The sequence below is a fragment of the Ictidomys tridecemlineatus genome, unplaced genomic scaffold (genome assembly GCF_052094955.1).
Source record: "Ictidomys tridecemlineatus isolate mIctTri1 unplaced genomic scaffold, mIctTri1.hap1 Scaffold_102, whole genome shotgun sequence".
NCBI classification, from domain to species: domain Eukaryota; kingdom Metazoa; phylum Chordata; class Mammalia; order Rodentia; family Sciuridae; genus Ictidomys; species Ictidomys tridecemlineatus.
In genome coordinates, this window is record NW_027520983.1 from 44,390 (window position 1) to 116,478 (window position 72,089).

Consider the following 72,089-nt stretch of genomic DNA (forward strand, 5'->3'; position numbering starts at 1 on the left):
CTCTTTCTTACCACTGAGTGTCTTTGGAAGAAAAGTAACGAAGCTTACCTCCGTAAAGCTCATTTTATGAACATGTAAAATGGGACTCATAATGTCTAGTTCAGAGAATTGTGAAATTTACATGAAATGATGTGATGTTTTGCACAGAGTGTATGACACTATAAAGGCTCAATGTAATAGAAAACTCTAAGCAAAATATTTTATGCTACAATTGGTACGCATTGCTCTTGAGAGAACAAAGAACTGGACATTACCATTGGAAGAACAATCAATCCTACTTAAGTACTCTGATTGAAAATGAAAACTGTTGGAGAGTGGATGTAAAAGAGCAGCATCCTTATTCCCTTGGTGCTGCAGTGCTCTACTTTCAACCTGTGATGGGCTCAGTTCTCTGCTGCTTGGTACTGACCCTGAATACTGATCCTCTCCAAGGACAACTGCTATATTTGATAACAAACACCCCACCTGAGGATCAGAAGGCCAAACCCAATGTGACTACTCATGTCCCACATGTTAGAAAGGTCTTCCTCCAATTGAAATTAAATGGAATGTTTTTGAGAAATAGAAAGCTGCTCTACTCCAGGTTCTTCAATGTAGAGAATGTGAAGCAAAGGAAAGCATAGTGTACAGAGTCATGGAAATGGGCACCTCGGGGTTCTCATTAGAGCACGCATCATGGAACAGTTTCGTGGTCAAAGTCATGGTGCTATCAAACTCTTGACAACTTACATAACTTCATTGCTGCCCTGTTTCTGGACTGGTCACATTTCCTCCTGTAAAGCCCATTCTACTTTCATTCATTCTTACATTAGTTCAAATCCACAGTTATTTATTCTTTATACGAAATTTAGATGTTTTTTATTCTGCAGGATTTTTAAACTTTGGAAATGTCATAAGACTCTTAAGAGAATCCCAATATAGCCTTTCTTATTGATCTAACAAATCTTCTTGACCAATCATGTTGAGCAAACAGCTTTTTAAGATTTTAACACATCATTAATGAGAGACAGAGAGATCTATATTATAATAGTTGAAATATTCATAGACACATGTGAAATATTGAAGTCAGTGTATTTGCAAATGAATGCAAAACTTTCTTCCTAGTGGGGGAGGGAAGAAGACTGAAATTTCCTGGACAAAATTTATTTCCTGCCTCTCCATGACAGTTATTTGGAATGTATGAGGAGGAGTCACAGATTTTTTACATTTTGCCACAAAACATAAAATAGAATTTGAACAGATAAATTTCTTTTCCCTCACACTTTGAAATGGAAGAGAAAGACATTATCATAAAATTAAACATAACTTTGACAGATTTTATTATAGCAATCTAAAAATATTATTTCCTTATATATTTAGATCAAAATCATAGGGAAGCACCCAAATATATAGTACTAAGTAAACTAAAATGAAATTGACAATGCACAATTAATTCCTAAGTATTGATTTGACAGATGAACTGATGAAATCTTATTATTAATCTGTTTTTTATTCAGTTTAGTAGTATTATCTTAAGTTTATTGAGCAGTTATTCTTGTTGTCAGACTGGAATTAAAGAGATGAAGCTAATAAGATGTAAGATCTAAGAATTAGTTTATGAAACACACCCATATTTTATTAAAAGTGAAGAATGTTAACTTTCCTCATTTGCAAGTTCTGCTTTAGTTCCCCAGAAATAAAAAAAAAAATCATAAAGGGAATAAATGACTCATGGCCAAAACATCTAATAAAAATTGTGATCATTCTTTCAAGAATTCTTTTTCCTGACACATGAATTTTTCATGTGGTAGTACTCTTTTTGTGCACTTTACAGTGGAATGGAATTTGAGCATGAGTATCTTTTCTTCTATTCCGCAGTGACCAGTAGTCTCTTCAGAAGACAATGAATGATATCGAGGGTCTCACTGAGACAATAAAACTACCGTTCCTCCTTTGGTTGAAGCTAATGCAAAAAATAAACAGTGTGGACCAGTCCGCATGCCAGTGTGTCTGATTTTCTTTTCCCCTTCCTCCACTTGGGTGGTCTCCATATGGAACACCTCTCCACCTTGAAGGCTTTGTTTCTTTGGGGAAGTTTGAGTTTCCTGATGGGCCAGTCCAGGTGGTGAGTTCAGTTTTATGGCCAAGGAGGTGGGGCCTGCAAATGGGAAGGAGTAGAAAAATCAGAGTAAGAAAGACACTTCCAGGGAAAAGAACATTGGTTCATAGTATTCTCTATTGGGTGCTTCCATCTTGCCCTCTGTCGGAGCCAGCGGCTCAGATATATTTATTCATAGTTCAGAGCTAGTTGAGGGCAAGTATCAACAAATATTCAACAAGCCTTAGCCTAATTCGCCAATGGTTAGCTGAGTCAAGAACCCCATTCCCTTGGTGCTGCAGTGCTCTGCTTTCGACCTGTGATGGGCTGAGTTCTCTGCTGCTTGGTACTGACCCTGAATACTGATCCTCCCCACAAGGTCAACTGCTATATTTGATGACAAATACGCCACCTGAGGATCACAAGGCCAGACCCAATGTGACTACTCATGTCCCACATGTTAGAAAGGTCTTCCTTTAATTGAGATTAAATTTAATCTTTCTGAGAAATAGAAAGCTGCTCTACTCCAGCTTCTTCAATATAGAGAATGTGAAGCAAAGCAAAGCATAGTGTACAGAGTCATGGAAACGGGCACCTCAGGGTTCTCATGAGGACACACATCATGGAACAGTTTTATGATCAACGTCATGGTGCTATCAAACTCTTGACAACTTACGTAACTTCATTGCTGCCCTGTTTCTGGCCTGCTCACATTTCCTCCTGAAAAGCCCAATTGTGTTTTTCTATGTAAACACAATCTGCAGTCATTGTTACATCAGTTCCAATCCATTGTTATTTACTCTTTATAGTAATTTTAGATATTTTTTACTCTGCAGGATTTTCAAACTTTAGAAATACTGTTAAGAGAATTCCATATGGGAATTCTTTCCTAATTGATCTAATCAATCTTGTTGAAGTAATCTTGCTGAGCAAACAGCTTTTACAGATTTTTAACACATCATTAATGAGGGAGACAGGTCTATATTATAATAGTTGAAAGATTCATCTATACATGTGAAATATTGAAGTGTGTTTGCAAATGAATGCCAAACTTTTCTTCCTAGTGGGGGAGGGAAGACCATTGAAACTGCCTGGACAAACTTTATTTCCTGTCTCTCCATGAGAGTTCTTTGGAATGTCTAGGAGGAGTCACAGACTTTTCACATTTTGCCACATGTACTTTATCTTGCCTCTTTCCCTAATTCAACCTTTCTGAACAGTTTGAGAAGAGTATTTGTGTCTCCTACCCCTGTGCACTTAATGCCTTTACTGTGCTGTGAATTGTCCAGGACAGCACATTCTCTCCCATAACCTGGAAAATTCCTACATTCAGGAAACTAACATTGACACAATACTTTCCTCTAGTCTATAGCCCAGTTTCTTAGTTGTCCTGTTGTCATCCTCCATGCTTGATTTAAGTCCAGGCTCCCACAGTTCATACACTTATCACATCTCTTTAGTCTCCTTTATAGTTTCAGAAAATTTTCAAGTTTGCCCACTTCTGAAACTTAGAGACAAAGACTGTGGCATTTCTGTGTATGTGTGTGTGTGAGAGTGTGTGTGTGTGTGTGTGTGTGTGTGTGTGCACGTATACATATGCACTGCTTCATTGGTGATTATGTCTTCAGCTATTATGTGAAAAGCCAACAAATCGCAAATATGTGGCACCAGGCCTACAATATAGAAATAGCTGTCGACGTGTCTGCCCTGCTTACCAAACTGAGTCAGTGTAAGAACTTGGCAGGCAGGAGGTGACTAGAACTTGACAGCCTTCGAAGGAGGGGTCGTATCCATGGGCTCTTCACTGGCAGCCTGGGAGGTTGGTGGTGCTGATGCCCTCTGTGCCAGGGTGGGAGGCCGTGAGTGGTCCTGCACTGGCAGTGTGGTAACCGTGGGGGCATTGGGAAGAGAGGCTCTTTGCTGTCCAGCAGGGTGCCTAGAAGCAGGCTGAGGGGCGGGTGGTGGGACAATGGAATGGGACAGATTGCGGTTGGGTTGAGAGAACTGAAGGGTTGGGGGGCTGGGGAGGACTGGTCCCTTTGCTGGCTGCCTGTGCTGCCTATGGCCATGGACATTGCTGTCACTGGATGCAGGAGAAGACAAAATGACCGCCATGGAAGGGGGAGTGGTGTCCATGGCCATGTCCTCAGGCAGCACAGCGGGATTCTGGGGAAGGTGAGCCGATGACATGGCTATTAGGGTGAGAGGGACACTCCTAGTGGAGTGCTGGCCCTGGGTATTGGGGTTTGGGGTGGGAAGGGACAGGAGTGGATCTTGGGAAGGAATGAGGAGGAGGAGGAAGAGGAGCAGCAGCAGGGGCTGGGGAGGACTTGTCCCTTTGCTGGCTGCCTGTGCTGCCTATGGCCATGGACATTGCTGCCACTGGATGCAGGAGAGGACAAAATGACCGCCATGGAAGGGGGAGTGGTGTCCATGGCCGTGTCCTCAGGCAGCACAGCGGGATTCTGGGGAAGGTGAGCCGATGACATGGCTATTAGGGTGGGAGGGGCACTCCTAGTGGAGTGCTGGCCCTGGGTATTGGGGTTTGGGGTGGAAGGACAGGAGTTGGGTCTTGGGAAGGAATGAGGAGGAGGAGGAAGAGGAGCAGCAGGGCTGGGGAGGACTTGTCCCTTTGCTGGCTGCCTGTGCTGCCTATGGCCATGGACACTGCTGCCACTGGATGTAGGAGAGGACAAAATGACCGCCATGGAAGGGGGAGTGGTGTCCATGGCCGTGTCCTCAGGCAGCACAGCGGGATTCTGGGGAAGGTGAGCCGATGACATGGCTATTAGATGGGAGGGACACTCCTGGTGGAGTACTGGCCCTGGATATTGGGCTTTGGGGTGGAAGGGACAGGAGTGGGTCTTGGGAAGGAATGAGGAGGAGGAGGAAGAGGAGCAGCAGGAGGAGCAGCCAAAGGAGAGGGAACACTAGGAGGAGGAGCAGGAAGAGGAGGAGGAGGAGGAGGAATAGGAGCAGGAGAAGTGGAAATGGAGAAGGGGAGAGGGAAAAAGGAGGAGGAGGAGGAGGAGGAGGAGCAGGAGGAGGAGGAGGAGGAGCAGGAGGAGCAGGAGGAAAAGGAGAAGGGGAATGAGGAGGAAGAGAGGGAGTAGGACTAGGAGAAAGACCAGGGGGAGGAGGAGGAGGGGGAGGAGGAGGGGGAGGAGGAGCAGGAGAAAAAAGTGAAGGAAGAGGAGAAGGAAATGGAAGAGGAGAGGGAGGAGGACAAGGAGAAGGAGGGGAGGGGGGAGGAGAGGGAAAAGGAGAAGGAGGAGGAGGAGGAGGATCTATGCACATGGGGGTTGGGGATTCCATTCTGGAAGAGGTAGGATTGGAGGGGAAAGGGACCTGGGTAGGAGGTGTGGGAAGGTGAAACACATTCGGGGTAATTCCAACATGGGGACTGGGGCTAAAGGGAGAAGGAGGTTTCCTGGGAAGAGGCAGTGGAATATTAGATGAGGGGGAAGGTGGAGGGATGGGTAGGTTCAGGGGCCCAGCAGGCTCGAATTCCATTGGGATGGGGGAGGGGTCAGTGGGTGGGGGGAGGGGGCCTGCATTCCAGGTAGGGCCTGCAGGTGGGGAGGATGAATGGACAGTGGTGGTGCAGTCCTCCAGAGCCTCTCTTCCGCCCTGGGCGACCTGTGTCTCAGCTTCACGTGTTACTTCTGGCACTCTGAACCCTCCTCAGGGTGCCTTTTGAACATAAAAGTGGCCGCTTTGCAGGTGGGGGCAGCCCATCCTGATGCCAGGCAATCAGTGATGGCAGGGCCACTGGCATGAACAGCTTTCTTTTATGTGGCCTCCTGGAAGCAGCAGTTAGTGAGGGCCAACCCTGGGATAGAACACAGGTGGGCTTCAGGCCCTGCTCTCCCTGGATGGATGGGGAGGCAGACAGGCAGATCCACTTCTTGGGCGACACGGGGGGCCTCTGGAGAACACTATTTCTCTCTGGGGGCCAAGAACTGCCTCCAGGGCACTGAGGTCTCCCCGGACCTAGTGACCTCCTCCGTTCTTTTCCTCCTTCCTCCTCCTCCTTCCCTCCTTCAGCTTCCCTCCTTCTTCAGCTTCTCCTCCTTCTCCTCCTCTTCCTCCTCCTCCTTCTCCTTTCCTTCCTTCCTCCTCCTCCTCCTCCTCTTCCTCCTTGTCCTTCTCCTCTTCCTCCTCCTCCTCTTCCTCCTCGTCCTTCTCCTCCTCCTCCTCCCTCCTCCTCCTCCTCCTCCTCCTCCTCCTCCTCTTCCTCCTCGTACTTCTCCTCCTCCTCCTCCTCCTCCTCCTCCTCCTCCTCCTCTTCCTCCTCGTACTTCTCCTCTTCCTCCTCCTCCTCCTCCTCCTCCTCCTCCTCCTCCTCCTCATCCTCCTCCTCATCCTCCTCCTCCTCCTCCTCCTCCTCCTTCTCCTCCTCCTCCTCCTGCTCCTCCTCCTGATGGGTCTTGCGGTTTTCTGGATGTTCCTGGGCCCTGAGCTCGGCTTCCTTAGGGGCACCAAGAGGGCAGCGAGCAGCTGTCATGGGCCCCTCAGCTTGGTGGATGAGCTGAGGAACTGGAGGCAGGAGGAGTGGCCAGCGCCCAGGAGGGGGGACCCTTACTGCTGTCCAGGGGCCGAACATCCGGGAGTTGTTCCTCGATAGCACCGGCTTTTTGGGGAACGGCCCCCAGGACGCGGGCAGCAGGATCCCCCGACAGAGGAGCGGGCCTCTGTCCCTGCCAGCAGCAGGAGGCCCCCGAGGTGGAGGTCGGCGATCCTGGAGGAAGCGCCTGCTGGCAGGGCTGGGGGGAGCGGCAGGTGCAGCCGGGTGGGCCCTGTGAGGAGAGGGAGCCTCCCGGGCGAGGCGCAGGGGAGTTTGACGGGCCACCAGGGCCCTGCGGCGCAGCCTGCGACCGCACTTGGTGAGAAGACTGCCCATGGAGGGCACGGGGGCTCGTCACTAGGCACAAGTCCACACTAGTCCAACGCTGGTCAGCACAGAGCAGCTTGGCTGAGAAGCCAGCTCCTCCTTGGACCAAAGGCTGAACTGGAGTTTAGCCTTTGTGACGTGTGGATGGAACCTGTGACGCAGAAAGGACTTGGGCCAAGGCGGTTGGTCAAAGGAAGGCTCCAGGGTGAAGAGACCCCCACCCCCACTTGGTCTGAGCTCAGGCTCCTCCTGACTCTGCGCTGCTTCTTCTCCCACACCCACCGCACAGTTATTCTCACCCTCCAGAGGGTCATTCTGAGGCTGCTTTCCTCTGGGTTACTTAGGCAGTCATTCCACGTGGCTCCAAAAATCTCTCCAGGGTTCTACTGGACATGACTGTACCCATCCAGAGTCGATTAGTTTTATATGACACTAGATGGTATTTGGATACATCATACATAAATGGAGTATAACTTCTCATTCTTCCAGCTGTACGTGTTGTAGAATTACACTGGTCATGTAATCATATATGCACATAAGCTCATAATGTCTGATTCACTCTACTATCCCTCCTACTCCCATGCCACCTCCCCTCCCTTTGTCTAATCCAAAGCCCTTCTATTCTTCCTTAGGCACCCTCCCCCGTTTTTGTGAATTAGCATCCACAAATCACAGAAAACATTCAGCCTCTGGTTCTTTGGGATTAGCTTATTTTGCCAATGTCATAACTTTGTTCTTTTTTATGACTGAGTAATAGTCCATCGTGTATCTATACCACATTTTCTTTTCCATTTCATCTGCTAAAGGGCACCTAGGTTTCTTCCATAGTTTAGCTATTTAGTGAGTTGAGCTGCTATAAACATTAATGTGGCTGTGTCACATTAAGTCATTCAGGCACAACTCGAGGAGTGGGATAGGTGTGTTTCATTTTGCAATTGATGGTTTTGTGTTTGCTTTTCTCTCCTGGTCACTCCATATCCAAACATAAAGCACGTCCAACATCCTTGTGTTTTCTAATTAAGAAACAGTGGAAAAGGCACAATTCTGACTTTGACACTCACATTGGCTGCTTCCACTGTGGACCAGTGTAGGGACATGCTCTTCTAGGTGCCCCATGGTGCATGGTAGTCTGCTGTCCCTGCTGCCTATTGCATCACTGTGACCACACCCAGCTGTGACCTCTGCTGGACCCTGCACTGCAAAGACCCATATTGCTTCCACCTTGGGATCAGGAAATGGAGAAGGCAGGCTAAGGATCAGAGGGCACACACCCCATTCCCTCTGGAAAGGCAGGAAACAAAGGGACAGGTGTCTGTTTGTCACTGCCACAACACGCTCCCCATCTTCTCCTGTGGGGTACAGTGGTCCACATGCTGGACTTACAGTGGCCAACACCCTGTCACACAACCAGGTAGCCAGCTGCTATCATCCTGTGGAACCTTGACAGGGCTTAGATGTGGCAGCTGCCACCACCCTGCATCCTTGCTGGGACACTTGTCCACACCTTTGGGACTATTGGAAGTAAGATTATCTGTGGAAACCATGTCCCACCCCACCACCCAATGCTGCTTCTGTCACCCCCTCCTTCGGTCCCTGCAGGTGTCTTGGTTGCCCAGAAGACTCTGCTTGACCACTGCAACAGTGCAAAATGGGGTCCAGCAGGCAGGCAACTGACTATGTGCACAGACCCACCCTCCTGTCATGGACCACACAATTCCTCCTGCGCTCATTGGGCCATTCTGACACCGCTGTTCCATGTACTGCCCACCCTGTGATCCAGAATAGGCCCTGGTAAAGCCTCTGGCAGATGGATTTTAAATGTTTTATGTTCTTTTTACTTATACATGCCAGTGGAATGCATTTTGACACATTATAGGTACATGGAGTTTAACTCCCCATATTTTGGCTGTACATGATGAGGATTTACACTGGCCATGAATCCATACGTGAACATAGGAAAGTTACATCTGGTTCATCCTACTATCTTTCCTTTTCTCATCCCTTTTCCCTTCCCTTCATTCCCGTTTGTCTTATCCAATGAAGTCTATTCTTCCCTCCCCACCCCTTTATTGTGCATTGGCACCCACATATCAGAGAACATTCAATCTTTGTTTTTTGGGATTGGCTTATTTCATTTAGCATGATAGTCTCCATCTCCAGTTCCATCTGCTTACCAGCAAATGTCATAATTTCATCCCATGGGACAATTGTCCAATGGGTTAAAACATAATAAACGCACTGTACAATTCAAAGGCAGCATCTCCATCTCGCCACTCCTCCTGCCCATTGTGGAGTCCTGTCAAGTCCCCACTGTTCTTTCTCAACATTTTATGATCATTTGGCTTCCTTGTATCTCCATGTGCTTCTAGAGAGCTTTAAAATTCTTTTTTTTTTTGTAGCGTGCTGATTTATTTTTAAATTAAGTAATTAATTTTAATTAGGTGTATATGACAGCAGAATACATTGTGATTTACCGTACACAATTGCAGCCCAACTTTTCATTTTTCTGGTTGTACACGATGCACCATTTGTGCATTCATACATGGACCTAGGGTAATGATGTCCATCTCATCCCACCATCTTTCCAGCCTCCATTTCCCCCTTCCCACCCCTCCCTCCCTTTGCCCCATCAAAGTTCCTCCATCCCCCCTTCTCCAATTATGGATCAGCATCCACTTATCAGAGAGAACATTCAGCCTTTGATTTGAAATAGCTGCAGAGTCCTGCGCTTTCCTTGGCGGCTTGGCGGCCGAGTGGCCGACCAGCCAGCAGGGGGCGCACTGTCCGCCCCGCTCCCTCCCAGCGCCCGCTTCAGCTAACGGAAGCCTGGACGGCTGGAGGCTGCGGGATGGCGGTGCCGCTCAGGTCCCGCTCTGGTCGCTACCTGCGCTGCCCGGGCGCGGCATCCACTGGCCCGGCCTCACGATCCGCCCGTCGCCGGCAGGTGTGCAGAGCCGGACCGGCCGAGGCGGCCATTTCCGCGGCCTGAGACCCGCGGCCCGCGGCAGCTCAACCAGAACTTCGGGCGCCTCTGTCCCGCTAGGACGCTGCCTGCCCCGCGCGCCAGGGCGGCCGGCGGGCAGGTGTCCTCCGGGAGGAGCCTCTGGGACCCGGGGCGGGCGGGGATGGCGCGCAGCAACCCGTGTCTCTCTTACCTCTGTCCCTGTGGTGCCCGCTGATGGGGACTGGGTGCCGCCTGGGGCGCCCTGGAGCTGGGGAGGGGCGGCGGTTGAGCGCCTGAGGGAACCCGCACCCACCTGTCCGCAGGCGCGGGGTGGGGGCCAGGTGAGTGGTCAGTGAGCATGCGTGGGCTTCAGGTGGTGCAGAGGGAACACCGCGGGCTGTGCCAGTTGTGCCTCCAGGCAGGAGCACCAGAGGATGAACCACAGGCCTTGCTTGGCTGCCTCCTAGCTTTCCCTGAGGATGACCACTCACTCTGAAAGCTCCTTTTTCCACTGCTTCCTTTTGTACCTGGGCAAACACTTTGTCATGAGCCATGCTCTGTGATTTGTGTTTCTAAGTTTGATTATTCACTTTCTATAGATCAATTATGAATCTCTCCAATTAGGACTTTAATGTTTTTCTCAAAACTCAGTTTTTGTTTTTGACCTACAAGCAACCAAAAACTTAGCCTTTAATGCATGCCTTTTTCTTCATTAATTCAGCTAAGAAATATGTATGGATCACCCACTGTGTGCATTGTGCTGGGCACTGTACTGGACACCCTCCATGCATATTTGATTAAGGCCTAGGCTTTTGCATCACATGTCCTTTCAGTTTGGTGGAAAAGAGAAGAGAATCAATTGCTCATTATCTTTCTTGCTTGGCATGATCTCAGCCAATACTCTCAAATTTCACTTTTGTTCAAGGATTCTGATTCTTGCAAGAACATTTTAATTTCTTTGGGGAGTTCATTTAGTATCTGAAATTTTGTGTGTATTTTATGCTGCCTTTCTATAATATGCCTTTACTGGCTTTTTAAAGTGCACATATGTAACTTTTCTGGAGACAAAAATGAGGCCTTTACCTATAATGGGGTCCTGTTTGGTTTTTAACACAGTATGCAGTGTGGTTACTGCTGAAGCTGAAAACCTGGTATTCTTTCTCAGTAGTGGTAATGTTTTTCTGGCAATTGCCATACTAGGCCTTTCACATTCTTGGAGTATATTGGAACTTTATGAATATAGAAATGTTTAACAGGCTTCTGACTTTATCCCATGTAACACTTGAATTGAGAGTCTCTTGTTTTCTTTGTATATACTCATACCCCAAGTTCACAACTTAATTTTGAAGTTTATCTTTCATTTGATGAACTTTTCCCCCTCACAAAGATTCCAAGTTTTTCTCAACTCATGAAGCCGATGATACATAAACAACTGTAAAGAGAACCACAAACTGAGATGTGTTTCTCTGCTATCTTCATCTAGACACAGTTATGTCTGTCTCCTATCCTACCCCACCTTGGCCTTATGATAAAAATTCATAACCCAGCAGAATTACAAAGTGTTAAGTCCACAAATAATTGCCAAGTCCTGTTCAAAGTCATTCTTTCTCACCTGCCTTTACCTGTCCTTTGATTTTGAATAGCTTGTGCTGTTTTGGAGCCTTCGTTTCTTAAAAGTTAAAATGGACTGGTAGAGAATAAATACAGCACAGGAGGAGTGATTTCAGTGACTTAGTCACAAACCAACACAAAATATTTTAATGAATGAATGGGATTCAATTGTCATTTTGTAAATGATCATCTTTCTTCCTTTTCTGGTAGGGTTTTTAGACCCTGAGGAGGAATTGGAGCTGATCCACATTATGGGAATGGAAACCACCGAACCTGAGCCAGACAGTGCAGTGCAGCCTGCCTCTTGTTCTGATGACCTTTGATGCCAAATGAGACTCTGAGAAGATCACTCCATTGAAGACTGTTCTAAGAAAAAGCAGGATCAGAAGAGATTGGGAACTCAAAGAGGTCTTGAGACCAATGTTAAACACTTTGCTAGAATCTGGATCAGTTCATGGGGATTTTAGATCTAGAGACGAGAGTGGTGATGAGAGCAGTTTAGTTTCCATGAACCTATGGAAATGAAACCTCTGGAAATTAATCCATCATGTCCAACAGAAGAAAATGATGTATCTGTCCTGATTCCTGTGGGGGACCAACTACCAGAAGCCCGTCTTTCCACTGATGTTCCAGAAAAAACGGTTCCAATCCAAATCACAGCTTTCCACCAGAAACCACGGGTGAGACAGTGGTCCATTCGACGGCAGGGCACTTCCAGACTGAACTTTTTAAAAAATTTATTTATTTGTTCTAATTAGTCATACATGACAGCGGAATTCATTTTGATTCATAGTACACAAATGGAGCACAACTTTTTATTTCTCTGGTTGTACACAAAGTAGAGTCACATCATTCGTGTCTTCCCATATGTATCTAGGGTAATGATGTCCATCTCATTCCACCATCTTTCCTACCCCCATGGCCCTCCCTTTCCATCCCTCCCCTTTGCCCTATCCAAAGTTCATCCATTCCTCCCTTGCCCCCTCCCCCATTATGGATCAGTATCTACTTATCAGAGAAAACATTCACATTCAGTTTCAAGTGATATTCCTACTAGCCCCGACTGCATATGCATTGTAATGGATTGATTATATTCCAGGGATTTTTCAAGACAACAGATTTGGACATTTGGACATCAGTGATAAATTGAGTACTGAGCTCTTCCAGGACAAAAGTGAGGAGGCTTCCCTTGACCTAGTGTTTGAGCTGGTAAGTCAGCTACAGTGTCACACTCACAAAGAGAATGGAATTGAAATTTGCATGGAGTTTCTGCAAGGCACTTGTATTTATGGCAGGAATTATTATTCATGCTTAGAGCACTGTATATTGTTTTTCCTATTTCAAGAAAATTTACCATTTGTCAAAGAAACCAACTTCCCATTTAAAATTGTCTGTTAACTATGAAAGCTGTATACTTGAGTCATTTGTATATCTCTTCATACTGTAGTGGTCTTTCCTTTGTTATTGACTGATACAGTACCCTGATTACAAGGTTATTTTGTACTTGTCTTAATACATTAGTATAATAACAACTGCTTAAAAATAAACTAAAATAAAAGTACCATGTGAAATTGATGATTACTGTAATCAAGCTAATTAACATATCCACCCACTCACATATGTGTGTGTGTGTCTGTGTGTGTTTGTGTTTGTGTGTGTGTGTAGTGAGAACACTTTCAAGCAGAACAATTAAAAATTTTTTTTTAGTTGTAGTTGGACACAATACCTTTCTTTTATTTATTTTTGTGTGGTGCTAAGGATTGAACCCAGGACCTCACATGTGCCAAGCAAGTGCTCTGCAACTGAGCCATAACCCCAGCTCACAGAGCAGCAAATTTAAGCATACAACAGAGTGTTATTCACGGTGGGGACCCAGTTGTAGGACAGATGTCCAGAATTGGCTCATGCTGCATCACTGAAGTTTTGTACTCTTTGGGTAACAGCTCCTGTTTTCCTAAACCCCGAGCTCCTGGGAACCACCATCCTGCTCTCTGCTTTTACAGAGCAACTGGTTTTGATTCCACACTTCATTGAGGTCATAGAGCACGACCTTCTACATTTGCTTTTTTCACTTAGAATAATGTCTCCTAAAGCTCATTAGGGTTTCAAATCACAAGATTTCCTGCATTTTGAAGGCAGAATATTGTTCTGGGTGTCAAATGGTTGACATGTTTTTGTATGTGGACCTAATCTTAAAACACCAGTTAAGAAAATTAATGAGATTTTTTTCAGAAGTGATTTATGAAACATTACTTTTATTTGTTTTAGTACCAGGAATTGAACTCATGGGGGGTTAACACTGAGCCATATCCCAGCGCTTTTTGTTTGTTTGTTTGTTTGTTTGTTTGTTTTCAAATTTTGAGACAGAGTCTTGTAAAGTTGTTTAGGGCCTTGCTAAATTGCTGAGACTGGATTTGAACTTGCAATTCTCCTGCTTCAACCTCCCAAGCTCTGGAAAGTAGTATAGAAATCCCTCAGAAATCTTGCAATGAAACAAGCATTTGAACTAGTTATCCCACTCTTTGGCATATACCCAAAGTACTTAAAATGGGCATACCATAAGGATGCACCCACATCAATATTTTTTGCACCTTAATTCACAATAGCTAAGCTCTGGAACCAACCTAGGTGGCATTCAACAGATGAATGGAAAAAAATACACACACATAAACACAGGAATATTTCTCAGCCATAAAGGATGAAATTATGACATTTGCTGGTAAGCAGATGGAACTGGAGATGGAGACTATCATGCTAAATGAAATAAGCCAATCCCAAAAAACAAAGATTGAATGTTCTCTGATATGTGGGTGCCAATGCACAATAAAGGGGTGGGGAGGGAAGAATAGACTTCATTGGATAAGACAAACGGGAATGAAGGGAAGGGAAAAGGGATGAGAAAAGGAAAGATAGTAGGATGAACCAGATGTAACTTTCCTATGTTCACGTATGGATTCATGGCCAGTGTAAATCCTCATCATGTACAGCCAAAATATGGGGAGTTAAACTCCATGTACCTATAATGTGTCAAAATGCATTCCACTGGCATGTATAAGTAAAAAGAACATAAAACATTTAAAATCCATCTGCCAGAGGCTTTACCAGGGCCTATTCTGGATCACAGGGTGGGCAGTACATGGAACAGCGGTGTCAGAATGGCCCAATGAGCGCAGGAGGAATTGTGTGGTCCATGACAGGAGGGTGGGTCTGTGCACATAGTCAGTTGCCTGCCTGCTGGACCCCATTTTGCACTGTTGCAGTGGTCAAGCAGAGTCTTCTGGGCAACCAAGACACCTGCAGGGACCGAAGGAGGGGGTGACAGAAGCAGCATTGGGTGGTGGGGTGGGACATGGTTTCCACAGATAATCTTACTTCCAATAGTCCCAAAGGTGTGGACAAGTGTCCCAGCAAGGATGCAGGGTGGTGGCAGCTGCCACATCTAAGCCCTGTCAAGGTTCCACAGGATGATAGCAGCTGGCTACCTGGTTGTGTGACAGGGTGTTGGCCACTGTAAGTCCAGCATGTGGACCACTGTACCCCACAGGAGAAGATGGGGAGCGTGTTGTGGCAGTGACAAACAGACACCTGTCCCTTTGTTTCCTGCCTTTCCAGAGGGAATGGGGTGTGTGCCCTCTGATCCTTAGCCTGCCTTCTCCATTTCCTGATCCCAAGGTGGAAGCAATATGGGTCTTTGCAGTGCAGGGTCCAGCAGAGGTCACAGCTGGGTGTGGTCACAGTGATGCAATAGGCAGCAGGGACAGCAGACTACCATGCACCATGGGGCACCTAGAAGAGCATGTCCCTACACTGGTCCACAGTGGAAGCAGCCAATGTGAGTGTCAAAGTCAGAATTGTGCCTTTTCCACTGTTTCTTAATTAGAAAACACAAGGATGTTGGACGTGCTTTATGTTTGGATATGGAGTGACCAGGAGAGAAAAGCAAACACAAAACCATCAATTGCAAAATGAAACACACCTATCCCACTCCTCGAGTTGTGCCTGAATGACTTAATGTGACACAGCCACATTAATGTTTATAGCAGCTCAACTCACTAAATAGCTAAACTATGGAAGAAACCTAGGTGCCCTTTAGCAGATTAAATGGAAAAGAAAATGTGGTATAGATACACGATGGACTATTACTCAGTCATAAAAAAGAACAAAGTTATGACATTGGCAAAATAAGCTAATCCCAAAGAACCAGAGGCTGAATGTTTTCTGTGATTTGTGGATGCTAATTCACAAAAACGGGGGAGGGTGCCTAAGGAAGAATAGAAGGGCTTTGGATTAGACAAAGGGAGGGGAGGTGGCATGGGAGTAGGAGGGATAGTAGAGTGAATCAGACATTATGAGCTTATGTGCATATATGATTACATGACCAGTGTAATTCTACAACACGTACAGCTGGAAGAATGAGAAGTTATACTCCATTTATGTATGATGTATCCAAATACCATCTAGTGTCATATAAAACTAATCGACTCTGGATGGGTACAGTCATGTCCAGTAGAACCCTGGAGAGATTTTTGGAGCCACGTGGAATGACTGCCTAAGTAACCCAGAGGAAAGCAGCCTCAGAATGACCCTCTGGAGGGTGAGAATAACTGTGCGGTGGGTGTGGGAGAAGAAGCAGCGCAGAGTCAGGAGGAGCCTGAGCTCAGACCAAGTGGGGGTGGGGGTCTCTTCACCCTGGAGCCTTCCTTTGACCAACCGCCTTGGCCCAAGTCCTTTCTGCGTCACAGGTTCCATCCACACGTCACAAAGGCTAAACTCCAGTTCAGCCTTTGGTCCAAGGAGGAGCTGGCTTCTCAGCCAAGCTGCTCTGTGCTGACCAGCGTTGGACTAGTGTGGACTTGTGCCTAGTGACGAGCCCCCGTGCCCTCCATGGGCAGTCTTCTCACCAAGTGCGGTCGCAGGCTGCGCCGCAGGGCCCTGGTGGCCCGTCAAACTCCCCTGCGCCTCGCCCGGGAGGCTCCCTCTCCTCACAGGGCCCACCCGGCTGCACCTGCCGCTCCCCCCAGCCCTGCCAGCAGGCGCTTCCTCCAGGATCGCCGACCTCCACCTCGGGGGCCTCCTGCTGCTGGCAGGGACAGAGGCCCGCTCCTCTGTCGGGGGATCCTGCTGCCCGCGTCCTGGGGGCCGTTCCCCAAAAAGCCGGTGCTATCGAGGAACAACTCCCGGATGTTCGGCCCCTGGACAGCAGTAAGGGTCCCCCCTCCTGGGCGCTGGCCACTCCTCCTGCCTCCAGTTCCTCAGCTCATCCACCAAGCTGAGGGGCCCATGACAGCTGCTCGCTGCCCTCTTGGTGCCCCTAAGGAAGCCGAGCTCAGGGCCCAGGAACATCCAGAAAACCGCAAGACCCATCAGGAGGAGGAGCAGGAGGAGGAGGAGGAGAAGGAGGAGGAGGAGGAGGAGGAGGAGGATGAGGAGGAGGATGAGGAGGAGGAGGAGGAGGAGGAGGAGGAGGAGGAGGAGGAAGAGGAGAAGTACGAGGAGGAAGAGGAGGAGGAGGAGGAGGAGGAGGAGGAGGAGGAGAAGTACGAGGAGGAAGAGGAGGAGGAGGAGGAGGAGGAGGAGGAGGAGGAGGAGGAGGAGGAGAAGGACGAGGAGGAAGAGGAGGAGGAGGAAGAGGAGAAGGACAAGGAGGAAGAGGAGGAGGAGGAGGAGGAGGAAGAGGAGAAGGAGGAGGAGGAGGAAGAGGAGGAGAAGGAGGAGAAGCTGAAGAAGGAGGAGAAGCTGAAGGAGGAGGAGAAGGAGGAGGAGGAGAAGAAGACGGAGGAGGTCACTCGGGGAGACCTCAGTGCCCTGGAGGCCAGTTCTTGGCCCCCAGAGAGAAATAGTGTTCTCCAGAGGCCCCCCGTGTCGCCCAAGAAGTGGATCTGCCTGTCTGCCTCCCCATCCATCCAGGGAGAGCAGGGCCTGAAGCCCACCTGTGTTCTATCCCAGGGTTGGCCCTCACTAACTGCTGCTTCCAGGAGGCCACATAAAAGAAAGCTGTTCATGCCAGTGGCCCTGCCATCACTGATTGCCTGGCATCAGGATGGGCTGCCCCCACCTGCAAAGCGGCCACTTTTATGTTCAAAAGGCACCCTGAGGAGGGTTCAGAGTGCCAGAAGTAACCACGTGAAGCCTGAGACACAGGTCGCCCAGGGCGGAAGAGAGGCTCTGGAGGACTGCACCACCACTGTCCATTCATCCTCCCCACCTGCAGGCCCTACCTGGAATGCAGGCCCCCTCCCCCCACCCACTGACCCCTCCCCCATCCCAATGGAATTCGAGCCTGCTGGGCCCCTGAACCTACCCATCCCTCCACCTTCCCCCTCATCTAATATTCCACTGCCTCTTCCCAGGAAACCTCCTTCTCCCTTTAGCCCCAGTCCCCATGTTGGAATTACCCCGAATGTGTTTCACCTTCCCACACCTCCTACCCAGGTCCCTTTCCCCTCCAATCCTACCTCTTCCAGAATGGAATCCCCAACCCCCATGTGCATAGATCCTCCTCCTCCTCCTCCTTCTCCTTTTCCTCTTCCTCCCCCTCCCCCTCCTTCTCCTTGTCCTCCTCCTCCTCCTCTTCCATTTCCTTCTCCTCTTCCTTCACTTTTTTCTCCTGCTCCTCCTCCCCCTCCTCCTCCCCCTCCTCCTCCTCCCCCTGGTCTTTCTCCTAGTCCTACTCCCTCTCTTCCTCCTCATTCCCCTTCTCCTTTTCCTCCTGCTCCTCCTGCTCCTCCTCCTCCTCCTCCTGCTCCTCCTCCTCCTCCTCCTCCTCCTTTTCCCTCTCCCCCTTCTCCATTTCCACTTCCTCCTGCTCCTATTCCTCCTCCTCCTCCTCCTCTTCCTGCTCCTCCTCCTAGTGTTCCCTCTCCTTTGGCTGCTCCTCCTGCTGCTCCTCTTCCTCCTCCTCCTCATTCCTTCCCAAGACCCACTCCTGTCCCTTCCACCCCAAAGCCCAATATCCAGGGCCAGTACTCCACCAGGAGTGTCCCTCCCATCCTAATAGCCATGTCATCGGCTCACCTTCCCCAGAATCCCGCTGTGCTGCCTGAGGACACGGCCATGGACACCACTCCCCCTTCCATGGCGGTCATTTTGTCCTCTCCTACATCCAGTGGCAGCAGTGTCCATGGCCATAGGCAGCACAGGCAGCCAGCAAAGGGACAAGTCCTCCCCAGCCCTGCTGCTCCTCTTCCTCCTCCTCCTCATTCCTTCCCAAGACCCACTCCTGTCCCTTCCACCCCAAACCCCAATACCCAGGGCCAGCACTCCACTAGGAGTGCCCCTCCCACCCTAATAGCCATGTCATCGGCTCACCTTCCCCAGAATCCCGCTGTGCTGCCTGAGGACACGGCCATGGACACCACTCCCCCTTCCATGGCGGTCATTTTGTCCTCTCCTGCATCCAGTGGCAGCAATGTCCATGGCCATAGGCAGCACAGGCAGCCAGCAAAGGGACAAGTCCTCCCCAGCCCTGCTGCTCCTCTTCCTCCTCCTCCTCATTCCTTCCCAAGATCCACTCCTGTCCCTTCCACCCCAAACCCCAATACCCAGGGCCAGCACTCCACTAGGAGTGTCCCTCTCACCCTAATAGCCATGTCATCGGCTCACCTTCCCCAGAATCCCGCTGTGCTGCCTGAGGACATGGCCATGGACACCACTCCCCCTTCCATGGCGGTCATTTTGTCTTCTCCTGCATCCAGTGACAGCAATGTCCATGGCCATAGGCAGCACAGGCAGCCAGCAAAGGGACCAGTCCTCCCCAGCCCCCCAACCCTTCAGTTCTCTCAACCCAACCGCAATCTGTCCCATTCCATTGTCCCACCACCCGCCCCTCAGCCTGCTTCTAGGCACCCTGCTGGACAGCAAAGAGCCTCTCTTCCCAATGCCCCCACGGTTACCACACTGCCAGTGCAGGACCACTCACCGGCCTCCACCCTGGCACAGAGGGCATCAGCACCACCAACCTCCCAGGCTGCCAGTGAAGAGCCCATGGATACGACCCCTCCTTCGAAGGCTGTCAAGTTCTAGTCACCTCCTGCCTGCCAAGTTCTTACACTGACTCAGTTTGGTAAGCAGGGCAGACACGTCGACAGCTATTTCTATATTGTAGGCCTGGTGCCACATATTTGCGATTTGTTGGCTTTTCACATAATAGCTGAAGACATAATCACCAATGAAGCAGTGCATATGTATACGTGCACACACACACACACACACACACACACACTCTCACACACACACATACACAGAAATGCCACAGTCTTTGTCTCTAAGTTTCAGAAGTGGGCAAACTTGAAAATTTTCTGAAACTATAAAGGAGACTAAAGAGATGTGATAAGTGTATGAACTGTGGGAGCCTGGACTTAAATCAAGCATGGAGGATGACAACAGGACAACTAAGAAACTGGGCTATAGACTAGAGGAAAGTATTGTGTCAATGTTAGTTTCCTGAATGTAGGAATTTTCCAGGGTTATGGGAGAGAATGTGCTGTCCTGGACAATTCACAGCACAGTAAAGGCATTAAGTGCACAGGGGTAGGAGACACAAATACTCTTCTCAAACTGTTCAGAAAGGTTGAATTAGGGAAAGAGGCAAGATAAAGTACATGTGGCAAAATGTGAAAAGTCTGTGACTCCTCCTAGACATTCCAAAGAACTCTCATGGAGAGACAGGAAATAAAGTTTGTCCAGGCAGTTTCAATGGTCTTCCCTCCCCCACTAGGAAGAAAAGTTTGGCATTCATTTGCAAACACACTTCAATATTTCACATGTATAGATGAATCTTTCAACTATTATAATATAGACCTGTCTCCCTCATTAATGATGTGTTAAAAATCTGTAAAAGCTGTTTGCTCAGCAAGATTACTTCAACAAGATTGATTAGATCAATTAGGAAAGAATTCCCATATGGAATTCTCTTAACAGTATTTCTAAAGTTTGAAAATCCTGCAGAGTAAAAAATATCTAAAATTACTATAAAGAGTAAATAACAATGGATTGGAACTGATGTAACAATGACTGCAGATTGTGTTTACATAGAAAAACACAATTGGGCTTTACAGGAGGAAATGTGAGCAGGCCAGAAACAGGGCAGCAATGAAGTTACGTAAGTTGTCAAGAGTTTGATAGCACCATGACGTTGATCATAAAACTGTTCCATGATGTGTGTCCTCATGAGAACCCTGAGGTGCCCGTTTCCATGACTCTGTACACTATGCTTTGCTTTGCTTCACATTCTCTATATTGAAGAAGCTGGAGTAGAGCAGCTTTCTATTTCTCAGAAAGATTAAATTTAATCTCAATTAAAGGAAGACCTTTCTAACATGTGGGACATGAGTAGTCACATTGGGTCTGGCCTTGTGATCCTCAGGTGGCGTATTTGTCATCAAATATAGCAGTTGACCTTGTGGGGAGGATCAGTATTCAGGGTCAGTACCAAGCAGCAGAGAACTCAGCCCATCACAGGTCGAAAGCAGAGCACTGCAGCACCAAGGGAATGGGGTTCTTGACTCAGCTAACCATTGGCGAATTAGGCTAAGGCTTGTTGAATATTTGTTGATACTTGCCCTCAACTAGCTCTGAACTATGAATAAATATATCTGAGCCGCTGGCTCCGACAGAGGGCAAGATGGAAGCACCCAATAGAGAATACTATGAACCAATGTTCTTTTCCCTGGAAGTGTCTTTCTTACTCTGATTTTTCTACTCCTTCCCATTTGCAGGCCCCACCTCCTTGGCCATAAAACTGAACTCACCACCTGGACTGGCCCATCAGGAAACTCAAACTTCCCCAAAGAAACAAAGCCTTCAAGGTGGAGAGGTGTTCCATATGGAGACCACCCAAGTGGAGGAAGGGGAAAAGAAAATCAGACACACTGGCATGCGGACTGGTCCACACTGTTTATTTTTTGCATTAGCTTCAACCAAAGGAGGAACGGTAGTTTTATTGTCTCAGTGAGACCCTCGATATCATTCATTGTCTTCTGAAGAGACTTCTGGTCACTGCGGAATAGAAGAAAAGATACTCATGCTCAAATTCCATTCCACTGTAAAGTGCACAAAAAGAGTACTACCACATGAAAAATTCATGTGTCAGGAAAAAGAATTCTTGAAAGAATGATCACAATTTTTATTACATGTTTTGGCCATGAGTCATTTATTCCCTTTATGATTTTTTTTTTAATTTCTGGGGAACTAAAGTAGAACTTGCAAATGAGAAAAGTTAACATTCTTCACTTTTAATAAAATATGGGTGTGTTTTATAAACTAATTCATAGATCTTACATCTTATTAGCTTCATCTCTTTAATTCCAATCTGACAACGAGAATAACTGCTCAATAAACTTAAGATAATACTACTAACCTGAATAAAAAACAGATTAATAATAAGATTTCATCAGTTCATCTGTCAAATCAATACTTAGGAATTAATTGTGCATTGTCAATTTCATTTTAGTTTACTTAGTACTATATATTTGGGTGCTTCCCTATGATTTTGATCTAAATATATAAGGAAATAATATTTTTAGATTGCTATAATAAAATCTGTCAAAGTTATGTTTATTTTTATGGTAATTTCTTTCTCTTCCATTTCAAAGTGTGAGGGAAAAGAAATTTATCTGTTCAAATTCTATTTTATGTTTTGTTTTAACAATTACCAAAAGTCTTTCTTGAATATATATATATAATTTCTGGAATAGGATGATTATGATAAAATGTGAGGATACAACTAGAGTAGTAGTTACAACACTAACTCCATATGCAATGTGAAGGTCAAGAGTAATTACTCATTCATAAGTATTTATTGAGTATATTCTCTGCATGGTACTACCTATAAATTGGTGATGAGCAAAATAAATATGGCCATTACTTTCAAGTAATTTCAGACTAATGGGAGGGTAATGCTTTTAGGAAACAAAAGTCTGAAAGAATTGCAGTGTTTAAGCACTCTATCATAATTCCCTTGGTGACAGGAACAGAGACTGGAGACAATAAAGATCTTTTTTGTCTTAGTTTGGAGGAAGTAACTAATTTTCATATATAAAAGTGTGGTTATGTTAGGAGACATCAGAGGACAATAAGGTAATAAGGGATATAGAAATACTGTGGTTTGCCTAACTAATGGGGTGATTTCCATCAGGAAGGATAGAAACTATGTAAAGTTTGAGGTGTAACCTAAAAACTTAAGCTGCAGTTATAAAGAATGCTCTGGGAGAGCAGTAAATTGAATGTAACTAAAAGAGATCACTTTAAGGAAAAATACTAGACAATACAAGAAAAGAAAATGCTACAAGGGAGAAAGGAATATAAACAGACATACAAATATCTGAAAACTTCCAAAAGATCAGGAATCATGCCTGTGGACCTTGGGAACCTAAAACTTAGAAAGAATTCAGAAAGAACTTGTTAACACAATTATGGGAAGTTAAGAGCGTATGACGAAAGTAGTTTTCACTGTATATATGTTATAGTCTCTTAAGTTAACTCCTCCTAAGTGGAGTCATCATTCACTGCATTGTCTATGTTGAGTTTGTGTGTATAAATACAATCCAAACAAAGTGACATAACACATTCAATTAGTGTAACCCACCCAGGAAGCTCAGCCCAGGCTGTGGGCTTGAACTCACCAACCCTTCAACCCTGAATAGCAGCAATGGGCTGCTTGGTCTTGTGGATATGATGTCAACCCAGATGCCCTTGTGCACATCACTCAACAGCTGGCTAGGCTTTCCTATAGTGCAGTGCAGGGGTTTAGAGTCTCCAGGACAGGCTTGAACTTTGTCACAGGTGGGCTGGATATGGGACATCATATCCAGACTTACCATTTGCCAGCTTCCCTCTCAGGCATGAAGTGGTCTTGAAACCTGCACTGCTGGGCCTGGAGGGAAAGCTGGTCTTGAAGTGCTCATTCAAGTCCTGGGGTCCACACTGAAGCCCAGGGTTAAACACTGTGCATCTAAAACACTCACTGTGGAGCCTAGAGGAGATCTGCATGTATGCCTGACCTGACACCATCACAAAACCCACACTCTGGTTTGATGGTAACCTGCTTGATCTGAGCTGGGCAATTTTCCTGACCTTCAACCTGGCTAAGATATTCATTGCTAGCTAAAGGGGCTTCCTAAAAACTCACGTATTTGCCTCCATGGCCTTGCTCTTGCCCCGCAAATGTATGTAAATTTTATTGTTTCTAGTTTTTCTGACTCTTTTTATGCACCTATCTTGCTTTCTGATTAGATGTCAAAGAAAGGTGTGACATATGTTCATGGTAATGTGTGGAGCTAGACATTATGCAAATTTGGAATAACAACATGTTTTGTGTGTGCAGAAGATTGAGCCAAAGGTGCTCTTCCATTGGGCTTTACAAAACTCTTTTACTTTTTATTCTAAGACAGGGTCTCACTACTTTTGGGATACTACCCTAGAACTCAACAACTTCTTGCCTCAGCCCCTGAATTACTGGGATTATAGGAATGCACCACCACACCTGGATTGACTAATAATTTTTAAGTCCCTTTCCCTTATTTCTTAAATTTGAACCACATATTTTAGAGGAAAGCCTCATCTTCACCACGGTATGGAATGTAATCTCCCATCGAACAGCATGGTCCAGTGCTGCCTGAGAATCTGGGCTAAGCACTGTGTGTCCTGGGCTCACTAGGTCACTTCTGGTCATCATTACTGGGGGGTGGATGTGGGAACATGTATAGATTGGGACCTGGAAGATAATGTAGCTTTCCATCTCTGTTTAAGACAAGCGAGTGGCCAATGAGCCAGGAGGCCCTTGTGACTCTCAAAGCATCTAAACAAAATCCTCACCATGTACTGTCTTAACCTGAAAAATTTAGTGGCTTTCTGACTTGTCTTGAACATTTAGCTTTAACATTGCTTAAACTCTGATGTTTTAAGGCAGCTCAATGAGACATTCTTAGAACCTAGCGTCAGGAAGACCAAAAACCAAGTTCTAAGAGGTGAAAGAAACTCAGGCAGCTACTGTCTCTCCCAGAACAGTGGCTTCTCTTCTATAAATATGTCTGCTTTTCTCTCTGTATTGAGGGAAGGAGGTGATTCACAAAGAGGGGAATGGCCAGCAGAGTTAGAGGTTGCAGAGGTATCCTTTAGAACCCAGCAGGCTTTGAATGGAGCTACTGGGCTCAGTGTCAAGGAGAAGCTCAGGCAAGATAGCTTCAGTGGGCTGGGGAGGCAAGGAACTCTCCTGGAAAGGCTTGAGAAATGTCTGATAGGTTGCCAGATGGCTTTTTTTTATTTTAATATTTTTAGTTGTAGATGGACACAATACCTTTATTTTGTTTTAGTTGTTGTTTTTTTTTTTTTTTTTAATATGGTGCTGGGGATCAAACCCAGTGCCTCTCCTGTGCTAGGCAAATGCTGTACCACTGAGACACAGTCCAAGCCCCAGATGGCTTTTTGATACTTGATTATATTTTAACATTCTCTAGCTAACCAAAACTTTTTAAAAGGACTTTAGAGAGATATAAGACCTTTCCTGGGGTTATGTATCTAGTATGTGGCAAAGACAGGAGTCAAATGCAGGAATGTCTGCCCTTGAGCTCTTTATCATGGTGGTTTTACTATCACTTTCTTTAGGACCACACATGTGCAGTCACTTAGCCAGTCTTCTTGATATATTTGAGTCGAGAGTGCAGAGTACCACAGGTACTCCACAGAGGAACCAGATTCCAGGTTTTTTCCGCCTCACAAAAAAAAGCACAGCACAAAGAAGGAGTTTTTATTCTTAATCCAGCTATTTAGCTGGACTTGCTACAGATGTAATTGTCTCTTTGGTCCCAGGACCCACTTGAAGTAAATCTACTATTTTGGTGGCTTACTGTCCCTTATCAGAGAATGCACAATGGTAGAGTATTTTGCTATTTCACTTATACATTCTATCTGTAGCTTCCAGAATAAAAGAATAATAGAGACAATTAGTTCTGCTAAATGCATCTTAGAGCCATGTGTTAACTTATCTATGAATTTTCTCCTTAGATGTTTAAATAACACCCCCTGCAATTTAGGTTTCATCAAACAAAGGAGATCTGATTTAAGATGATTCTCTTGGTAAGAAAGCAATTGCTGCTGCAATCTGCCATTCACCTAGAGCCACTGATCCCAGGATAAACATTCATTTATCAGAGAATTCAAAATAAACAACATATGCTGTCGTTTGAAGCACATTGATGGGTAGAATTCCATATTCTTCGAGGTTCTCCTATGTAAGCCTTGCTTCATTTACTTCAGTGAAAATTACTGTAAAATATTAGTTTCATCTTCTTTTACCATTATTTTTAATTCAAACTACAAGCTGGTTAACATTTTAGAAGGTTAGTCCATTACCTTAACCTCATTGTAGTGTTATGTTATTTGAAATTGTCTTTTCAAAGCACTAATGGACATTGAAAAATAGTCTCTTTTTGTAAACCTCTGGAGCCATTCATTCTGCATTATGTTAGTAAGGTGCTTGTGGGGAATCCAGGCATCTGACGGTAACTTTGGCCTTGTATGGTGACCTTCTTGTAGCAACCATATAATCATCTTCTGAAAGTGATAGTCCAGGTGTGAAAGGGTTGTGGCCATGAAGAAATGCTTTTCATTAGAGTTGTTATTGGATTTCAAATCTGTACATCGCAAGCAAAATGACCATGAGATGATAATTAAGTGGTCCCTTTATTATCTCAGACAGGAAAAAAAATTGCAATTCTGGTGATTGCAGAGCCTCTACATTAGAGATTTAAAAAAAATACAACATAAACACTTGCATGAGCACAGATTCTGTTCTTTCATTTTTTAAATGTAGATGATATTTTTTCTTGAATAATGAGTGTCTTGTAGGACAAGAGGCTCTTGACTGAAGGTTAGTGTTGAAATACTTGCTACCTAACAGCAGTATGAGCAGATTGCACAAAGGAGACCACTGTTTCATCACTGAAGTTCAAAACCAAGGTTTCTCTCCAGGAGGGGTGTTTGGAGCCTCTAAAAATTGCAACAGATGGGTATCTCAAATTTAAATTCTTTTGATAATGATTAAGGATTTTTTTTTTTGCTTAAAAATGATGAAAATAAAAGTTTCAGTGACAGTCTTTGAAGATGACAGGAAAAGATCTATCAGAAAATTATAAATTTTTTGTGAGATTCATTTTAAAGCAAGTGGTTTTTGCTTCTCTGTACTATGTGATGTGAATTTTTTGCATTTAAATATAAGTTTTCACTTGGGTTCACCTAAAAATCAGAACGAAACTATAGTTGTTAGCAAGGGTATGTCCAACATTTTTGTAATCGGACTGCACCCAAAGCTTGAAAAAAAAATTTAAATATCCAGTGCAAAAAATAGAGATGATTTCAACAAAACTATAATTGTTAGGTTCTATCTTTTCTCTCTCAGTGATTTTAATAGATATCACCACTAAAAATAAACAAGACCAATGGACAACTCATAGGTTACGATAATGGTGATCATATCTACCTGCCAGTTTTTTTTTTCTGGATGTGATTATAGAAAATTCCATAAACAATATTATGAAGAGATTTTTGTTAATTTCTAACAAATTCTTGAGTTGTTTCTCCTATGTCACTGTCACTAAGTCATTTTGAAAACTTTGCTTTGGAGCCTTAAAGTGTTTCCAGGGATCTGGCTCCCTGACTCAGGCAAAGGCTCTCTTGAATTTTTGAACACTTCATCTTGAATTGTGCTCAATGTGTTGGACTAATGTGATGTACATTGTCTCTCTTAGAAAAGTTGTTATTTTGGTTTTACACTAATGGTTTACTAATTCAATAGCCATGTATCAAATAAATTAATTAAATATCTTTATTGAATCTCAAAAAAACCCAAACCAAAACAAAACAAAAAAAAACCTCTGAAAGCCTTCTCAGGGCTAGCAGCACTGAGCAGCCACCAGCAGCGCGTCCTTCCGCAGAGGTTTCCTTCTCTCTGTTCTCAGATCGCCTTCCTGTGGGGCTTCTCGCGCCGCTGCTTGGCGCGAGCTGCTCCTGCACTTGCTTCAATGTCTCAACTGCTGTTACACAGACGGGCTCCATGACACCGGAGCCATGTTACTTCTTGTGGTGCTTCTCACAGGACTTGGTGGGCTGCACGCAGGCCGCAGTGAGTGCACACACTTGTCCCCCTCTCCCAGCCTGGGCTTCTGAGTGTGGACTGTGTTCATTTAGCTGGGGGGGGGGGTGTCTCCCTTCCCATCCCAGATCCAGGCAGGAGGTGTGGCTCCATGATCTCCCACGCGATTTCTCCTTGCCACTTGCTTCTACCAAAAAGTGAAACCAGAAAGGCTGCCTCTGGTGGAGAATACTTTCACTTCTCTGGGACAGCGTTCTTATGTGCAAAATGGACAAAACTGTGCCTCCCTCACCCACCTTCCCATACAAAATTCTGCTAATCACCATGAAGAAACTCAATGATTTTCTGGTTTGGAAATTGCAGATTATTCCTATATCTGGTAATCTACATGCTTTCCTGCAAATGACCTCCCTTTTTTAATTAGTTTGTTTTCTCATTTCTGCTCCTGTCACAACACTAATTTGGTACTAAGTACTTTAGCTAGCTGTCAAACTGCTGAATTGTGTGTGTGTGTGTGTGTGTGTGTGTGTGTGTGTGTGTGTGTGTGAGAGAGAGAGAGAGAGAGAGAGAGAGAGAGAGAGAGAATAAAACTTGAGATATTGACAAGAAAGGGTTTAGAAATTTGGAGATAAAAAGGACTAGAAAAATGGTAAAAAGGAAGAGATGTGTAGATTATTTAATGTAGAGAAAGAAATGCAGAAATAGACTTAGGAATAAATAATGTAAAATCACAGGTACTAAAATAAAATCACTTCTTTTTATTTTTAGAGTCGCACAAAAGCTTTCTTCACACCACTGTTCCTGAAAGGATTTCATCAACAGATGCAAAACACGATCGAGAAAATAGAGTAATTGCGGATTATATAATTATTATATCATATTATTATATATGCAAATTTTTAAAATATTTTAGTTACACATTAGGATGCATTTGACATAACTATAAAAGCATGGAATATAATTTTCTTGAATTATAAGAGGTCTCAGTAATAGATAAAGTATTTCTACTTTTCCTTCCCTCTCCTCTTTCTCCTGTTCCCTTCCCTCAATTCTACTGACCTGGGAATAATATTTTTAAACCTTAGATTATGTTAAGTTGCCTTTTTAATGTGACACCACTGCTGCAGGAGGCAGAGATGACAGCTTAGAATAGTTTCACAGCAGAACATTTCAATGTGTGTGAATATGCATGAGACTTTATTTCTTTGAAGATGAAGGACTTTAGGGATAAGAATCCAAAAATATGGAAATTAAGTGGATAACAAAACTGAATTTCCCCAAGACAGGATTAAGGTAATGTGAGTGAAGTGAATCATGAAATTTGTCTTTGGCATGGGTGAACTGGTGGATTCTAAGTCAAAAGATAACAGTTGACATCAGGTAAGTGTTCACCCAGAAATGTAATGATGCAAAATAATGGGTCCTTTATTACTGGTTCAGACTCCTGAAGCCTCAGATATACACATAGGGAAGCAAATAAAATGGTTACATATTATTGTTAATTCTGTCAATCTTTTAAAATATAAGTACTAGAGTAGGGGGGATAGGAAGGGGAACAGAATATAATAGACATTATGACTGATGTATGTACATTCCATGTATGTATTATATGTCAAAATACATTCTGCTGTTATGTATGACTAAAAAAAATAAAAATAAATCGTATGGTAAAAAAATATAAGTACTAAAAAGTACATAGTTTAACACATATTATTTATAAATCTAACTGAAATTTTTGGATACTCTTGTTATAGATTGCTTATATCATTACAATAGAAGGAAAACCATATTTTGTTCATCTTAAAAAGCAGTAAGTAATTATTTCATCTTTTCAAATTTTAATTCTTTGTTTTCTTGATTGTAAAACTTAGTTATGATTAGAATCATTTTAATTCAAATATATAGATACCTATTGTAAATTGGGTATTGAGCAAAGTACTAGGCAGAAAAAAGAATAAAATATGATACATAGTCAAATGTATAGTTCAAGGAGATACATTAATAGAGAAAAAATTTTATTATAGTATTTTATTATGATAAATGTATAAGTCGTAATGTTTGGAAATCAAAGAAATCTTATTAGAAAGAGGAAAGAGATAACTTGTGCATTGAGAGAAGATATATAGCTATATATATATATATATATATATATATATATATATATATATATATATATGTGAAGAATAGCAATAGGAATGGGGTGCGGCAGTGGTGCTGGCATTCCATAAAGAGAGAAAATCATTTTCAAAATAAGTACATGTGAGACAGAGTAGTGGTGTTGTTGTTTTTGATATGCAAAAAGTCAATGTGAATTACTAAATAATAAATTTTTCTGAAGGATAGAGGTAACAGATTCTGAAAAATAAGGTTGGAGTCTGTTTGAGGATATTGGGAGACAAAAATAGCTTTACTCATGTACTTGTATAGTCCAATTGAGTCTTATAGGGGTGAAATACCAAAGGTAGGGTGACTGATAACATAACTAATAGTTTAGGTGAGTGATGATGGTGCATCACCAATTATAGCACTGCAAAAAAATATTCAGTGAACCTCAAGACAGATTTGATAGAACGATTGAGAAACAGTGGGGAACCTCAGATATAATTTAGTTGTTGCTCAAGTAAATGGATAGCTTATGATGTAACCAAATGAGGGATATGAACAGAGGATATGAACAAGGGAGATATTTGTATGAGGAAAGAGTGAGCTTTAGTGCTTATAACATATCCAAGTGGATTTTTCCTACTGGACAGATAAATATAGGCATAGGGATATAGATTTACCAGTAAGTGATAATTTGGCTATATTGAAATTTTTGATGAGAGTTATGTCTATGAACAGATTAGAGGCTAAAGTCTAAGCCCAGAGAAAGACCAATATTTCTGTGAAAGGTAGAAAAAAAATGTAGCTAACATAGAAGATGAAACTGGAGCAGCCAGTGAAGTAGGAAGAGAAGCAGAAGAATGAAGTGAATGTAAATTAAATGATTGGACTGAGTGGTCCTGATTTTCAAATAGAAGTCAGAAGTTGAATATGGCAGTGCATTTTAAATCTTTTGGATTTGACCTATACATGGCTATGAATATTTTACAGAGAAGTTTCAGGGTGACTAATAATTGACAAAGTGGAGTATATGTGTTAGACTACTGATTTAGTCAGCTTTTCACTGTTGTAACCAAAAGACATGACAAGGACAATTTTAAGGAGGAGACGTTTATTAGGGGGTTCACGTGTCAGAGGTCTCAGTAATACACAATTGGCTCTATTCTGGTGGGGGGAGGGCGTGCTGAGGTGAGGCAGAACATAAAGGCAGAAGACTGTGGGGAAGAAAAACAGGTCAGACAGGACAATTAGGAAGGGGGAGGAGGAGATAGATAGATAGATAGATAGATATGGGGAGAATGCTATACTCACCATGGACAAATTATATATACTAAAGCCATTAACCCAAAAACCTACCACCGTCCTGGCACACCCTACCTACCTACAGTTAACACACAGTTAATCCCTATTATGGCATTATTCCACTGATTGAGTGTAAGAATCTCATAACCCAATCATTTCACCTCGAAGATTTCTTGCATTGTCTCATACATGAGCTTTTTGGGGACACCTCACATCCAAACCATAACAATTATTCTTTTGATAAAATTTGTTAAGAATTGAAAAATATAGGGCAAAGGGCCAAGGGAGAGTTATTTAGGATGGTAATGACTTGAAAATGCCATATTCAACTTCTGACAATAGAAGTTTTTTTTAAAGATAGAGTGAGAGAGGGAGAGAGAATTTTTCAATATTTGTTTTTTAGTTATTGGTGGACACAACATCTTTGTTTTGTATGTGGTGCTGAGAATTGAACCCAGGCCACACGCATGCCAGGCGAGCGCGCTACCACTTGAGCCACATCCTCAGCACCTAAAGAACTGCTTTAAATAAAAAGAAGTAATCCTCTGGAAGTGAAGGAGTGAGGACTGGCACATGGAGTGTTTCTGGAATGATTGATAGGAGTGGTGTTGAGTTTTTGAATGATTACTGAGAGGAATAAAAGAAAATTTAACCAATATCTAAATGAATTTTGTGCATAGCTAAGCTTAGTTTATATGAATTTGTAGTGAAAGAAAACAAATCTTTTAAAATGCTACATTTCAATTTTGAGATTCAAGAGTAACATATGAAATCAATGAATGATAAAGACATAGATTCGAAAGTTCTATGCTAGAAATGGGGCCTACATGATTTTTATTTTATATGTTTAGTGATTTGTTTTTTCATGGACTTGCATTTTAGTATTATAACTCTAGTTGGAAATATTTGGAGAACAGTCTATAAACAGTTGATTGGTCATACTTTGAATTCCTCAACCCATAGACAATTTGCGTATGAAGAGTATGTTTTCTACTTTTTCTGTTTCATTTGAGCTTGTTTTTATTTTTGCCTAGATCGTTTTTATCTCCATCATCTCTTATTTATTCTTATGACAAAAATGGCACCGAACATTCTGAGCCTTTGTTAGCTCAGGTAAGTCTTAGGATTTTTTAATATGAATAAATATAAATGTCATACTGGGAAGTAAATTTTAAAAATGAATTTATCCACTTGTTTTACTTTATGTATTTTTGTTTTTCAGATGAACTGCAATTATAATGGATATGTTGCAGGTTTTATAAATTCTCTTGTGACACTCAACACTTGTTCAGGACTCAGGTTGTTCATAATTTAAAGATATTCAATTTGCCACTCTTTCAATTACAAATTAATTCTTCATATATGTTTTCTCACTCTATAATCACTTTTATATTTCAATTCCCTAAGGATGAATCAGAATAACTAATAAAACCACATTGGGACCCTAGCAGCTTTGCTTCCTGATGAGAGGCTTTGTTGATACCAAAAGGATCTGCTGCTTATTGACTTTGATGAGTCTGGAGTTTAGGGAGTGTTGATCTCTCCATAACTTTTTTAGTTTGCCCAAATTCCATTTTTGTCCTTTTAAAATTTTTTAAAAATTCTAATTTGTTATATATGATAGCAGAATATATTACAATTCATATCACACATATAGAGCACAATTTTTCATATCTCTGGTTGTACACAAAGTATATTCTCACCATTCATGTCTTCTTACATGTACTTAGGGTCATGATGTCCATCTCATTCCAAAATCTTTTCTACCCCCATTCCCCCTCCCTTCTCCTCCCACCCCTTTGCCCTATCTAGAATTTGTCTAATCTTCCCATGCCCCACCTCCCAACCTCACTATGAATTATTCTCCTTATATCAGAGAAAACATTTGGCTTTTGGTTTTTTCGGATTGGCTAAAACTTCACTTAGCATTATATTCTCTAACTCCATCCATTTACCTGCAAATGCCTTGATTTTATTCTCTTTTATTTCTGAGTAATATTCCATTGTGTATATATGCTAAATTTTCTTTATCCATTCATCTACTGAAGGGCATCTAGGTTGGTTCCACAGTTTACCTATTGTGAATTGTGCTGCTATAAACATTGATGTGGCTGTATACTTCTCTAAGATTTCATCTCACTCCAGTCAGAATGGCAGCTATTAAGAATACAAACAACAATAAGTGTTGAGGAGGATGTGGGGGAAAAGGCACACTTGTGCATTGCTGGTGGAACTGCAAAATGGTGCCACCAATATGGAAAACAGTATGGAGATTCCTTGGAAAACTGGGAATAGAACCACCTTTGACCCAGCTATATCCCACTCCTCAGTCTATACCTATTTCTTAATTTTCTACAATAATTGCCAATTGTACAACGCCTTAGACCAATAGACAGTTTGGCTCTGCATGCAATCATTTTTAGACATGTAGTACCTTCAGTTCAGCACACATGAACATTAGGTATCAGAGTTAGTGTTTCAGAGAAAAGGGACACAAGACTAACAGACCCTGCAGATATGCTCTGAAAATCTACACACTAGAAAGGGGGTCCCTTGCCTGTGTAAGAACACAAATCCATGCCACTATGTGCTTTTGGTAAAATGATTAAAAAATATTTGTAACAGAAAGCAAAATACATTGTGATATAGTAGTCTGTTTCTGATATGAAACCTCAAAGACCAAAGGAATAAAGTTGAAAAACAAAGGTAACATTTAAATCTTAAAAAAAAAAAATCGAAAAACAAATCTGGCCAAAATTTCTCATTAGAATTATAGTTTTGGTAGAATAATTTCAGACTTTCTTTGAATTATTTTAACATTCAGGGGAATAATACAATTCAAAGATGTTTCATATGGAATCGAACCAACCAATTGATGCTCTATCAGGATTTATACACATGATTTATGAAGAAAAAAGTAATCAAATTAATATTCCTCACTCAGGAAAAAGAGTCATTTATGCTGAGTCTGATATATCACCGCATGAAGGAAAAAAAGCTATACCCATGTTAACTCTTTTATTTCCACTTATTTCATATAATTTTGTTACGAAGTGCTTTCAGAGCTGAATTTGTGACTTGCAAATGTTATCATTATTTTACTTTTCATGAAGGACCTGCATGACTGTTAAAATTATTAGAGAATGAATTTGTGTTCATTGGTATGCTTGAAAAAAGGGAGATGTGAATATAGGACTAAAAACATTAATTTTCATACATGGGATTATACATAAGTAATATAAAATATGCTGTTTCTCCCATTATAGATAATTTAGATAAAAACATAAGTCTTTGTTTCAAGAGAATTCAAAATGGAAAATTTTTGTGATTTACATAAGGTACATGTAAAACAAAGTGATGAATTTTTCCTCCACAGAGACCTATAAACTTGCCACAAATAACACAACAGGCTGTAGTGAACTGCCACTGATGGTAAACTTTAGTAATTTTTTTCTAAACTAAAAGTAGTTTCTTAAAAATTGGTAGTAGAAAATGTGCCCACATAAATGTTTAGTAGGATAATTATGACAAGAATAAGAAAAATAGTTCTCTAGATTATAGACCTACATTTTCATTTTAATTATTAGGAAAGTAAGATGCCTAGATATATAGCTTGGAAAGTCTAACTGAAAACTCTTGCTATCACAACACGTTTTGAACTGTAATCCTCTGAATAGTACATAAATTTTCTATTTGTAAACTGGGCCTGACATTATAGTTGGCAGTTACACATTATTATCTCTGGATATAATTTCAGTGCAATGTAAAGTTTCATAAGTTTCTCAAGACTCATGTTGTGTGTTTTTGAGAAAAATGAATATGCCTCATCATTATTCTCTCGGTATCTTTAATTGCATATTGTTGTGGATAAAAATTTGGTATATACTATTTTATACATTATTATTTTCAAATTATTTGACATTTATCTTTAAGTTCAGTGATACTGTGAAAAATTTCACCCATTTATTTTTCATTTTTAATTAATCCATTTTAAAAAATATATGTAAGCAGTTTTTGTTAATCTACTTTGTATATATAGATAGAATCTGTTACTTTTGCAAGATAAGCATCTTATTTCCTGAAGCTTGTTGGCTACTTTTTTTTATTGGGTCTTTTAGTTATACATGACAATACGATTCATTTTGATATAAGTATAAAAGCATGAAATATAATTTGTTCTGATTCAGTTCCCAGGGCTTCCCTTTTTCCTCCCCTCCCCCCTTCTTATGTTCCCTTCCCTTTTTTCTACTGATCTGTTATTTCAAATTGGGTGTTTTTTTGTTTTTGTTTTTTGTTTTTTTTTGCACTGTGGATTGAACAGAGGGGGCACTCGAACACTGAGCCATATCCCCATCATTATTTTGTATTTTATTTGGAGACAGGGTCTCACTGAGTTTCTTAGTGCCTTGCTTTTGCTGAGGCTGGCTTTGAACTTGTAATCTTCCTGCCTCAGCCTCTGGAGTCTTAGGGCTCCCAGCACTCTTTTTAAAAATAATTGGCTACTTTTCTTTTGTCAGAGGATTATACCCTCCAGGAACAGATATGTTACAACTCCCTCAAAACTCTCAACCCCTACCTAATAGTAATATTTAACTGCATTAGTCTAATTGGAAGGGAAGTCTACACAACAAATATGCCACTTCTTTCAAGCAAAGGGAGAAAACAAGTTATCATCTGTTTTCTTCTTAGTTCTAGATATATTAAAGAAAAAGAAAAACAGATGAACAAAATCCTCATATTGAGAATTCATGACTATACTTCAAATCTTATATAGATTTATATTTTGATTATATATTAATCCATGAGGTTACATTTTTCCAAGATTGGTAAGAACTGAGGGCATCTGATGGAAGAAAATTGTATTTTTTTTTCTTGAAAATAAAAGAATATTTTTTTTAAAATAGTTGTTGCTTGACCTTGAGAGAAGCTGGCCAAGGAATCCCAGGTGAATTTCTGGCCCATAACTGATGACATTGATGATTAAAAAAAATGCAGCTTTTAAGAAGGATACCTCATGATTCCTACAGATTAGTATCAGCAATATATGAACTCATAATCCATAAGGAAATAATTAACCTTGAAAAGTGGTTAGCAAAACAAAAACAATGGATTTATTTTTTTTTTAATACCAGGGATTGAATCCAGAGGCATTTAACCACTGAGCCACATCACAAACCCTATTTTTATTTTTTATTTTGAGACAGAATATTTCTAGGTAAGATTAGAGCCTTGCTAAATTGCTAAAACTTGCCTTGACTTATGATCCACCTACCTCAGCCTCTCATGCTGCTGGGATTACATGCGTGAACCACCATGCCCAACAAAATAGTTGATTCAGATCCACAAAACAATCAGATATTAAAAAATTGAAGATACAGTTTATCAAATCTTTTCTTTCCCTATCTCTCCTATCTCCCTATCAATCCACTTCCTCTGTTTTACTGAAGTCTGTTTTATTTCTATAGGATTCCATCACTTTCTCTCCCTTTGTTTGTTCTAGCTTTAACAAATGAGAGAAAACATTTGAGCTGGGATCTTGCCACAAACCTATAATCCCAGCACCTTGGGAGGCTGAGACAGGAGGATTTTGAGTTCAAAGCCAGCCTTAGCTATGGTGAGGTGCTAAGCAGCTCAGTGAGACGCTGTGTCTTAATAAAACAAAATAGAGCTGGGGATGTGGCTCAGTGGTCGAGTGCCCCTGAGTGCAATCCCTGGTACCAAAGAAAGAAAGAAAGAAAGAAAATGAAAACATTTGACCCTTGAGTTCTGCGTCTGGCTTATTTCATTTAGCATGTTGTTTCATCCATTTACTAGAAGATGCCATAAATTTCTTTCTTTATGACAGAATAAAACTCCACATTTTCTTTCTTTTCTGTTGCTGACAGAAGCCTCTGTGTGGTGTAGCTCATGGGCTTTTTATCTGTCATTTATGAAGATGGAATGTCAGCTGTGGTTGTCTGAGCTCCCATGCAGGTTGTGTTGGGTGCTTGGTCAGGGCTAACACTCCCTGGGAGTGATGAGCTCTCAGCTCTGGTGCTTCTTATTCCCCTTGTCTCCTGTGATGGGGAGGGGGTTCAGTAACTTTCAGATAGTAGTTATCTCTGCAAGTTTCTTTTAGACTGATAATTGAGATATGCCATCTCAGAGGTATTCCTGCTGGTTTTATTTGTTGCTGACTGAAGGTGGGGAGGAGCTGTATTGATTTAATTTCTTCTAGGGTTGCTGGCTAGCTGTGGTCACTTCAAAATGGTTGCCATGCACATCATAGCTTTCAGAACCCAATTTGAGTTAAGCTGCTTGATCTTCTTCACTGTATTTGCTTATCCTATCATGTTTTAACTTGGTCTGCTTTTCTTTTGAACTGTTGTTAAGGGAGTTAGCTTAATGTGCTTTTCTTCTTCTTCTTTCTTTCTTTGTTATTGTAATCAAGTGGGGTTGAGAGTCATCAGTAGAATCCCTCTTGTTTCTGTGTACTGGCCTTTCCTGGATGCTTGGTTAGTCTAGACTAAGGTAGTTTGGCCTCTCCCTGAATACTCAGTCTTCACCAAGGAACCCAGAATTGAAGTAAAATGAAGAGTCAGACAGCACTGTGACTGTGGAGTTGTGGGGAATGAGTCTAAGATTTTAATCCTGGGGTGCAGTCAAAGTGCAAGAGTGGGAGCTAAGAGAAATGGAGAGGTTCCATGGAAGGTGGGGGAAAGATAGGCAGCTGCCCAGCTTCTGGAACAGGATTCCTATAGGATCTCCAGCTCTGTGGTCCATGGTCAGTTGTTTTTGCAACTTGTCCAACCCAAGCCCAGGTTTGTCCCAACTCTGTAGTTGATGTGTTGTTCAAAATGAATTGGGGAAGGGGATCTAGAAAGGGTAGTCTGTGCCTACAAACCTCTCCCTGGAGAAAGGGTAGTCCAAATACCTCATCCACAATCATTGTCTTGTGGTCAGGAACTCAAGAACTCTATCCCCAGGCTCCTGAGTTCTGCTTATGACCAGGAATGTGGCAATTTTGTGTCACACACTGAAGTCCATGGCCTGCTGAGATCAGCTCAGCATTGGTTATGTCCAAAGTCCATATTGCTATGGTTCTTACTGCTGAGGTATTATAGTGGCCTAAGACCACTCTAATTGGCCACATGTGATGCCAACCATAATAGCCATAATTAACCATAACCATGTGTTAGTATGTTTATAGTATGTGTTCTCTTACTGCAGTGGATTTATGCTAGAAAGTATTATCAAAAAGGATTATCATCATCATCATCAGAAGAAGAAGAAGACGATTCATGTCTTTTGGGAATTAAGCTTCTTAATAACCCATGATCAGAGAAAAGAGTAGAAACTAGAAAAAATATGTGTTCAGTATTAATCTCAATTTCATAAGCTCAGTTAAAGCCTTCGCTGGCCATTAAGTGAATACTTGGAAAATATGAATAGTGAGAATAAATAATCAAGACATTTATGTCAAGACAGTATAAAGAAAAGAACAAGTTAAACAAAAAAAAAGTAGAATACAGGAAATAAGGTTAGGGAGCACAAGTTATGGATATAGAAAAAAGAGAAATCATTTGAAATCTGAAGCTTGGTACAGTAGAAAACTAATAAAATTGATAAATTTGTGGTGATATTAGTCAAGAAATTCATCCTTTTCTATTAAAAAAATATAAGAGTGTACCCTTTTCCCCACATCCTTGCCAGCACTTGTTGTTGTTTTACTTCATAATGGCTGCCAATCTTACTGGAGTGAGATGGTATCTTAGAGTGGTTTTGATTTGCATTTCTCTGACTGCTAAAGATGGTGAGCATTTTTTCATGTACTTGTTGATTGATTGTATGTCCTCCTCTGAGAAGTGTCTGTTCAGGTCTTTGGCCCATTTGTTGATTGGGTTATTTGTTATCTTATTGTTTAATTTTTTGAGTTCTTTGTATACTCTGGATATTAGGGCTCTATCTGAAGTGTGAGGATTAAAAATTTGTTTCCATGATGTAGGCTCCCTATTTACCTCTCTTATTGTTTCAGTTTAAGTAAGTCCCATTTGTTGATTCTTGTTATAAACTCTTGAGCTATGGGTGTCCTATTAAAGAATTTGGAGCCCGACCCCACAATATGTAGATCGGAGCCAACTTTTTCTTCTATCAGGCGCACAGTCTCTGATTTGATATTTAGCTTTTTGATCCACCTTGAGTTAACTTTTGTGCATGGCAAGAGGAGGAGATTCAGTTTCATTTTGTTGCATATGGATTTCCAGTTTTCCTAACACTATTTGTTGAAGATGCTATCCTTCCTCCATTGCATGCTTTTAGCCCCTTTTTCAAATATAAGAAAGTTGTACTTTTGTGGATTGGTTTCTGTGTCCTCTATTCTGTACCATTGGTCCACCTGCCTGTTTTGGTACCAGTACCACGCTGTTTTTGTTACTATTGCTTTGTAGTACAGTTTGAACTCTGGTATCGCTATAGCTCCAGATTCACACTTCCTGCTTAGAATTGCTTTTGCTATTCTGAGTCTTTTGTTTTTCCATATGAATTTCATGATTGCTTTATCTATTTCTACAAGAAATGCCGTTGGGATTTTGATTGGTCAGGTGTCTCTAGTTTTCCCCGAGTCTTTATGCAGGCTCGCTTTGATAATCCCTCCCCCGGAAAGTCTAGGAGAGATTTTATGTGAATTTCCTGCTGTATGGGAAATGAGCTGAGTAGCACACACCTGTTTTATTTTTGCAATCTGTGGGAGAGTGGTGGTGGTTACTTCAGCTCTCCAAGATGGTGGCCGCTGGTTTCTTGGTGGAGTTTTCGTTGTGGGGGATAGAACTGTACCGCTTCCTTCCCCATCTGAAATCCCGAACTCAGCCCAGGGCTCAGTGGGGGCTCAGCCAGCAGAATTCCACAGAATCCGCAGCCACGTTTCTCCCTGCTTGCTGGTCATTTCTGGGTGGTGCCCCGCTGTCTCCTGTCTGTAACTCTTATCTTCTATACCATTGTATAATATAAAATCTGGTATTTTGATGCTTCCTGCTTTACTTGCTGAAGATTGCTTTGGCTATTCTGGGTCTCTTATATTCCAAATGAATTTCATGACTGCTTTTTCTGTTTCTCTGAAGAATGTCATCAGAACCTCAATAGTAATTGCATTAAATGTGTATAGATAGTACTTTTGGTAGCATGGCCATTTTGACCATATTAATTCTGCGTATTCAAAATCATGGGAGATCTTTCCATCTTCTAAGGTCTTCTTGGATTTTTTTCTTTAGTGTTCTGTAGTTTTATTGTAGAGGTTTTTTCACCTCTTTTGTTAGATTGATTCCCAAATATTTTATTTTCTTTGAGGCTATTGCGAATGGGATAATTTTCCATCAGTTGATTCATCACTGATATATTGGAATGGAATGATTTATGAGTGTTAATTTTATATCCTGATACATTGCTGAATTCATTTTGAGTTCTAGAAGTTTTCTGGTGGAGATTTATGGTCTTCTACATGTAGGGAATTATATAGTCAGCAAATAAGGATAAGTTGAGTTTTTCTTTTCCTCTTTCTTCTAATTGCTCTGATAAGTTTTTCAGTACTGTGTTGAACAGAAGTGGTGAAAGAGGATCTTCCTGTCTTGTTCCAGTTTGCAGAGGAAATGCTTCCAATTTTTCTCCTTCTAGAATGGTGTTTGCCTTGGGTTTATTATATATAGCTTTTACCATGTTGAGGTATGGTCCTATCATACCTAATTTTTCTGGTGTTTTGGTCATGAATGGATGCTGTAGTTTGTCAAATGCTTTTCCTGCATCTATTTATTGAATCATGTAATTCTTGTTATTAAGTCTATTGATGTTTACATTTATTGATTTATGTATGTTGAACCAACCTTGCATGCTTGAGATGAACCCCATTTGAGTATGGTGCACTATCTTCTTAATATATTTTTGTATGCAATGTGCCAGTATTTTATTAAGAATTTTTGTATCTATGTTCATTGGGGATATTGGTCTGAAGTTTTCTTTCCTGATGCATCTTTATCTGGTTTTTTGGTATCAGGGTGATCAAATGAATTTGGGAGTGTTCATTCCTTTTCCATTTCATGGAATAATTTGAGTAGGATTGGTGGTAGTTCTCTTTAAAGGTCAGGTAGAATTTAGGTGAGAATCCCTCTGGTCCTAGGCCTTTGTTTGCTGGTAGGGTTTAATGAATGTTCAATTTCATTGCTTAAAATTGATCTGTTTAAATTTCTTATGTCCTCCTGATTCAATTTGTGTAGGTCATATGTCTCTAAAAATTTGCTTTTGTCTTCCAAGGTTTTCTAATTTATTAGAGTATACATTTTCAAAATAGTCTGATTATTTTTGTTATTTCAGTGGTGTCTTTTTCATTATAAATTTCAGTAAGTTTTCTCTCACATTATTAGGTTGGTTAAGGTTTTACCAATTTTATATATTTTTCCAAAGATATAACATTTTGTTTTATTATTTTTTTTCAGTTTTCTTTATTTCTACTCTGATTTCATTATTTCCTGTCTTCTACTGCTTTTGGTGTTGATTAGTTATACTTTTTCTATATCTTTGAGATATAATGTTAGGTTATTTATTTGGTGACTTTCTGTTCTTTTAGTGAATGAGCTCAATACAATGAACTTTCCTCTTTGACTTGCCTTCATAGTGTCCCAGATATTTTTATATACTATATCGATATACTCATTTATATTTAAGTAAAATTCCATCCCTGATTTCTTCTTCTATTCACTGGTCATTCAATATGGTGTTATTTTGTCTGCAGGTATTGTAGGTTCTATTGTTCATTTTATTGTTGATTTCAGATTCCAATCCATATGACCTGATAATAATGAAGGTATTATCTATCTCTCTCTCTCTCTCTCTCTCTCTCTCTCTCTCTCTCTCTCTTTCTCTCTCTCTCTCTCTCTACTTTCTAAGAGTTTCTTTGTGGCCTAAGATATGGTCTATTTCATGGGGATCCATGTGTTACTTAGAAGGTATTAAGTCACTGATGGATGAAATTTTCTATATGTGTCTGTTATGTTTTGTCTAAATTATTAATTGTATTTTGAGGTTCTATAGCTTCTTCTTTTTTTTTTTTTAGTTTTTCTTTAAAGAATCTATCCAGTGGTGAGGGAGTTTTGTTAAAGTCATCCAGTTTTATTGTGTTGTTGTCTATTTGATACTTGAAATTGAGAACATTTTGTTTGATATATGTAGAATCTCCATTGTTTGGGGCATAAATATTTACAATTGTTATGTCTGGTTGATGTATAATTCCCTGAAGCAGTATAAAATGTCTTTCTTAGTCTCTTCTGTTTAACTTTGGCTTGAAGTCCACTTTATCTGATATGAGGATAATAAACCCTGTTTGTTTACAAAATCCGTGTGAATGATATGTTCTTCCCATCATTTTAGCTTCAGTCTGGATGTCATTATCTATGGAGATGAGTCTTTTGGAGACAGCATATTGTTGCATCTCATTTTTTAATCCAATCTGCTAGACTATGTCTTTTGATTGATGTGTTTGGGCCATTTATATTCAATATATTTATTGAGAAATTATTTTTATTCTATGTCATTTTGAGTTATTTTTGGTTTTTAGTTTGAATTAGTTTCTTCTTTGATTGACTATTCTAGTGTACTTCCTCCCAGTGGTGGTTTTCACTTTTATGTTTAATTTCTTCATGTAATATTTTATTAGGTATGTTTTGTAATGCAGGCTTTCTAATTGTGAATTCTTTTAACTTTTGTTTATCACAGAAGGTTTTTATTGCTTCATCAATTCTATAGCTTAATTTTGCTTGGTGTAATATTCTTGGCTGGCATTCATTTTCATTGAGAGATTGGGTATATATTATCCCAAGATGACCTCTTAGATTTGAGGTCTTGGAATAATATGTACCAATTTCATTCCTTATACCATCTGTTACTTAGCAGATCAGTTTAACTATGTACATTCTAAACACCTTTCTTTGACATTTCTTTCAGTGTGTGTCAGTGGATTCTGTTATTAGAGCATCTTGATTTGTTTGGGATGATTTGTTCTTTTGCTTTTTCATGTTGTTTGTGTGTCTACCCATCTACAAATGTGGACTTCACATAGTAGTGTTTCTGCCTTGTGGACTTATAGTGTCCCCGATAGTTTCCAGCACCTCACCATTTAGGGTGGGTACAAATAATAGCAACAACCAATGCAAACGATATACAACATTAAACCAAATAGTTCCTGCTATGACATCTACAATGTTAATTGTCACAATGAACAGGAATAACATGATCAGTTATTGCCTGAAATAAAACAGTAAATTTGCAAAACAGTTTACAATTTCAAATGGTGGATAGGGAGAGATTAGAAGTGATGTAGGTTGTAATGTTTATGAGGCAGAAGGAGAGAAGATAGAAGTAAAAAATTAAACCTAGAATGAAAGAATAGTAGAGATTGTTAGCAGAAAAAAAGAAAATAAGAGAATCAAGGGAAACAGATTAGTGAGAAAAAAATATACATAAGTTAAAATTTTAAAAATTAAAAATAAAAATAAAATAATCAAACATCCTTGTCTTCAAAATACTGGTCAATGGAAAATAACTGGCTTCAAATAGGCTAGAAATGAGAAAAAAAACCAAATATGCATATGTACGAAGGTCCATGAATCATTAAGATCATAATTAAACAGAGAAAAGAGAAATAGGAAAAAAAGGATCTCAATGAAAAATTAAGGAATTTTTGTTTTTGGAGTTCAGAATATTATCAGCTTCCCTTCTCAACAGTGTTACATGGGCTTGTCTGGAATTTGAAGCTTGCCTCCACCATTGGGGGCAGGGGTTGCTGGAGTGAGAGAGGTAATCTCAAAGGTGAAACTCCTGGAGGTGGTTTAGGCTTAGGTAGGCTCCAGGCACTTTGATGAATGCCAGTTGGTCTGGAGATTTTAAATAAGTGCACCTCTAGGACCCAGAAATTGCTGGTCCACCCTGGAAAACTGCACCATAGGGATCTCCCCTAGGTTCCACTGATATGGTGAAGGAGTGAATTCTTAGGCCTCTCTGTTATCTGTGAATCTCATGTTTCTTGGTCGCTGGTTCAGTCTTCAGACTCAATTTCTTCTGTCCCTGCTCTTTCCAATTCCCAGCCAGGCATGCCTCTCCCAGCCTTTCCTACAAGCAGCCATATTGGAGTGGAAGGGCAAAAGCAAGTGGGTTTCCACAACCAGTATTCTATGTAAACCCCTTTCCATGTTTGATTTTTCTCCTGGTTACATAAATACACTGTATGTTCTGCAGTGTGATTTTGCCAGGCTTTTATTTCAGACTGAACTCAGGTTTGCTAGGAATTGGCTCCCCTATTTGCTGGCCCCAATTCCTTGACTGCAAAATGGTTCTTTCCTGTGTCCTCTGCACACAGTTGGGAGAGATGCAGGTTCTTTCCTGCACAAGGATATTGTGCATCATGCCTTTCAGTTCAGTTGGGCTGTGTCTTTGATCTCTAAACTCTTCATATCCAGACATGATTCAGGCTTCCTAAAAATGTGGATTCCTTTATTTCTCCCTTATCCCCTCACTTTGCTTGTGGAGGGACTGCTCTGGCTATTGCTTCCCACTGTGGCAGTGGACGTGGCACTGGAGGTTTCTTCTTTATTTAATTATATCCAACCTCCTGAGTCCCTAATATTCTTTATGCTGAGTATTAAATTACAATAAAGTTCTCTGGCCCATATTTTGTTTACCCACCTTGTTGAGAAGCTGCCTATCTGTTTTTTGGGTTTCACACCATGGAGCAACCACCTTGTTACACCTTGAAACCCGCATTGGATGTGTTTTATTTATTTTTTCTTGTCTGATTGCTCTTGCTTGTATTTCCAACACTATGTTGAAGAGAACTGGTGAATGTGAATATCTCTGCCTTGTATCTGATATCAGAGGAAAAGCTTTCAGTTTTTGTCATTGATTATGATGTTACTTGTGGGTTTTTCAAAAGTTGTCAGTGGAGGCTGAAGTGGTGTCTCCAGCTACTGCTACTTTTAAAATCTAGGATTGGATGGGTTATGATAGAACTGGAAGGCACTATATCTGTGAAACTATTGATCCTGAATTTAGCTGAAATTACTGGAATAAACTTCTACTTTAGAGGCAAAATGCTGCTGGTTGGGCAAGGCTAACAAAAGCAACAGTATATGAGAAGAAAAGAATCTCTTCCTTCCAACTGTCAATAATTTGGTGACAAAAACATAGAAAACATAATCTTCAGTATCTTTGTCTCATGATCTATAGAGTATAGAGGGTGAATTTGGAATCTGCTTTGCTCTCTTTTCTAGTGCTTGTACTAATTTTATGTATCTTATATATTTTTTTCCTCGAGATTCCTTGGGATCTTAGCTAATTTGTATTTTTTACCAATCAAAAGTGAACAATATTGTCTTTTTTTTTTTTTGGAGAGTAGAAGAAACGGAGTGTGCAACGTTTGGTAAAAAAATATTTCCTCTATTCTATTTCTTTCTTAAGTAATTTTAATCAGAAGCTGGGATGGGAAAAGAGGGCTTGCATGGGTTCAACAGCTTTCCAGAATATGAAATAACTCTCCTTTGAGGGTAGCCTGAAATGTTCAATGCATTAATGAAATCTTGGAGTAGAATTACACAAGATGTGAATACAATGAGGCAAGGATGATTGAGACCCATTTTAGAAGCTGCCTATCGGAGAAGGAATGTAAAACTGATTATTAAAATGAAATATTAAAGTAATGCCAATGTGATGTTTGAGGTCATTGGATTTGCTGGGATCACTTGGGTTGTCAGCAATTAATAGTATTTTGAAATTAAATTTAATTATTGTTTTGACTCATTCATTACCATTGGGTGGCCAGCACCTCACCCTGGAACTCTTGCCTGCTCAGAGGAATGAAACCTCTGAAGAACTTAAAGTCTAAAATAATTAGTAAAGAACAAAAGACAGAGTCAGAATTAAAGTTTTAAAGGATGGAGTACTTGATAGGTTCAGCCCACACAGGAACTGGAGCTGGACAACTAAAAAATGGTTCCTGTGGCTTATTTAAGACAGTACATCAAAGGCAGGGATATTATTTTAGGGGCGGAGTCTTGCTTAGTGATGTCTGGCAGTCAGCATATTGATTGGCATCTTGGCAGGTCATACCCATCTCTGAGAGGCTGTGGGCTGCAGCAGGTCACCCCATCTCCCATGCTGTGTGGGACCTGGGGCAGGGCTGAATAGGACTTACAATGTAGCTGGGTGGTCTTGTCCAGAGGAAATTTCCACTGGACATTCCCAGACACAAGATTCTCCTATTCACTTGACTTTGGTGCCAGTGTAGTCCACACATAGCCCATGGATGGCTCTCAACAATTCAGGTTGAATAAGTCTACCTGAAAAGTTTATATAACCCTACTATAACTTACATCTACAAAGGGGCCTTGAATACATTGATAAGTTTAACAATGAGCTTTAAATATACTAATTTTTCATTATAGTTAATATTGCTTTATTGTATAACATCATAGCTCTTAATAAAAGTTTTTTTTTCTTCATGTTTTTATTATTCAGAGGGTTTATCCTGGGAGTCTTCTGCTGTCTCTATTTAGTTGAGAAAGATGACATATGTATTTGTCAGCTCCAGCTGCCAAAATGAGATACCACAAACTGGGGGCTTAGATAACGTTTATTTTCTTAGGGTTCTGGAGGCTAGAAATACAAGGTCAAGTGCCACTGGCTTGTAGATGGCCGCTTTCTTGTCCTATCCTCATATGGCCTTTCTGCTGGGCACAAGGAAGAAGGTGGAGAGAGGGGTGGAGAGAGTGAGGAAATAAAGGAGGTGGGGCAGGGTGAGATCTACTGTTTCTTTCCCTTTTTATTAAAACACCAGCCCTATTGGGCTTTTATGACCTTATTTAACCTTAGTAATCTCCTTAAAGGACCTTTCTACAAATGCAGTCACACTGGAGATTAGGGCTTTGACATAGGAACTTGCAGGGACTCTATTGGGTCCATAACAGCACAACTATCAGAATGGTATGATCAAAAACTAAAAGACACATGACCCTTGGCCAAAGCAGCCAACATGTCTGAGGGCAAGTTAAGGGAGACTTCTCCAATCTAGTGTCTGTTCATTCTGGCTTCTTGGAAACAGTGGAGGAATTAACTTGGCCTTGTCCAAAACTCTCTTCCTCCACAGGCTAGATCCATATGTGCCACAGTGTCTGTAGCTGTGGATCCGCCACCTTGAATCTCCACTTTTGCACCAGTTGCAACAATTCCTTAATTTCTCCAGAGCTTTTGCTTCAAATATAGTCTCCATCAGTTCACCTGCTGTGAGGTTTCCCTCCAAGGCCACACGCTGCAAAGTGCCTGCAGGTGTTGTTGCTTAGGACTCTGGACTGCAGGCTCCCTCTCCCCTCTGACTTGCACTGCAGCAGTTTAGAAATGGAAACAGTAGGGTGATAGTCTTGGTTTCATTTTTAGAATGCCAGGAAATCTGCACAATGATGACTTGAAATGCACTTTTCTTCATGGAGGGTCTAGGGCTCTTTGGGCATTGCCCTATACTTTTATCCTGTGTTCAGTCACTCACTAGACAAATTCTTACTGAGCACTGGCTACATGTCAGGCATGGCGATAGCTTATGGGGACACAGCAATGACCTAAACAGATATAATCCCTGTTCTTTGAGAATTTATAAATTGTGGAATGTGGGGCATTTCTTTCTTTCTTTTTTGTTCTGAGACTAATATTTCTCATCTCAAGGTAAGGCTATTAGGAGGAAGATTTTTTAGTGTTGGAATGAACCTCTAAGACTGATATTTTCCCTTTTGATTACTGAAATGATCTGATCTTTTAAAAAGCTTGGAAAATTCAAAGAGACATATATAAAATTAAAAATCACTCATAATATACATAGGCAATGTTAATTCTTTGGTATGCTTAGACTTTTGCTGTTATTTATGTATACATACAGATAAGCGCACACACACATACATTCTGTTAAAACAATTTGGTGTCCTTTATATTCTGACTTGAAATTGCATTTTTTCTTAATATTACTTTAAAAAATTTATATTTTCCATGTCATTGAATAATATTATGCCTGCTAATGGCTGCTTGGTAATCTGTCATATAGATACATCATACTATTTATCTCTCTTGTTTCAAAGCCTCTATTTTTCCATTTTCATTATTATAAATCAGTGGAAATGCATTTTTCTAATTGCTTCCTTGAAATAAATTCATAGATGCTGAATTGTTGGATCAAGTAAGTGCCTTTTGGATATATTTTGCAAAATTTCCATCTAGGAAGCTCGTGTCAATTTACATGCCTGTTAGCTCTGTACAGGAGTAGTAGTTTTTCTGAATCTTCACTGATATGGATATGCATATTTTTATAAACCCTTGCCGATTTCATGGGTGTAAATTTGTGTTTCTTTAATTAAAAATCGTAAGCATTTGATGAACTTCTTTGTAAGTGTTCTTTAGCTATTTGGGTGCCTCAAGTCTTATTTACAATTTTTTAAATTTTTATATTATTTTTTTTCTATATAAGTTTGTCAGAGCATTAGATCTCAAAGGTATTCAAGCATTCTTTTACATGTTGCAAAGATCTTTCCTACTTTGTTTTGTGCCTCTTATATACATATATTACAGATTAAAAATATAGACTTTTTTGGGGGGTACTAGGGATTGAACTCAGGGGCACTCAACCACTGAGCAACATCCCCAGCTATTTTGTATTTTATTTAGAGACAGGATCTCACTGAGTTGCTTAGAGCCTTGCTTTTGCTGAGACTGGCTTTGAACTCTCAATCCTCCTGCTTCAGCCTCCTGAGCTGCTGGGATTATAGTCAGACACCACTGCACCAGTTTATATGGGGAACTTTTAATCCTTTTTCACTTGTTTGTTTATTCATTCTGCCATTAAAGCCACAATATCTGTCTTCTGGTTTTTCTTGTGTTAGTTCTAGATTCATTTTCCCTCTACTTCTTTATTCTGTTTCTCTGCATTCTAAAAATTGTCTCGGTCTTGACTTCTATACAGATCTGCAGTGTTGATTCCGGTATTGAACTGCAGTCAACGAACTTCAGAATTAGACTATGATATTTTTAATTTCCTTATTGTGTGAACTTGGACAGTGAAAATCTCATCTCATCTCAATCAATCCTCTCATTTTTTTAAAAGACCCTCATTAATCATCTCATTGTTTAGCTTTTACCTTCAATTCATGTTTTTCTGAATTAAATGATTGAAAAGAAATGCACAATTTGTAATTTACTTCTGTTTATTGTAGCAAATGTTTTGTGAAGCGGCTTTGTCAATCCTCTGAGGGTTTTTCAAAAATTATCATTGGATAGAGACTCTAGCTCAGTGGTGGAGCCCTTGCTTAGCATGTGCAAGGTCCTGGATTCTACCCCCAGCACTGCTAAAATAAGAATAAATAAATAAATAAATAAATAAATAAATAAATAAATAAATAAATAAATAAATAAATTCTCCTTTATATGGAGTGATGTTTTTAAATAGGTGCCACTCATTCCTGGCAGAATAGACATTTATTATGGCCTGCCTCGTGTCCCTGCTTCATGTGGATTGGCCTTGCATGCTTTCATGGTTCATCTGATTCCTTTTTAGGATCTTGAGGTGCAGTTTCAACTCCAGGACTGGATTAAAGACAATTTCAGTAGTCCAGCACCCCCAGTAGGAGACCAGAAACCTGGGGCCTTGGGCAGTTCAGCAGAGCAGTTTTATCTTTCTCTGTGGGTGAAGCCTTCCTGCAGGGACTGGTTTTCTCTTCCTACTTTTTTCATTAGCCTATCTTTCCTATTAGGTACATGGTAGGATACACCCAGCATCCTTCTGGTGATAATAAGGGACGATGCATCACCATGGTAAGATCCCCCCTCACTAGAGGGAATCTAACACATGTATTTTTCTCTTTGGTTTGTCTGCATTTAACTGTGACTTCATAACAAAGCTGTGCTGCAGCTTTTCCAGGGCTTATGTCCAGAGCCTTCAATAATGGAATCTTAAAGGGGATCTGCCAGGACATCCTCCTCTTCCATTCCATGAGAAGAAGCCCCTCTTTTTTCAACAGCCAGTCACTCTGTGGACATCCCAGTGAGTTAAACCCTTGGCCCTTGTTGTCCTTTCTCTGATTGGCTCCTCTTTACCCTGAACAAGTAGAAATACCTCAAAGTGGTGGCCTGTGGAAATCACTCTTCTATAATTATCAGTCTGCTCCAGGTTTTCCCTTTTTCTTGAAGTCCTTGGCTTATTTTAACTGGTTTCTGGAAGAGGTATAATTAGATGCCTATAATGAAATAAGATGGTGGCAGACTTATCTAGGAAATCAGGAATGGATCCTAAAGCTTATTTGAGATAACACCTCTCCTGCCAGCCTCACAACTGTGATTTGAGGATGAAAGGAGATGATAAATGTGAAAGGACTTTGAAGACTGCTTGAAGCATTATGCAAATATAAACTTGCTTTGTTATCTCTACATTTTATAATACCAGAAATCAGTAGCCTTGTTGGAAGCAAATTTGAGTTTCGAATTTTTTTTTTTGAGGAATGTGTGATAATGGAAGATGGTTATTTAGGTGAAGCACAAAGCCATTCTATTTTTATGTGTTTTGTCCCCTTCTTTCACAGAAATACATCTGAAATAGAGGTTTGTCTTGTTCTTTATCCCCCCAAAGAGAAGGTGGCCTGAATTTCTACTTTAGACACTTCTTTTGAGTGCCAAGAGATTGTTTCAACAAAAGAAACTAATCTTCAAATAGGTCTGACCCTGTGCAATGCCTAGGATGGGGGCAAAGGCTTTAATTAAAATGGAAGAGTTGGTAATTTCTGGCCTATTTGGGCAGCTTAAAGTTGATGCAGTTTGAGCGAAAGTAATGACTTTTGCTTAAAATACAAATATTAATGCAGGAAAGAGCCTGGGATCGACTCTGTGCAATTGGAAAAGAATGTTATTTCTTTTTCATGCTTCTCCCTTAAAGTAATGGTCCTTTTTCTTTCTTGAAACTTTGTGATTCATACATTTAACATGTGAGGTACTTTTTCTCCTCAAATTTCTCTTTATATGACAATTTGTTTATCTTTTTGAACTTTGGAAAGCAGTGCAAATTTTAAGTATTAATAAATCTTTGAAAAAGTAATAAGGATTTGTTATTTTTCTTGTCTGTTTGAATGACACAGAGCCAGTTTTGAATGCATGTCTTCCTCCAGCCTTTCTGGGTGTATTCTGGGAGAGCAGTGGCTTCCATGTCCTGGTGTGTCTGTACATACACAGAGGCCAAAAGTAACCACATGGTGACAGCACAGATATTTACTGTGGCATTTGTAGGTACCAAACTGCAGTTTTAAAGGTTGAATTTGAATATATTGCCCTTGGGTTATGAAGGCTCATCTAATACTAACTATTGCAATGAGAAAAATATGCATTTTGATTTTTAATAAGCTATTAAAAAGAGTAGATGGAAATGTCATCAATTATGCCAGTACATGTTAAAAACATTCCAGATCAGTGATGCTTTTTAGTAATTATAATAATTGTGAGAAAAAGTGTACTTAATGTGGAAATAATCATGACTTGAACATTGTAAAGGTATCGTTATTATGCTTATATTACAGGCAAATTTGTTATAGAAATACAATACGAAAACCGTGCTCCCTCTAACCTAATAAATCTTTTTTCTTTTCCTTTTCCACTTCTTATTGATATATTTATAGTTGTACATAATTATAATCATAATATATGCACAGTGTGAGTATAACATTTATTATGTAGAAAGTGTTTTTTCCCCCATTTCTTTGCTGACCATAAGGATATTCTATGGTCACTTTAATAAGTTTGTTATTCCATACGCAGATGTCCCCCAAGTTTTTTTTTTTTCCTTCAGGTTTAGGTAATGCTACAGTGAACATCTTTGCTCCAATTTAAATTTAGATTTTTTTTTTTGGTAGGGAATTTTTTTTTTTTAGAATGAATTGAAAGTAGTGAGATTATTGTGCCAAATTTCAAGGAATTTCTGGTAGACAAGGGGTAGAGAAGAGCCAGTTGGAGGCAGACATTGGAAGTGACTTGGAGATTCTTCCAGGGAAAATATGATGCCAAAAGAAGGGAGTAGACTCAATAGTAGTGCTGCAGGTTCACGTTGACAGCCCCAGGCTGGAGTGTGCTCAAGAACAATCTGATGGGAATCTCTTTCCCTTTGTCAACCAATACAAATTGGAAGCAGCTTTAGATTGGGATTAGTCTACCCGGGAAGGTGACTTCTAACTCTCAGCGCTGAGTGGTGGTCTATCCACAGGATTTGTTCTTCTTGTTGGAAGTCAGGGTTGCCTTCTGGACAGAGAAGGCATTGCATTTGGCTCAGGCAACCTGGAGGAAGGAATGAGGGGGGAAAATATGCTCAAGCAGAGGAGACACTCTAATGACTGTAGAGTCAGGAGGTATTTGCCAAAGCTCTGTCACTCTTCATCTATAACCTGAGACAGGATTCCCACCTGTATTGTGATTAAACCTTCTTTCACCAACATCAGAGGTGGGGAGCTAAAGGAGTAAAACAGTCCCCAAGTGATCGAAATTGCTAATAAGCCTCACATCCCAACCTCTCTTATCACTAATGGCTTCACAGAAGAACATGCCATTTATTTGCCTTTTCTTTTCAGATAATGGGCTTTTAAGAGTTTTTTAAAACTGGAATTAAGTAACTCTGTGAACTTTGCCATTGCTAGAAAGTCTTTTGAAAACAAGGGGAATGGAATACTTTAGAAAAGCGAAAAATACCAGTCACAAAACAGGTTGCATTATGAGATTTCCCATTTTGCCATAATTTTATTCCCTAGAAATCCAGGGCTTTAAGTAGATTGATGATACAGGAACTGCAATGAGAGGTTTTTCAGTGATAACAAATGCAAAATTGAAAATCTACTTCGGCCACATTTGAGCTCACCACTTTATCTTTTCACCAATTACCATCTGTGTGCACTTTTTCACCACCCCAGACTGTGTCCATATTCAGCATTTTTCAGGTTTTTAAAATATTTCTTTTCATTCTTTTGAATGCAGCAGCATTTCTAGTATTGCTACAACCTCCACAAAACCCAACAAAATGGTAGAAAACATACAAATTTTAATAATCAGATGTTCTTTTTTTTTAAAGCTAGTCTGTACTATGTCAAACTCAAAACTTGCAGAAGATGAGAAATAATGTTGAATCCTCTGACATCCATCCACACAGATCTTATTTCTCTGTCCTATCAATTTTTTTTTCAGGCAAAAAAGAAAGACTCCAAATAATCTGGATTACAACCTACTAGGAATGTTGAAATGGCCACAAGTGTTGACAACATATTTCAAATCACACTTTAGTACTTTTATACATCTCTAAAAACTTCTCATTCGATTAGCCCTTTTAAAGGCCTTAAAAGTTCCAGGGACTGTTTAGAGAAGCCTTCTTGCTTAAAGCAGAATAAAGGAATTAAAAAAGTGATAAATGAGGAAAGCCAGGCACAAAGGATTTACAATGTATCCTGTAAACAAGATGCAACTTACTGTGTGTTCTCTAAAAATCGCTCTGCCTTTGTGGCTAATCCATAAAAGTAAACCATCATGCCAGAGATTGGATAGAACTCAAGTGTAAATAAAGGCAAAGTGGAACAAAGACCTTGAAAAGAAGAATATAAAGAAAAGGGAAAGGGGATTGGAATTAGCTAGAAATGGATTCAATGTTTGGAATTGATGTAGTCAACAGTAAGAAATGATTAGCATAATGCAAATCACAATTTTTTAGATATACTGTCTGATTTGATTCTCATAGCAACCCTAAAAATATTATTGTATTCATTTTGTACCTGGAAAAAATCTCTTTGGATTATAAACACTTTTCAGTCAATGATTGGTCCAGCATACACAGCTAGAGAGTGGTAGAGCTGAAACTGGGATTTTGAACTTCTGGAGTACTTTTTTATTGCTATTTCACTCTGCCATCCTGCCTCAGGGAGAATTTTCAAGTGAGAACTGCAGTGTTCTTCAAAATGATGAAAGGTGGGCTTTCAGTTAAGCAAAGGAATAGGGGAAAGATGAAACTGAGCAAGGATTAGTTTCTCCATGACAATCTTGGACCAGTTAGCACAGCTAGAAATCCACAATCCCATGAGTCCCTGAGAGGTGGGTGTTCATTTGTTCACCTGCTTCTGCTTGCTCCCAGGAATCTTGGGCTCTGACCAGTTCCCAGACATGCGTACAATATCTTTTATTTGCTCATGATAGGCCTCAGAGGGTTATTCTTGATAGCTGGTTAATGAGATAAGACTTTGGTTTGGGAGAACCAGAAGAAAGGGCTTTTGGGGGTGGGGGCATTACTGTGCCTATCAGGCACCCATGGAAGCCTCAGCCCTGAGCCCTTAGGGTAGGACAGCCAGAGTGAGTGAGAAAATCCCTTTGCCTCGTTTCATTATAATTAATCCTTGTTATTTTTTCCTCTGCTTACCTGTTTTACTTTTGAAGAAAATTAAATACATTATTCACTCAAGGCTAAACAATCTCAATGCTTTTACCTTTCTTCCTTAGTGTGTTTTTAGTTATCCTGAAATTATATTTGTTTTATGACTTCAGGCAAGTCACTTAATCTATCTGAAACTGTATCCTACATAACTCACAAGAGCATGCCGAAATGTTCTCTGCTGAAAGTACCTCTTTGCATTTGTGGTCACTGGCTATGTTTCAAAGAATTTAAAATTCCTTCTCTTTTATAATATCTCTTTCTTCCTTTACTTACCAGAGTCGAAAACATGCAAGCAAAGTCGGACTGTATTACATGCTTCACCCCAGGGACGGTGGTGTCCTGCCAAGAGACTCCGGTCAGAAAATGTGAGTATCTGGTACCACTTGATATCCTTAGATGATTTGTTCTGTTTGCTAAGGACTTTGCAGGTATAGGAATTATAGTCATATCCAGATTAGTAGCAAAGCTAAGTAGAAATAGTTCTTATTTAATATTACACAAAATAATGCATATAAGACAGTCTTGTTTGCTTGTTTTTGCTTTCCTATAAGAACTTGCCAACTTTGGAGGACTTTCTGATGACATTGCACTAAGTCCACAGAGAGGCAAAAGGTGCAGAGGTCCTGGGACAGACCAAGGCTGTGTGATGAGAGACAGGGCATGAAGTTCAAGGTGTTGGGAAAACAAGACCTAAGGGGCAAACCTGTCAGAAATATTAGATGCTTGCTTTTTACATGTTTTGTTTTTCCTCTGCTGTGTAGAACAGAATGTCAGTTTGTTAATTTATAATGAAGACTGTACATATCTTGCAAATAAAATACTCGGGCTTTGACAAATGACAATTAGAAAGTTGCTTTGAGGGTATAAAGTCAGAGCAAAGGGTTTATTTCAGTAAGGCTAAGGCAAAGACTGATGAAATAAACATTCCTTCCTCCCAGGGGTTATTTTTCCTAATGAGTGGAATATTCATATGTACCAGCTGCAGAGGCCCTTCATGATAAACACTGTGGATTAAACACAAAAATTCCTTACCCTTTGAGTATGGAGGAGGCTGCAGCCAAAGAACTGTTATCCCTTGCTATCAATTGCACTTGTGATCCTGTTTCATAGATGCACGTCCTGTTTTCCCATTAAGAATTAATATAGGACCATTGAAGAAAGTTTACAAAACATGGACTTGAGGATTTTTGAGAGGAGAAAATAAAATTTAAAAAAGAAGAAGAAGAGAATTGTATGTAACCAAAGGTCAGGAGATGAACATCAGGGCTGGTGTTTTTAACAAATTCCAAGCACGCCTCTCAGCGTCACAAAATGAGCTGTTCATACACAGACTCATCTGGAACACTGTGAAGCTGCTTTTAGCGTCAGCGTGAAATAGCATTTAGAGCTCATTGGAGGCAATGATGTCGTGAAAACTCCTCAGCTGCTGAGTTAGGACTGAATCTCACTCCACTCTTAGCTTGGGCACCTTGGGCAAATAATTGATCCTTGGAGCCTTTAGTTTCCTCAATCTGCCTATAATAATCATATTTTCCTCACTGGGCTTTTATGTCTTTAAATGAAATGGTAAATGTGAGGTGCACTATGCAATGAAGAAACAGGTAAATAAGACACAGAGTTGCCTTAAAGAAATTCATAGTCTAGGGAAGGAGATTAACATTGTATCAAAAGTAGGTATGATCTCACAGTGTAAGTACTAATTAACAGTCTGCACAAAGAGCCATGGAGACAAAAAGCAAGTGAATAATCATGCTAAGCCTGTAGGGTGGGGATGTAGCACAGCTGTAAGTGCTTACCTATCACGAGCTAGGTCTTGAGTTCAATCCCCAACACTGCAATGCTGAAGAATTGACAGTTGCTGCCATCCTTATGTGTGAATGGGTTTTACCAGATGGAGGAGGGCATTAAGGATGAGGAGGAGGGTTACTGATTTCTCAGATGTATTTCTAAAAACAAACAAAAAACCACCAAACCAAACCAAACCCAAACAAAAAAGCTTGATAAACTGCAAGAGAGTAGATACACCAGCTTTCCTGAAATCTCAGAATCCTGTCTCTGTGGTAGGATCATGCTTTCCATTAAAAGAGGATTTATTAGAAGGTAGAAAAAATTATTTTTTTCTTCCTCAAAGTTATCTGATAGTCAGTGGCATCTGGATCCTGCCATTCAATAACTATTTAGTGTCTAATCATAATGTTCAGCAATGATGCAATTCTGGGCTACTTGACAATACAGGTCCAGATACAGGTCATTTTCTGACAACTCACATTCTAATCTGAAATGTGTTGCTTATATTTGAGCTTCCAGGAAGGACTCCAAATGTAAAGGAGCCACAGGGTCTCCACCTGGTATTTTATAGACTTGAGGACACTGTCTTTGCCACTCTTTGCACATCTATGATTGCCCCCTTGGGCTTGGTTCCTGCCTGTAACCCTGTACCCATTTGTGGAAGAGAAGATGCTTATATTTGGGAGTAAAGAAGCTTTCACAAGTACTCCTTACCAAAGAGCCCTTTGAAAACTTTTCCCTTTGATGTATCCTGGGTTTTGAAAACTTTTATCTACCCATGATTTATTTATTAAATCACTTTCCTAACTTATTAATCATAGTGTGAAAGCAAATCAGTTGACAGAAAAAGCAGTAAGAGAATCTTACTTTTTGAAAGATGTGGTTGATGTTTTTGTTACACTGTTTACGTTTCCCAGGTGAGTATATCATTTCTATTATGCATTTTGATATATTGGATACAGTTCAGGAACTGTTTCCAGTCCCTCTCCAGTGCTGTGAGGTTATGCATTGTAATTATTTGGACCAACTTTGTTTTATACAGACTCATATTGAAGAATTGACATTCTGACTACATAAAAGGGCCACCGCTAGGCCATTTACAAATAGAACTCTGATTTCCAATCTGCCATAACCAGTCCAGATAACCAACCCATTTTCTAGAGCAACCAGTGCAGGAGGCAGCCTGCTCTAAGTCAGACCACCATCTCTAGTAATAAACTAGGATGCTAAGCAATAACCCCTGTGACAATAGGTTCCAAACAGATAGGATTTAATTAATGATGGCAACTTTAATTTTTGTCCCTGCTTCCAACATAGGACCAACTGGAGGAAATCAAGTATGCACCCTTGAACAATAACACAGGATACCTTGCTTCTACTTACTCCTCCTGTAGCTTCCCCATGCTGACAGGGTCTGATCAGACCCTCCCTGAAGGTGTCCCTGTTTACTGCTACAAAGCTTTTCCACTCTCTTTGCCCTTGAGTCTCCTACAAATTCATGGGCTGGCAGCTGACATCTTCAACATAGGAAGCTCCAAAGAGATATCCTCTGCTTCTTCTCATTGGGTAGTCCTTGTTCAGTTCCACAGTGCTGCAAGATGGGACTAATAATAACATCCAACATTCAGGTTTATCATAAGGCTCATATAAAATTACTCACATTGTTTAGTCCTTTGTTTTCATAGTACTTTACATGTGCATTTTATTGCTGTGCTCTTTTCACCAGCCCCAGGTTCTCCAAAGAATCCAAGTTTCTTCTGCTTGCTTCTCTAGTCCTACTCACCCTCCTGCTTCCTAGGGGCTGTGGCAGGTTTGCATCCCAGTGTGATTTCAATGAGAACAGCTTCCACATCTGCCCTGAATTCCCAACAAAGTGAGTGTTTTCTGAGAAGAGAGAAAAATTGTTTCTGATTTTCTACAGGCTGACCATACCTGGGCCAGCCCACCCATCATTCATAGGCCTCTGGGAGTACCCAGGAACTCCAAATTTACTCAGAATGGAAGAGAGGTGCCTATTATTGTTCCCATGGTCTATCGGGCCAATTCCATTTCTACTTCAGATCCTTTGGCCATTTTTTTTTTATTGTTGGTGTCATTTTTTTCCTTAAAAATGAAAATAATTTCCGTCTCCTGTTTTGGCATTTCCAGTTTTTAAATGCTACCTCCATTTAGAACTCTCATTTGGATCTTTAATTTTTTTCCCCTGAAACTTTAGAGCAAGACAATTTCCCCTTGAGGCCCCAGAGTAAAATTAAATGTGAAATAAATTGTTATAGTTGATTGCCTTAGAGACATTTTCAGTAATCCCCTGAGTGTTAGAGCTGAAAAGGACTTTAGAGATCATCTTGTCCCCTGCAATCCTCAGTTTTTCACCAATGACCCCTTTTAATATCTTCTTCTCTGTGGATCACATAATTTGGGGGAAAAATTACCTGCTTGGGAAATAACACTTTCAAGTAAAAAGGTGATTTAGCTTTACATTTTTAAAAAATTCTGGTAAGACACAATTAACTGCCGATCAGAATTGCTAGTCACTATTGAGTAAATGGTGTTTCTACATGGAGTTAATATAATTCTCTCTAAAAGTGGAGAAACTTAACATTTTTTAGCATGATTAGGTATATTGCTCCTAATGTTTGTATGCTTTTCTTTAGATCTGAAACATTCAGCATAGTTTCTGTCTCCTAACCACCTTAGATTCCAGGATGGGAAGAATCAGTCTCATCTAGACCCCTTTTATTATAAAAATAAAAATAAAGACCAAAGAAATACTTTGAGTTGTTCAAATTGCTCAGCTCTGAGATTAGGAATCTGCTTCTTCAAGTTCTATTCCTAAATTTTCCCATATAGCTTGAAGTTACATCTTATCTTTGGGCATTGATGTGTTGCTAGGTCCAGAGCCAGGGAACACTGCTGTTCTGGGCAGAGTCAAAATAGAAACTGGCACTAGTTTGGCTCTTCCCATGTGCTTAAAACGCATTAGCATAGTTAATCCTCACAACTCCTGGATAAGGTAGGAACTGCCACTGTGCCCACTCTACAGAGAGACAAACTGAAACAGAGATCAAGTAGTTTAAGTAGATTAGGTAGCTTTGGTCACACAGCTTGTAAGTGGCTGCAACAAAGCCAGGAAGATAAAACTAAACTAAAAGGAGAGACAAGAGTAGAGGAAGGGGACAGAGGTTGGGGGAGAAGGAAGAATTGGGGTATGAAATTGACCAAATTGTGTTATGAGTATGTATGAATATGTAACAACGAACGATGCATAATTCCACTATTATGCATAATTATTATGTACAAATAAAAATGAAAACAAGAAAAAAGAAAACAAAAGACAGTTTTCTTTGGGGTCGCAACCAAACTCTACCATGTCATTCTATGAGACAGGTTGTTAAGTGTCTGGTAAGTGCTCGGGGACATGGAAACCCTCCCCAACGGAAGTTAGGGAAGTCAGTTGCATAAGCCATGTACCTTATTCAGTGTGGTTGGTGCTCCCATAGGCGTATGCCTGGGCAAAGGAGAGGAGTCCCCACTTGCACTTGGTGTGATGAGACAGGAAGATTTCTTGGAGAGAGTGACACTGAACTGACTCTTCTAGGAGGGATATGGCTGTGCCAGGTGAAGAAGGATGGAAGGAAGCTCTTCAGCATGAGTCATGCTTTAAAGAAACAAGTCTGAAGTATCTGTAGAATTGTTATGGTGTGATTATGGGGTATCTCCCCCAAAGCTCATGTGTGAGACAATGACGGGATTTTCGGAGGTGAAATGATTAGATTACAAGAGAGTCTTAGCCTAATCAGTGGGTGGCAACTGTAGGCACCTATGGTGTGGCTGGAGGAGGTAGGCCATGGGGTGTGTGCCTTAGGGATTTACATTTTGTCCTTAATGAGCAGAGGCTCTGCTCACTGGTTGCATGTCCTGAGCTGCTTTCCTCTGCCATGGTGTTTTTCCTCATCTTGGGCCAGAGCTATAGAATCAGCCAACATGGATGGAACCTCTGAAACTGTGAGCCAAAATGAACTTTTCCTCCTCTACATTGTTCTCATGGGGTCTTTGCTCACAGTGACAAAAAATAAGCTGATTAGAACAAGATTATAAAGTGTTTATGGCCAGGTGTCTGTTTGTTAGGCATGCTGCAAAGGAAATGGCTTTAAACAGCAGACATTTATTCTCTCAGGCTTCTGGACCCCATCGGTCTACACCATGGTGGAGACAGGGCTGTCCTTTGAAGATGCTGAGTGTGACCTGCTGCATTAGAGTAGATCTATGACTTACGTTAACCCAGTATGATCTCTTCTTAGCCAATTACATTGCACAGACCCCATTTCCAAGTAAGATCCCAGATCTTAGATGGATGTAAATTTGGGGGATTATTGTTCACCAGTCCAGTGACAGAAACAAAAACTGAGGTTGGAATGGTGGATGAGGGCTCCCACTTACACGCTGCCGTGCAATTTCCTGCATTGCCTGTCTCAGTTGTTAATGAGCTCAAATAAAATCTTGTTTCTGAAGAAGCAGGATAAATTGTAATGTGTATGTAATGTGTGAACTTGGGGGATTTTGTTTTTTTTTCTTTGTTGTTGGATTACTCATGAGCTCTGATGCCGCCCACAGTTAATCAATTAATCAGCCTGTTTCTATTGAGCATCTATAGAAGTACAGGGGTTTATACTGCAGAAGATAGAAAAAGTATGAAACATGGAGCTTATCAGGTAGCTGGAGAGAAAAGACATACATAAAGCAATTTAAAAACAATTAAGGGCTAATTGTGTCATCCTGGTGTTAATGAAACAGGTGATCAGAGAAGTGATTGGTGGGAGCTGGAGTGTTGAACAATGGCTTTCCCAAAGTAGATTCTTGACAAAATCCTGGAAGACAGAGCAGGATTTGTATGAGTGCTGGGCTCTTGGTGAGGTCCCTGCTGTGCGTAGCCTCCAGGGAAGAATGAGGAGGGCCTTGGGGAGGCCTCCTTCAAAGTCCCCTTTACACTGACTTTTATTCCTTATTTATTTAGAATGGCCCTTTGAAGAAATACCAGTAAAGAGTTCTTTTATATTCAAAATAAGGAATCAAACCCACAACCCAATTATAAATTGAAATTTGTTTAGTATTGGATCTGTTGTGGATAGGTATAGTTACATGCATTTGGTGAAGATACAAATTATTTTCATGGATACAGTTATGAAGTGTTATTTGAAATATGTCTCAAATTTCTCTTTACTGCCTTTAATTATGACAGATTGTTCCCTTCCTTCTTTCTTCCTATCATTCTTTTACTAACTTCTGTACAAACAACTACTTGGGAAGCCAATTAAAGGTGGATAATTTAGGTAATAATATAAACCCCTCATCTTTTCAGTGTGCAGGGGATTGAGCCCAAGCCCTCGCATATGCCACATCCGAGTTTTACCACTCAGGGCTGTACCTGCAGCCCCTAAAATCTCATATTTTTAGGAAACCACATGCATTGTTGGATTCAGAATTTTAGCTGACTATGTCAATTCCAGATTGTCCTGGCCCCAGGGTCAAAGCTGAAGCCTGAAGTAGCTCTGTACAACTTGGGGGAAGGGAGAGAGGGAGAGAGATAGACAGACACAGAGACACTGACTTTGTGGACAGTGTTTCCTTGACCATGAACCAAGTCAGAGTTGTTGGGAGCAAGAACTATTTAGATTTGCTCAGTGGAATCTTGGCTTTACAAACATTTCTCCTCCTCCTCCCCTTTATTCTTCTTTCCTGTGGCCCCAAGCCACTACTCAGCTCACCCACCACTGTGAGTAGGGTCTTGTGAAGCTGGGTTGGGAGCCCTGAGTGCCTTTGGGGAGTGGAGGCAACTGTGTTGGCCAGTAAGTTTAGAAAAAGTGTCTGAAGGTGAACAGAAGCAAGCGCTGGCTGATTTATAGATATTTAAAAAGTACGTGTCAAATAACTAAATATCTGGACTTGGGTAAGAATGGATCTTATAAGAAAGTCTATGGTAATTGACCACATAATCCAGGAGTATCTGAGTATAAAGGCTCAGCTTTGTTCTGTAGGGAGAAGTACAGGGCTAGAAAGAAGTAAGAGGAAATAGGTTCTGGGATGGAGCAAAACATTTCCTAAGTGATAAATAAACTATCATTTTTCATCGGTGCATTATTGGGAGGAGCTGCTGGTGGTGTTGAGGTGGGGGCTTCTGTATTCTAATGCTAGCATAGCTCTGGATGTTTGCTTCTGCTTAAGGGTGGGACAGAGTTCATGGGCCTTGGAGAAAGGTGGGGAGGCTAACTACAGATTGGTCAAGTCAAGTTAGCATGCATTTTGTCCAGGTTGATTTTTAGTGACCACAAATAGTTCAACTAATTATTTGTGAGACAAAGAATGGGAATTTGAGGGACTGTGTCTAGCCGAGGCCTAGATGAAAAAAGCAGTTGTTCATGATCCTTATCTTAGTCTTATAGAGAAGGATGGGTTTTTGCAGTGATCCCTTTTCATGAGGGATTTCTTATTCTCCAGGAGTGTAGAGCTCAGATAAAGCTCAACATTGTCACCTGGGTGGGACATGACCCAGGGTTGACCTTGCTTGGACAGTTTTAGTAAAGAGAGAACAGCTCAGATGACTTCAAGACAGAAATTTATTTCTCACAGTTCTGGGGCATCTAAGATGAAGGTGCCAATTTGATTCTTGATGAGGTCTCTCTTAGTTTACTGATGGACCCCTTCTTTCTTATCCTCACAGGGCAGTCTGGGTTGTGGGGGGAAGTTGAGATCTCTATCTTTTTCTAATGAGGACTCCAATCCTAATCAGGAGGGTTCTACCCTCAAGACCAAATTACCTCCCAAAGACCAGGCTCCAAATACCATCACATCAGAGACTAAGGCTTCAATATATGAACTTTGGAGGGACACAAACATTCAGTTCATATCAATGTAGACGGTGGGCTGGCTTTTATTAGATACCATCCCAAAAGGCTAATTTAATATAATTATAATGACTGTGATAAGGTTCTAGAAAGTTCTTTTTCTACTGTCCAATAAGTTATTAGAAGGCATTGCTGACTCTTTTCATTTTAGTCCACTGAATATGCAATATCTTTCTAGTGTTTTGTCTTGAACCAATATAGCCAGTTCTCTCTGTAACACTGAGTCTGTTTTCCTCCTTTGTCATAGAATCATATAAGGGACTAATGACATTAAGATTCACCAAGCAATTTGTAAGGGTCCAGATCTTATTTTTTTCTCAAAACACATTTTTATTTGCTCCCTTCTAGAGGTCTTCACGTGTTCAGCCTTTCTTCTTCTCACTATTTAGAAAATTTTTTAAAATTAGTGTGTATTTTTCATTGTCCCTACAAATGGAAAATAAGGCCCTAGACAAAACTTTAAATCAGTCATTGTCATGTATTGAGAGTCTACATTCAGGGAAGAAAGGATGGAAGTCCCTAACTGAAAACTGGTGACCACCACATCACTGTGCCATCATCACAGGGAGTTTTGTTTTATTTATTTTTTGAAAGAGGTATTGATGATACACTTTTGAAAAGAGTCATGGTGACTAATGAAAAAACATTATATATTGTCATTTTCTTGAGATGATTAATGCCTTTACTACTGACACAGAGTATTTTCTTACTATGGAGAGACTGATTTCATGATCAGAAGAGAAAGGAGATACAAAAAAATATCAGCTTCCCTACTCCGTCCCTCAGTCACTCAGAGGTAAAAAGTTATCCTCCTAGAGATACTTCATATGTAAATAAGTAAATATATTCATTTCCTATATTTTACACATATTTTGCTATAATGTGTACACGGTTCTGCTTTTGCTTTTTTTTTAACCTAATGAAGATACATATTGTGGAGAACATACTAAAACAAAGTAAAAGTGTGTGTGTGTGTGTGTATGTGTGTACACAGGCACACAATGGATCCTCTTTATTCACAGATCATGTAATTGCAAATGTTCCCACTTACTAAAAGTTGTTTGTAAGCCCCAACCAATACTTGCATATTTTTGTGGTCATTCACAGATATGCCTCTAGAAGTAAAGAATTCAAGTCATTCAACATGCATGTTCCCAGATGAAGTCAAACAAGATGATGCTCTGCCTTCTTGTATCAGCACATACTATAAACAAGTGTCCTTCTTGAAATCTATTTAGTGTATTTTTCACATTTCTTTGCCTTTTGATGATTTCACTATTTAAAATATTCCCAAGCACAGGGCTGAAAAGCTGTCCAATATTCCTAGGTGCTGGAAGTCTATGATATATCTTAGAGAGAAAAAATACCTGTGCTAAATAAGCATGAGTTATAGTTCCATTGGCCATTAGTTCAATGATGAAGAATCAATAATAAATATTAAATAATGTGTTGTTTAGCAAAAACATGCATAAACAGGTTATGTATTAACTGATTAGTATAAATGTGATCAGAGGCTTGCAGGAATCTTGTGTTTCTCCTGGGAACAATGATTCAGTATTTGCTAATCTAGTATTCACAGTGATTTCATAGTATCTAACTACCACAAATAGTGGGGAATCTTCTGTAAGAGTATCTTAACACATTTACATAAATGCATACATGTATATGTGTGGTTGAATCTATCTATTCAATAATATTCCATTGTATAGATAGCCCATAATTTATACAGTCTCTTCCTGATAGATATTTGGGGTTTTTTTATCACTTGCAAATAAAAAGAATGCCATGGTGAATAAATATGCATGCCCTTTTCCCAATATATACACAAAATAAATAGTAAATAAATATATGTAGTCATATATTTTCATATACATATATGTAAGTATATATACACACACTCATCTATCTATCTATCTATCTATCTATCTATCTATCTATCTATCTATCTATCATCTATCCATCTCTTAGGTGTGGGTCTCCTAGAAGTGTAATTGCTAGGTCAAAACATAGGTGTCTTTGTAATTTTGATAGCTACTACTCAACTGTCTTTGTAGAGACCACACTCATGTACACTGCCTGGAACTGCCAGTACCTACCATCTCTTGGAACACCTTTGTCCATAAGCCAGGCAGAGGCATGGTACACATGTGGCTTTTCTTCATGTTTTCTAACACAAACTCACAGAGCCTTATTTCTGAGGTTGTGCTATACGCCAGGGACATGAGAGTAACTTTAAGCATATAGATATTTTCAGTTTCTTCTCCTCAAAGAACACTTATGTAAAGAAAAATGAAGTGGCACTGTGCAGAGGTCCCTACAGGAGAAGCAGGGGTAAAAGATATATGCATATGGGTCCCACTCTTTGGGTCTCTTCAGTGCAATATAGAGCTTCTACAGTCTGGTTAGAGACAGACCTGCTGTTCCCATCAAGAAGACCTGAAGAACAACTGGAAAATCAATAGGCATGAATTAGTATTCATTCATGTACCCTCCAGTCTTTAGTCAGGAGTCAGAAATTAACCACTGGCCAAATTCAGCCACTTCCTGTTTTTGCAAAGTCTGCAAGCTAAGAGTGGTTTTTACACTTCAAGTGTTCAGAAAAAAAAATCTAAAATGAGGATAACATACATTGTGACACATACAAATTACATGAATTTCAAATTTTAATGTCCATAAATAAAGTGTTATTGGAATACAGCCACCCTCATTCCTTTATGTTATATCTATAGCTGCTTTTTTGCCACAGTGGCACAGTTGAACCGTTGTGACAGAGACCATATGTCCCAAAAGCCTGAAATATTTACTCTTTGGCCTTTTACAGAAACTGATTGCTCATCTCTATCTGAAGTGGATCAATCCTGGGGAGGAAAATGGGGTTGCCATTCCTCTAGGTGTGGGTCTCCTTACTCTCGGGGCACAGCAGACTTCAACGTGGTTTCACCAGCTCTCCCTTTGCAGAATGTTAATTTTTAATTGGCCAGGAAGTTGAAGGTTTGGCCGAATGGGAAGCATCATTTCAGCCCCTGATATAGCATCTGCATTGTTGCTACTTTGCTTTTATTTCTCTATTGGTGCAGATAATTTGAAATCCATGATCAGGTTATGTGGTAAGAATTTGAAGCTTGAAACACTATAGATGCAATAAGGATAATTTGTGTCTTATGTCAGGGCTATACCAAAGCTAATTTATGGCAACCAAGATTCCTGAATTTCCAGGGTAGTCCTATTTGAATATTGTTTCTTGTTATTAAAAGTCATCTTTCCAAGCTACATCCAAAAACAGAATGAAAAACTTTTGTCATATGGATACAAATATACAGATAATACAGTCATGCAAAATTGACATTTTGATCAATTTGCACTACATATACAATGGTGGTCCCGTAAGATTATAGCACTTAGTGATGTAGCCATTTTCATTTGTGTAAGTACATGATATGATGTTTGCACAGAGACCAAATAGTATCCCTGGTTTAAATGATGCATGAATTTAAATGGGAAAAATATATAAAGCAGCACTTTTCACTGATGCAAGAGTTCAGTCTCTGCTTTAGCTAAACATGACTTTCTAGGTATGAGACTGATTCTTTAGCTTGGGATTCTAGTTTGAAACTCCTTTATGCTAACATACATAGTTATTATTTCTGTTTAGAATCTGACACAGAGGTGAGGAAAGAAGGATTCTCTGAAAAGACAGCTGTGAAAGTTATTTTTTAACCTGTAGAGATATTTTAATGGGTTTTTGATATCTATAAAGTCTTATGCCTGAATCTCCTCCCCCCATATCTGTAACTCCATTATTATTTTCTGGACATATTGTTGTATACATTATCTTGTCAGCATGCTACTTATTAAGCCTTCTTTATATGTCAGGCCCTATAGAAAATACTTAATAAATATTTCATTTGAAGTTCACAAATATTGTATGAGTAAAGATCTTTATTGCCTTTGTTTAAAAGGTATGAAGACTCAATCTCTTTTTGTTAACTTTTTAAAACTATTTATTTTTTGGTTGTAACTGGACACAATATCTTTATTTTATTTTATTTATTTATTTTTACATAGTGCTGAGGATTGAACCCAGGGCTTCCCATGTGCTAGGCGAGCGCTCTACCACTGAGTCACAATCCCAGCCCCAAGACTCAATCTTAACTCAAGCATTTTGTTCAAAATCACATACTCTATAAGCAATACTACCTAGATTCAAACTCAATACAGTTTGGCTTTATAGCCTGACATTACTATTACTATGTATATGTATCTTTACACATTTATTCTTTCATTTAAGAGGTATTAATCAACTATATACCAAGAGTTAGGTACTATGTTAATTTCTGAGGAGTTAATGGTGGATGAAATAGATATAGTTACATTTTATAGTATTTGCAGGAATAATGAGGAAAGTAGATATTGATTTTAAAAAAAATATACAAACATATCAATAAAGAAAAGTAATGAACAACCTTGGGACAGGAAATCCACAAGGTCTTTGGGATCAGGAGAGACATTCATGAACAGATGATATTTAAATTGAATTTGGAAGATAACTAGTTCATAAATAAGTAAAGAAGTGAGGGGTGGGGAGGACAATTCCTGGAAGAGGGAGCAGTCTAGGCCTGCTCCCTGCAGTTAGAGAAGGCATGGTATACTTTATAGTGGAAAAAGAAAGCCAGTGTGGCTGGTGTTTGAGGTAGAAGTTGGCAGTGATATGAGATTCAGAGAATGGAGTGACAGAAAGAAGAGTCAAGGTGAGCTGTCAAATGTCAGGCTCACAATAGTCCACTGAGACAGTGTGTCCTTGGAGAAGAGTAATGGCAGCAGTGAAAAATGAGAAAGAAAGGGAATAATTAGGTAGGTAAATTTGATGAATTGGATGATACATGTGAAGGAGAAGGAGGTTTCTCAATGACTTTTAGGTTCAGAACTTGTGCAACTGGAAGGATGCTGCCCTGTCCTCCAGCCACAGTAGTTTTGATCTTCAAGGTCATGACTGCAGACAGCAGAAAGACTCAAGAAGCCAGGAGGAGGCAAGGAAAACCCTCTCTCCAGGTTGTTGCAGGTGGATCCAGACTCAGTGGGACTGAACTTTCATAACGGTACAGTGTGTCTCCAGCCTAGGGGATAGAAGGGACAGAGAGAAGGAACTAGGTGAACTTTTGTCCTGAGAGCTTTTTCTCAGTTGAGGATTTCTACTTCTATGATGGAGGGGGAACCAAGGCAGGGCAAACCTTGTAGGAGTTAGTGGGGGGTCCCACAGAGGCACACTGTAGAGGCACACACTACAGGTGGACTTGTACCCAAAGCTTGGGAGTGCTTACCGAGTGAGTTCTAACCAGACAGGTGGTGGCGAATGTAGGAGAATAGTACCAACAATCTGGGATCACAAATAAGGCCAAGAGGAAATTGTCTGGTGGCTTCTGAGAGGGATGTAGAAGTCAGCAGTGGTTTGCTAAGTGCTTTCTGCAGAGGACTGGAATTATGTAGAGGATTATTGCAGCTTGGGAGTGGTACTGGAACCTCAGCCCATGTGAAGGTCCATTCTGTTCTTTTGTTTCAAAGTAGAGATGCTCAATGGGGCTGGGATTGTGGCTCAGTGGTAGAGCACTCACCTGGCACCTGCAAGGCCCTGGGTTTGATTCTCAGCATCACATAAAAGTAAAAAAATAAACTAGAGATATAAAAAAATAGATAGAGATGCTCGGAAGACTTAGGGTTAGACCTTATGAGAAAAAGGCTTTACCTTATTCATCCTTAGAATTTCATGCAGAGGGGGAGTCCCTACATGATTGCATATTGCCATAAGATATTGTACTAATTTTTTTCTTGAAAACAATTATAATTTAAAAAGTAATTTTACCTAAAAATATCCCTTGTACAGAATGTATTACAGAGTAATAACTTTGAATCAGATTTTAGTTATGCACCTGTATAGGTACCTTTGTTAAAAGGAGTGTTTTGTGAAATTGTGTTTGTTCAGGAAAACCCAAGGGTGATGGACGCTGTCCCACAAGAACTTCATTTTCTTAATTTCATGTGGTTCATCTGTAAATAGGGACGTTGGAGGAAAGGGAGGGGCAAGTGTTTGAAGGATGTACTCTTGGAACACAAGCTCTTCCTCCAGCAGTTGCTTCTGACCTGGGGGACCTCTCTGCTCTGGCCCCATCTGCCCTTTCCGTAACTGGTTCTCTCTATTGGTCAATGCTTCCCTTTCCTGCCTGCCACCAGGCTTGCCTCTCAAGGACCACAAAGATCTGCAGCTCCCAGAAGTACATGTCCTTCCCCAATCCAAACCAGATTTCAGTCACGAGGGAAAAGGAACATGTTCCGAAGCACTTTTCTGGAGGAAGTTATGACCTTCGTTGGGGTAAAGAGATGGATCTACCTATACAGAGTAAAGGTCACATTCCTTAGCATGGATCTTTGCCTTTGTGTGTGAAAAGTGCCCTTGAAAAATGAATCAAAATCTATTTTTATTTAGGGCAGTTTGAATAAAAGAATTCTGGTGACAGCAGACTGGAAAATTGCTGTTTGTCACGCGACAATTGCTCTCTTACTGCTGTTCTGAAATGTCACTTTTATATTCTAGCTTTACTTTGGGGAGGGGGCAGGCTGGGGCACACAGGATTCTTTAGCCCCAGTTTGATGATTCACTTGCGTAAGGCAGCTAGCTGGCTTCTTCAGCCTTCTCCTTTCTGCTATGTTTTGTTTTGTTTTGTTTTGGTTTAGATGTTTGAATCTTAAACCTGTCTTTCCTATCTCAATTTTCCCCCTGATGGATAGATTTCTTTGGTTAGTATGCTAGAATCCCACAAAATGTTAAGTTTATTTTTCTCTTAAATCTCACATCTTTCCCCAAAACTGCTTATCATTCACTTTTAAACACATTTCTTTCCTTCTCTGTCTGAATCCATTTATCTTTATCTTTTGCCCAGCTATAGGGAGGAGTTTGAGGGGATTTACCTGTTTGCCTTTCTTTGTCCTACATAGCACAGTGAGTCTTTCCTTTCATAAAGCTGTGTCATAAATCATGCTTGCTGTCTTCCCATTAGGTGACCCCATGTGACTATTCTATTTCTCTTTAGTAACCTCTGGGCATTCCTCACGCTCAGAATATTATTCTTGCAGAATGAGGAAGTTCATTTCCTTCACTACGTTCTGGCTTGTGACTGTTTGGCTTTGTATAGGTTAATGCATTATATATGCCTGTGGGGCGGTCTCTCTCTGTCTCTCTGTGTATTATAACTCAGGTATATTGTATATACACACATACATATACATATATTCTCTCTATATACATATATATTATATATGTGTGTGTACATGTTTTTTTTTTCTTAGAATCAGAGGTTGTGTACTAGAATACAAGATGTATTTATAACTTCACGTGACCTGGATTTGGTACAGGTACTGCCAAGGCAATGATGAATGTTTCCTGATAAACATCCAGAAACATTACAGAATATACATTTTAAAAATAGAAATCTTGTACTGAGTTCTACTAACTTGTGGTTAAGTATCTTTTTGGACTTGGATCCAGAAAACCTTTCTTGTACACCTGCCCTGTATCACAGACTGCACTGGGAACTCTGCATATGTTATCTTACATAATTTTTAGAAAATTGTATCATGTGACCATTCCTGTGCTGTTTCATACATAAGATAAAGAAGGTTTGAAAGGCAGTAGAAGCAGAGATAGGATCATCAAAACTGAAGTCTGTCATTCTAGTACCTAGTACCTTTTTTCATCCTACCACTTCCTGTGGCCACTTTTAATGTGTTGTGTTTCTTTATTTTGAAGTACAAAGACATCCACTCATTCCTGGCTCAGTCATTTCACATTTGATGACATGAGGAGTTCCAGGGTACTGTAGAATACTTTTTCATGGGCGTGGCTTATGAATTTTCCCACTACAGGGCTGTGGTGTGCTGGAGCAGATGTCACGGGGTCATCCTAATCGTGTTCTTCTTTTTCCTTGCTGGGACTTGATGCTCTTGCACACCTGTTTAAAATACGGTGAATACTGTAATGCCATCCATCTCAGTGTCATATGAGGGAAAGGACATTATCCCTGGGGTGTAAGCTGGCTTCCAGTTCCTTCTAGCTGAGTGGACTCTGTCAAGTTCCTCCATATTTCTTAAGCTTAGTTTCCTCATCTGAAGATTATGAAGAACAGATATAGTAATGAAAACATAAAGTAGGGAATAAAGCTCTGGTCTGGTGAGACAGACGTGCTCAGCAGTTGCTACTGTCCCTCTTTTCTAATAGACTGGATGATGGGAAATCTCTTTCCTATCCTATTCTTGATAGGGAGAAAAGCAACAACAACAAAAGAATGATTAGGATGAGCTAGTGGGGAAATTCAGTGGTCTGGATTCCAGAACTAAATGCTATTCAGAGATACTTTTTTTTTTCAGAAGTCATAATAATTGTCACGGAATTGAGAAACTGAAGGAAATATTACTGGGTTCAATGCCATTCTTGTTTTAAAGAACTTCAACTAATACAATGAGTGAAAAATATGGTGTTGGCATTTACACATTGGAGCTTTGCTTGGAGGAACATGTACATCTTGTCATTACTTGGCTGTTATCCAGCCCCAATATTTAAGTCTAGCCAGAAGAGAGCTACGATATTTAGAGCAGCTCTGGATGAGTGTGCACAACCCTCAGCCACGTGCTCGAGCAGTTGGTTGTATTCCCCTCCCTTCTGCTCACGGGTAGCATTATTCAGTCTTGGCACAGTGACTTTAATAGATATTAAAAATGCGACTGTTTAAGCGTGTCATTCTCGAAGCCCCATTGCAACTCTCTCTGGAACATATGTGAACGAACATGGTACAGGACCATTACCTACTCTCAACAAGAACCATTCCTTTTGATCTGTGACACCATCTAG

At 40.5% G+C, this 72,089-nt stretch overlaps 1 long non-coding RNA gene across 2 annotated transcripts; it reads left to right on the top strand.

Annotated features, from left to right (window-relative positions):
* Nucleotides 1-27,544: 27,544 nt before the first annotated feature.
* On the top strand, nucleotides 27,545-54,868 carry LOC144372421 (uncharacterized). Of its 2 annotated transcripts, none has more exons than XR_013432441.1 (5): nucleotides 27,545-27,643; nucleotides 28,382-28,461; nucleotides 29,368-29,423; nucleotides 32,053-32,131; nucleotides 54,780-54,868. It is a non-coding gene; the product is annotated as an uncharacterized LOC144372421 (long non-coding RNA). The 2 variants fall into 2 exon arrangements; XR_013432440.1 differs by lacking the exon at nucleotides 54,780-54,868 and adding an exon at nucleotides 32,241-33,630.
* Nucleotides 54,869-72,089: the final 17,221 nt, after the last annotated feature.